The sequence below is a fragment of the Lathyrus oleraceus genome, chromosome 1 (assembly GCF_024323335.1).
Source record: "Lathyrus oleraceus cultivar Zhongwan6 chromosome 1, CAAS_Psat_ZW6_1.0, whole genome shotgun sequence".
Taxonomy (NCBI): Eukaryota; Viridiplantae; Streptophyta; class Magnoliopsida; order Fabales; family Fabaceae; genus Lathyrus; species Lathyrus oleraceus.
The window spans coordinates 452,800,531-452,872,619 of NC_066579.1; the positions used below are offsets into that span (position 1 = coordinate 452,800,531).

At 37.7% G+C, this 72,089-nt stretch overlaps 1 protein-coding gene and 1 non-coding gene across 2 annotated transcripts; both read right to left on the reverse strand.

Annotated features, from left to right (window-relative positions):
* Positions 1 to 12,823: 12,823 nt before the first annotated feature.
* Positions 12,824 to 15,428, reverse strand: LOC127083674 (uncharacterized). The gene is made up of 3 exons (XM_051024011.1): positions 15,188 to 15,428; positions 14,779 to 15,111; positions 12,824 to 13,794 (listed from the first exon to the last, which is right to left on the reverse strand). Exons 1-3 carry the CDS (start codon positions 15,278 to 15,280, stop codon positions 12,970 to 12,972), a joined length of 1,251 nt encoding a protein of 416 aa, XP_050879968.1. The 5' UTR covers positions 15,281 to 15,428; the 3' UTR covers positions 12,824 to 12,969.
* Positions 15,429 to 15,666: 238 nt separating this feature from the next.
* On the reverse strand, positions 15,667 to 15,740 carry TRNAV-AAC (transfer RNA valine (anticodon AAC)). The gene has a single exon. It is a non-coding gene; the product is annotated as a tRNA-Val (tRNA).
* Positions 15,741 to 72,089: the final 56,349 nt, after the last annotated feature.

The following is a 72,089-nucleotide window of genomic DNA, read 5'->3' on the forward strand; positions in this document are numbered from 1 at the left end:
ATGTCCCTTGATATGCAGGTCAGTAATCCTCTTTTGCTACCACTGAAAAGCTAATTTTATAAACATTACAAATGCTTATGACTTTGTAAATGTTAGATAGTAAGTTGGAAGGATCTCGTCGAACCTTTGAACATGCCGCTATGACATGGGAGCATGGCATACAAAAGGCTTGGAACTTTCCGCAGTCGCACCAAACACCTCATGGAAATCGTGGGAGACCTCGAAGACAAGCTAACGCATCTGGATGTGGAACAGGGGGCGTCAATCGGACGGATCATTGATTTTCTTGTCAATTATTATGTATTTTAAATTTATATTATAATATCAATCACTATTTTCATGTATTTAATTTAATTATTTATAAATATAAAATATAAAATATAAAATAAAATAAAAAAACATTGCATAATGCATACGTCATATGCATTGGCGCATACAGATGATGTAGTGTATGCATGCGCCAATGCAATTGACTTCAAGACCTGCATGTGTCCAACCAAATGACGCATATGTTCATTTAGAAATTTGCAAGGCATACATACGCCCTACCAAATGACGCGTGTGTTCATTGAAAATTAGATACGTCAGTTGGACTGACGCATACGTAGTAAAAGGTGGTTATTTCCGTAATTATTTTTTAAAAATAAGTTATTTTAGAATTTAAATTGAAAAGTATGATTATTTTTTTAAAAAATCATTATATTTTGTGAGGGCTAAATTTTTTAAATTAAATTCCATCAAATGAAATTATTTTCATGAGGGCTTCAGCATCCAATCCGTTACACGTGTATCCGCCACTGACTTTGACGAATGCAATATTGGCTTATAAACCGTTATGAATAGAGAGCCATGTAAAAAAAAATTATAAATAAATGATACTTTATTTAAACTTGTAGAATCTTGAAATTTATAACATTATTGTTGGCTCAATGTGTACTATCATTTTTTATTTATAAAAGAGGTGGATTAAACGGTTAAAAGAAAAGAAACTTTAGCGAATCTAAATAATGGATAGAGATGATAATTTGACAAATCTTTAATAAAACCTGCAATATTATTTATAATGAATAAGGTAAAAATCTACAAAAATAAATATGTGCATCAATTAAGATAATTATCCAAAAAAATAAGCAGATATAAGTAACGGTATTGACACATTGATATCCACTCCGTCCATACCCTCACAATACATATTTGTGTATTTTAATTTTAATTTATATATTTTAGTTTATATTATTATATAGAAATATATGTCTATCAATTTAAAAATATATAAATGTTGAACCATTACGTATTTAATATAATTTATATTTATATTATTATATAAAAATGTATGTCTATCAATTTTAAAAAATATATAAATATTGAACCATTACATATTTAACATAAGTGTTCGTTGCTTTCAACGATAATTTTTTTTAAAACTTTTTAATGTTTTTAAAATTTTAAAATAATATGATATTTTATAATTGATCTATTTATTTTTAATAGAAATACGGATAACGGGTATGAGTATTTACATACCCATATGACACGTGTACGAGTGCTAACTTTGGCGCCCAAGCGGATATGGACTCAGGCACGCGAATTTTTTTAAATCACAGTTATGAGGATAAGTATTATAGTTCTCTGTCCAAACTCTGCTCATTGTCATCCCTAGTAATGAAATTTTAGTTATTTCAACAAATAATATAATCTTAAATTCATTTCTCACGATATTGAAAAGAATGAAGAGTTTATTGTTGTTCAAAATAAGATTATAGTTGGTGAGCCAATTTGTACACCAATTTTCTTCACACAATGAATGAATAGATTGGATATGTCAATCCTTTTGTGCAATCTTTTTGATTCTAAAGACAAATGTTGAAAAATTGTATTCCTCTCCGAATTATGTCTATAAAAAAATTTAATTCGCTTTCGACCACTAAATTTATAATTTTCTCCTTCCAATCTAGCCTCATCCCAAGTAACATTGCCCAAATTTCCACGGTAAGAACATCACACAATCCAATTTTTCGAGTATAACCCCTCACCAAATTACTAGAGGAATCTCTTAAAATCCCCCACATCCGGCCAATAGATGTAGACTTCTTGTAAATGTCATCACAATTGAGTTTAATTTAATTACTACTCTAAGTTTAGGAACCTTACATTGTTATGCATCTTGTTGCCATTTTCGATCTCCTTCGATAAATGCATAATTGTGTTTTTTTAGATTATCCGATCCCTGAAAATCCTCTTCTAACAAAGATTTGTTCCTCCATTTCCACAAATATCAATATGATATCATAAAAATAGACCTATAGTGTCCTTTGTGAACAACCTCCGTATTTTCTTCTTCTTAGATTGAATATGATCCACTCCCTGCAAGAAAAAGAATAAAACTAAGTCATTTTGTTCGAAGGAACCTAATCCATACATGTGTTGCATAAGGGCATTTACGAAGTACGTGAATCAAAGTCTCTTCAGTTTCTCTACATTATTTCATCAGCGGAGATTGTTGGGTTACACATATGTCGTTTAGAATTTGTCAAAAATCTCTCATGCACCATTAATCATGTAAAAATTTGAATTCGATGGGGATCTTTCCACTTTCAAATAATATTTCAATCAATTTCTAAACCAATACCAATCGAATAAGAAGTAAGATATTTATAAGCATTGCTAAAAAAAATCATGATCTTTATTGCCATCATACACTATACCCTAACTTTATATTGATGTTTAAATTTTTTTAATAGTTGACACACTCTAAGTGACTTGGACATGGACATTCTAAACTGATCAATCTAATCTTACATATCATTTTCTTTTTTCTTATATTGATTATTTAAACTATAATAATTAAAAATATTATAATATTAAATCAAAATAAAGTTGAAAGAGAAATCGAAATCAAAGGACAAGAAAACTTGATGGTTGTTGGTGTAAGCCTTAGAGGCCAATACTTTTGGTACTTGTATCGAATTATTTAAGGCTTTTTCTTTATTATGTTTGGTTAATAAAGTCCCTAGAATAGCTAGTCAGTTTAATGTATCAAGTATGACTTAATCATGAAATCACATTAAACATAAGGACACTATTCTTAAAGTATCCGTAGTCGAGCTTTATTGTGAAGTGGGATAACATTAAAGCATTAAGACTATTATTTTTGTAGACTGATGATCACATCTCATGGATCATGGATAAAGAGTTATCAAGTCTTAAACATAGGTATGAATATTAAGAGTAATATTTATACCGGATTGACCCGCTATGAGAATACTATATAGAAAGTTATGCAAAGTGTCATAAGTTATTCTCATGGTGATAATGGTGTATACCACTCTTCGACCTGAAACCACTATGGATCCTAGATGTAGAGTCGAGTGCTTTATTGCTGATCCAACGTTGTCCGTAACTGGATAACCATAAAGACAGTTGATGGGTACTCCACAAAGCATGCTGAGGGACATGAGTGTCCTAGATGGAATTTGCCCATCCTGCATAATAGGATAAATGTCTATGGGCCAAATATTGAACTGGACAAGGATGACACGGTCTATACCTTGTGTTCAATATAGACATAAGGGCAAAAGGGTAATTATACACATAATTATTATCACAGGAGGTTTTGTCAGATCACATGACATTTTCGTGTCTTGGGTAACAGTGATGTGTTGCTAGATACCGCTCACTGTTTATTATGTTAAATGCGTGATTTAATATAATTGTCAACGTCGCGAAAACCTACAGGGTCACACACAAAGGACGGATTGATGAGAGATAGAGTAACTAAGGAACATCGTAAGGTACGGTGCACTTAAGTGGAATACGAAATATGGTAAGGTATCAAATACTTAAGTGATTTTGGCATATTATGAGATATGTGGCAAAATACACTTAAGTGGACTTTTTAGCTTGAAGCCCACACAAGTGGTTCTATAAATAGAACCCCTTGGGTAGAAGCATCGTCACTCCACTCAGACTAAAACTCAAGTGAAGACTTGGAATTTCGTTTCCCTCTCTCTCACTCAAAGCCTTCATTCGTACCAGCTAGCACTGAGATTGAAGGAATCCGTTCATGTGGACTGAGTAGAGACGTTGTCATCGTTCAACGTTTGTGATCGCTCAGTGGATTTGTCATCGTTCAACGTTTGTGATCGCTCAGTGGATTTGTATCCAAGGTTTTGATCGTTACAAGAGATCTGCACCAAAGATTTGAATCGCCACAAGAGGTAACGATTCTATCACTGATCATGCTCATTCGTAAGGATCACTAAATGGAGAAATTTTTAAATTCCGCTGTGCCTTGGATGACAATTCTCCTTCAGGTTTCAAGTGAATTGTTTTCCTTTGGCAAATGGTCTAACTTTTTTATAGTTGGAGTTTAAGTTTGTTTTGATTTCTCTATTAGTTTTTGTATTTTGATTTAACGTTTATTAGATATTTTAATTATTTTAATTAAAATTAATAAATACTAAAAAAATGACATAAAAATGAGATGAGTTAGCTGACATTGTTCACTCACTCACAATTTATCATTTATGAAATAAATTATTGTACACACTTTTTGACTCAAAATGAAAAATTGATCTAGATTGTGTAAATAAAATAGAAGAATTGATTTCAGTCAAGCGGAGCCTAGATCCTAGGTTGAAGGTAAAAACAATTTCAAAGTAATTTTAAAATAATAATAATAATAATAATAATAATAATAATAATAATAATAATAATAATAATAATAATAATAATAATAATAATAATAATAATATAAAGTTTGCTAAATTACACCATTCAATTTTAAATAATAAATTACATCACTTATGTATAGGAGGAATGTTAATTTTCTTCGAATGGAGAATTTAAGTGGTTTTGTAGTCCTCTACTATTTTAGAAATTAGTCTTTATAGTCAATGTTTGTTTAAAAGCTATTTAATTTATGTGAGAAAGTATGAACAAATAAATAATAATAGTATTGAATAAATTTATGTTGATCATTTACACCAGCTAAATAAAAAACATCTGGGAAAAAATTATTGTAGACACTACTTGCATTTCTTAAAATTCTTCGTAGTAATTAAAGCACGGTGCAATTGAATTCGATATGAATTTTAAAGATTTATTTTAATCTTTTAACTGTAAAAAAAATATCATATTGATTTTTTAACATTTTAACATAAATAAATTAATTACTTTTAAGTATTAATAACAAAATTTAATAATCAACTTTTTATTTTTTTAATTAAATAAAAATTTAACATAATTTTCAGGAGTTGAAATATTAATATATTACGAGATTAATATAAATCTAAGTACATTAAATTTAATATTTTTATTTCAAAATTATTTTGTATTAATATTTAATATTATTATTAAAAAATAACAATTTAATTAAAGATAAATTAATAATTGTGTTATTTTTATATATCATATAAAAAAAATTAAACATGGTATTTTTTTAATAAGTGTAATTATTTTTCCAATTCAATCCGAGGTAGTATGTATTTCAGCTTTGGCGGCTGTGGCCGAAGAAGTTGACTAAGTTGAATGCTTGAATTGTCCCCTTGTGAGTCTACTGTTTTCCTCAAGAGAAATAAAAACTTTTGAGAGCACTGATTAGATCGACCATTCAATTATTGAGATTCATCATCCCTTTACACCAGACAATTTTTTGTGGCAAGATCTGGATTTTATATTTATATGTGTTACTTTTCTTTTCTTCTCTTCTAGAAACTATGTTCTGGAATAGTACTAATTGATTACGAGAGTGGCTTGTTCCGGTGTGATGAATGTAAGTGAAGAAGAAACAAAAGCATGAATGATACGTTTATCTAACATTTATCTTGACTTAGTATAGTGTTTATCTAACATTAACTATTCATCATCCACTATTCAATGATGTTACCCTTTTTCCATTATCATATCATATAATCATATGCTCCACTTTGGACCATTTGCTTCTTTTTCTACAGTAACTACCAACTATACCCACGTTCATTCTTTTCTGACTCACACAATGTATAGGGCATATACTACAATATTGTATTTCAATTTTCAACACTCTTTTTAGAGAGGAAGCTAGAAAGGCTATGGTCCCTTCACATAGAGTTTAAGTACTATGATTCGTGAATACTTAGTCCTTATTTTAAACTTTGGACAAAAATATAGTAGGACAAATGATAGGGAGGGAGAAACGGTTTTTTCTCATGGAATTATGGGGAGACCGGTTCATTCTTCACTATTATAAGAGAATAATTTTCTTTCACTTTTTCAACGTTTGAGATGTGTTGGCTAGATGGATCGAAAGAGGAACATGAGTATGAGTCGGGCGACCCAATTCACAGTCACGTGAGGTGGACCAGGGGACCACTGACCCGCTCAACTCGTCTTATGACCCTTTTACGATGCTTTGGGTTGTATGAGGTGTGGGTTGTCCTCTTCTAAGGTCCAATCAAAATTATCACAGTCCATAGTCTCTCAAGCACGAGACATTGGAAGGGCCAAAGTGATTTAAACTAGCCTGAAGGTAATTTCTTTCTAGACGTGACTTAGATAGTTGAGTCCTTCAGAAGAGACTTAGATAGCCGAGTCTCTCAAGAGAGACTTTAAAAATAGGGTCTCTTAGAAGAAACTTAGATAGTCGAGTCCTTCAAATGAGACTTAAATAATTGAGTCCTTCAAACAAGATTTTAAAAAATGAGTCCCTAGGACATGATGTAGAAAGTTGTGTCCCTCAGGTGTGATTTAGAAAGTTGAGTCTCCCTTTAGAACTCTTATGTCTTTGCTTTTGCACTATATGCAATGTTGTCTCGTTAAAGATTTTCTTTCAACATTGCCCTTCAGGATTTCTTTAATGAGAATATTCCCGCCTTAGGCGGTACATGTATTAATTTCTTTTTGTTGTTGTTTCTTGAGTTGGTGAAGACACCATGTGAGGCTTAGCCTTGAGGGGCAGTTAGCCTCGAACAAGATCGTCTCTTAGGGAGACATTAACTTTTCATCGAGAAGAGACCTTGGAAGAGTGAAGTGATTTAAATTCGTGAGATGTTAATCTCTTTTTAGAGAATCACATCCCTGAGATAAAGATTAAGGGACAAGTTTCTTAAGCATAGCATGAGGCAAGCACTTCCAACATTTAATGCTTTAGGTATGCGTATTTTTTTCACTATTTATATTACGACCTCGGTAGGCCCTTTGGTAATCAAGCCTTTCGGGGGTCTAATAATGAAAATGTTTAGACTTTGTGGTGATTTAGCTTATTTTATTTGTATTTATTTCTTTGTAATTTCAACTAGAGTCGAGTCGTATTTCTTTATGCCCCACTGGATAAATAATTTTCCTGCTTGAGGCAAGTTCCTCCAGCGATGCTTGCGTGCGAGCCTCTCAAGTGTTGCTTGAGGTGAGTCTCTCAAGCGGTTTTTGAGACGAGTTGAATTTGCTTTGGCGAGGATCCTTAAGTGAAGGCTCAACATTTATATGCTTGATAAGGCGATTGTGATCCTTCAATGATGGTTCAACATTCATATGCCTTATAAGGTGCCAAGGATCCTTCATTGAAGGTTCGACAATCATATGTCTGATAAGGCGACAAAGATCCTTTAGTGGAGTTCTTAAACTCATATGTTTGATAAGTCAACAAGGATCCTTCAATGAAGTTCCAACATTAATATGTGTGATACGGCGACAAAGATTATTTGTGAAGGTCCAACATTTCTATGATTGATATGGAGGAAATGACATGTCAATGAAGGTCCAACATTAATATGCCTAATAAGGCAACAACGATCCTTCACCGAAGGTCCAATATTCATATGTCTGATAAGGCGACTAGGATCCTTCAATGAAGGTCTAACATTCATATTTCTAATAAGACGACAAGGATCATTCGGTGAATTCATATGCTTGATAAGGAAACAAGGATCCTTCAGTGAAGGTCCAATGTTAACGTGTATGATAATATGACAACGATCATTCAATGAAGGGCCATAATTCATATCCCTGATAAGGCGAAAAAGATCCTTTGGTGAAATGTTGGACAATTGACTTCAAGTACAAGGGGGTGAGGGATTAGTGGTATTTAAAAATCATGATTAATTTAAAGGTTTTATTACTTTACAAGCAATTTGTGTTAGTATTGATAAAATCAGAGATAAAAGCAACGAAAAGAAATAATGTAATGACATAAATTAAAGAATCTAGGGTTAGAGAAATTGCACCCAGATTCATACAGGTTCGGACGAAGGTTGACCTAATCATGTCCCCAAGAGATCTTCTTAAGAATCAAACTCAATTTTTCAAGAGTATTGTAATATTGAAATTAAAATAAGGGCACGACACTCGTACATTACTTTCCTCACAAGTAGTTTTTACTCATAAGGCACTAAGGAAATTTTGGTGAAAGAAAAAATTTAAAAAGAGAGATGAGAGTGATAAATTTTAAAGAATTAGGAAAACTCTGAATTTCAATGTGATTTTAAATGAGGAAATGTATCCTTTATATAAGACAAAATATGACATTAAATGGAAACAATCTATGGGGAAAATTAATGGTCTAATCGATTAGGTATCCCAAACAATCGTTCGCTGAGGCCCAATTTTTTTTATATATAGTGGTTACCAGGCATTAAAAGACTGTCCGAATTTATTCTAGACTCAACCAAGCAAGTCCTAATCGATTAGGTCATTTGCCTAATCCATTATTTAGTTAAAAAGTGCTTCCAACCGATCAAACATTCTTCTAATTAGTTGGCTAGGCTCTAAAATCTTTTTAGGTGAATTTGATAAGTGAAGAGAGACCTTAAAAGTATTTTAAGTGTGTGTGAGTTGCAGTTGTATCTTAAGAGTTAATATTCTACTTTCACAAGACTCTAGTCACTTAGACAAACACAACTATGTGAGCTATCACACTTCCTTTCATTCATAACTCTGAAACTTTGACATACTTTTGTTAGATATACATATTAGTGAGCACTTATGGAACCTTGAATATTATACTTGATGAGGCTTCATATATCTTCAAGTTAATCACCACCATTAGAGAGTTGGAAAAATATCACCACTGGCGTCATCAGTGTTGTTGTCATCAAATCATCAAGAGAGTTATTTGTATAAGAATCATTAGCTTTGTACCTACAAGCACATAAATCCCCACACTCACTCTTTTTTATGATTACAATGAATCTCTCAGAGAGGTTGTAAAGGAGAAAACAAATAAAGATAAAGTTTGAAGTGGTTAATTTAAGATTCCTAGTTCAATTATTATGAAAAATAAACTTTCTTTAGGAAATGATTTTGTAAAAGCTTTTATAAATTGCACTACAACAAATAAGATATTTCACGACGAAACTTTCACCTCGAACAATTAAAACCGAGGGAATATATTATGAGAGCGCCATGTTCTATTTTAAAAAATATATATACAACATATTCCTTCAGTTTTCTTAAAAACCTAGGGAATATAGCTATAAGGGAGATCACTTCGAATCTCAGTTACTGCATTTTATGTCATTTTTTTCAATGGTTTAATCTTTTTTTAGTTGGTGCCTTTTTAGCTTCCATTTTTTCTTTGTTTATATTTTTTTTTCATTTTTTTATTAGTATTAACCTCGGTTACATGGTCCAACTGAGAGATAATATATTTTGCATTAATATTTTCAAATCAATTTTTCAAAAGGCCCTTTTAGTTTTTAATTTTATATATTTAAATCTCTCAATTTTTCTAAAAATCTGATGTGATCGATATTTTAAATTTATTCTCAGAATGGCGCTATGGTGTTTTTTTATATTTTTTTATTTTTAATTAAAACATACACGTAGATTTTTTTGGAAAATCGACGTGATTTCTATTTTGCATAGAATACTTCAGAGAACTAGACTCTAACTTTTCATTACCTATCAACGCTCTAACTTTATATTGTCATTCTCTTCGTAAAAGCCTAGGTGATTTTCATTGTAACTGTCATAAAAACTCTTCCAACAGTTGGCATTCATCAACACTCGAACATCAAAAGTCATCACGTTTGAGGTACGTTTGTTCTTCTTTTTCATGTTCGTTCTTCTTTCAACAGTAGGTTTATATCACTGAAATGTCTTTAGTTTCTCTTGATCATTTGTTTTTCCATTTTGATCACTGAAATGTTGTTAGTTAGTATGTTTCTACGCGTTTTTATCATTGAAATGATGTTAGTTAGTATGTTTCTTTATTTAGATAGTCATGGTCAATTCGACAAGCACCTCTCATACAACATTTGTTGCAACCTTTGTTAATACAAAATGTAAAAAAAAAACCAGAGGTACCACGATGTATATCAAGGTGAAAAAAGCCCAAGAAAAGGGTATTCGCTACCTGGTTACAGTTAATGTTGCAATCAAAAGGGCTTATGGTGAAAATGTTGAGGACTTTATGGATTACGTTGCGTTATAAGGTAGAAGTAACGTGATTATTTTTGATAGATAGTTGGCACGATGTTGACGATGATTTGAAAAACAACATATGGACCGATATTGCGATATTTCTTTTGAATTTTTTGATTTGTTTTACAAGTATATATCATCATTTATTTTTTGTTTAATACTAATAACAATTGTGTTGTATAAACATATGAGGTGTTTAGTGTTAGTCCGGATGATAGTATGGTGAAAAAGAAATAGCTTACATATGCTGATGAATGTTGGAGGGGATTTAAGACATAACGCACCCGTGATTATTTTACTCATCCATGAGATGAAGATAAGTCTGAAGATAAGCCTCCATACTTGATGTATTCATTTATTCATCAGGATGTTTAGGAGAAATTTGTAAAGTCTCGCACCAATCCCGAATTTTTGGCTAAGAGAAAAAAAGAAAAGGATAATAGATCTAGAAATATCTATCCACATAGGTTATATTGTGAAGGATATGAAAAACTTGAAAAAAGATGATTGAAGAAAAAAGAAAATAAAGGGAATTGGAGCTGAGAGATTATATAAGCCTTGGTCGCACTCCATCTCCACCATCACACCATGAGAAATGGAAGATGACACGTCAAAGAAAAGGCGGCGGATTCAGATCATAGGCTACGTGTGAAGTGGTTGAAAAGATTGTAAATAGATACCTTTTTCAACAATATTTATTTTAGTTAAATCAATTTGATAAAGATGAAATTGTACATGTGTTGTAGGACGTACTAGTTGAACAATTCAAAGTCGGTCTCTTTGTTCCACAAGATCGTTATGACATCTTGGTAGAAGCGATTGGAATTGAGGAGCATCATAGGCGTGTCTGTGGTCTTGGAAGAGGCGCTGGCTTTAAGTCACATTTTGGATCATCTAAATCATACAAGTAAACTGTAGGGAATAGATTGAAGAATAGTTTCTATAAAGGTGACGGAGGTAAGAGAGAAGTGGATTCAGGAGGAGAGAGAGAGAGTTTGTTATAGCAGGTGCGGAAGACTGCTCAGAAAGAGTAAGAGGAGCAAAAGAGGTTGGTCGAGGAAGAGCAAAGGAAATAGAATGAGGAAGAGTTTGAGAAGATGTCCGAAAAGTGCTAGAAGTATAAGTATAAGTTAAAAAATTTGTGTTGTTATTATTGTTTGTGTATTTTAATTTTTGTATTGTATTTCTCATTGTTTTTATGATGCAAAATTGAATCACCGGATCTACTCAACCAAACAATTTCAAATACTCAGTTGTACCTTCATGATAAAATTATGGATCGTACATATTGTTGTGTTAAAGTGGGTACTCATCATCCAAGTCCCATGTCGAGTAATGTGGAGAAAAAAAAAGAAAAAAAGAAGAAAAAGATTATCATAAATATAAAGAGTTAGTTTGATTTTATTCACCATAACATTTTTAGTTTATTTGTGTATGGAGATTTGGATAATCATATGTCTAGAAAGAGAGTATAATTTTTTCGTACAAAAATTGTGGTGCATAGAATTTACAATTTTTTCATTAAAAAATTATGGTGAATAGGGTTTTTTAAGCTTATTTAATGGACAACATCCTAATAAAACAAATAACTATAAATATTATTTAAGGAATAATATTTACAATAGGATGACGGAGGTAGAAGAAATATAAAATGGACTACAACAGAAATGGTACCGGAAAAGGATGGTCAAAGAAGTTAGAAAGAGGGTAGAGTTTGAGACATCGTAAGATTGAATTTGATTGATAATGATGTCAATAATGTAAAACTGAAGGAGGGAGAAGATGAACGCCGAAAAAAAGCTTTTCAAAAAAGCGAAAAAATGGAAGGATCCGTTACCTTTAAGGCACAAAAGACACAGTATCTTTGGTTTATTTTGCCCACTTTTGATGAAAGAGAAAATGCAGAAACAAAGAGAGAAAGACCTAAAGACACCATGCCTTTGGCGCCTTAAAGAAGCAGATCCTTCCCCCAGATTAAAAGGTTGAGAAGGAACATTGGTTAGATCTCATAGATCTGCATCATCATGACTTATCAAACCATGGAAGATACAATTGGTCAGCTCTAATAAGTTTAAGAAAATCAAATCAATTTTTTAATCTTTAGAATTTGTAGTTTTACATGATAAGTATAGGCTTCAGTAACATTACCTAGACAAGTATAAACTTTTTTCCCATTTGAAAAGTGAAGCATTGGTTGGGTGGGAAGCCCCAAATTTGTGTGGAAAAAAATCTGAAAACTTCTTCCGAAGGCATGCCATCTCTTGACCAAGTTTTTTCTATCAACCAATAATTTCTAAATGTTCAAGAGTTGCCTTGAATAAATGTCAGCCTAAGAGTCCATAATGATATCTAGAATTGAACCTTCTTACTCTTGTATATTCATTTCTATTGTATTGATAATATTACAATCATCAAAATCAGAAGCAAGTGGACAAATAAAATAATTTTCTTATTACTCGGTATTTTTACAAGGATCTTAACTATGGCATAGTACTATATACATCAAAGGCAAAATCAGAATCTCATATACAATTCCTTTGGATCAAGGGTACAGAAACAAACCCTATGCATAAATTACAGTGCAAATGGGATTGAGGGAGGTTGAACAATTGGTATCTTTGACATGGTTGCATTTTTAGTCAGCATACCTAAAGCCACACTGTCCTCCAAAATTACAGGGTTTACTTGCATGACTCTCTCAGGTATGACTTTATCACCATCAACTTTAGCCAGCACCTCAAAATGCAACCTCACAGTCTCGGGCTTAGTCCTCCATTCTGAGAAACCCTCAAAGCTAATCCCATCTCCTTCTTTCAGCTTCTTCTCCGCCTGAAATCCTATCTTCACAAAAGTCTGAGCAGAAACGTCTGCCTTCAACAATCTGAAGGAACCATTTTCGTTAGCCTTAGGACCGAGCACGGAAGATAAGAGTTTCTCAAAACCCAACAAGTTGGCATTTGATCCATTTAGGGAGGCAAGAGGCCACAATGCAGTAAACTCGGTTGGAGTAAGGAGAGTCGGGGCTCCCTCTTGGAGATCGACGGTAGAAAGGGCGTCAATTAACTTGGCTTTTGATTGAGATGATAACTCCACAAGACCAGGTGCAAGACGCTTGAGCTTGAGCTTGTTATTTGAAGAGGTTGATGCAGAGGAAGGGGCTTCAAGTGAAGTAGGACCAACAATGCGGAGTGAAAGAAGGGGATCACTCTTGCCAAGAGAAGCGTGGCGGAGATGCTCAGCCAAGGCGAGAAGTCCAGCAGCAAACCCATTCTGTGTTCGGTTCAAGGGCAGAGGTAAATTAAGAGGATGACGAAGACTCACTGATCTTGCACCTTTCACAGTAACCACTGCACCATCAGCCAAAACCACTTTCTTCAACACCCCAGCATCCACATCATGCTGCAAATACAAAATCAACATCAAGTCAATTTCACATTATCCACATCCAACTACACCATTTGAATTCAACTCCCTTACCCTATACAGTACACACATTTAATCTTCACCATATCACCAAAACAATTTTCTTTAACATATTCCAATCATAAATTTAGAGAATGAAATAAGTGTCACATAAGGTAATATATAATAACTGTATAATTGATGAAGACAGGTTCTAATCCGCCCCAACATATCAAATGTCTCTTATCATTATGATCAAATCTTCAAAGAATCAGAAACCATTATTGAATTTTTTAATGTAAATTGGCGCAAAACTACACAAATTAATCCTACATATCTCCATACAAAACATTATGAGTGTCAAAGCTAATAAAAAGACTAATAGCATGTTTGGTTTAGCTTTTCACCAATCAAACTCACGGTCAAATGCCACTCTGCCGTGATTTTCTAGAAGCTCCAAAAGGTAGCTTCTGTGTAAACGTGAAAAGCTACCGTGATTTTTTAAAATTCAACGTTAAACCAAACATACTATAAGTCTGCCTCTGGTTTAGCTTTTGGAAGAGCCAAAAGCAATTCTAGAGGTGTAAAATGGATTTTGAGGTGTTCTGAATTGATTGTGTCTCCCGATTCTACTTGAAGCTAGAATTTGTAGTTTTTAAGTGTAACCATGATTTTTACATTGAAATTTAATGTTCAACTCAATTTTGCATTAAGTTATTTAAACATAAATGACTTTATGTTCAAAACATTCAAGTCACTTTTAATCTGAATCAGTTTTATAAAATCAATTCACTTAAAAAATCATTTTTTTTCACGGCAAAACCAAACAATTTTATACATACAATACTCCAGGTGTTCTTGGTTAACCCTATTATTGTTTAATCAGTTAAATTAAACACATAGATATTATTTCTAAGTTAAAACCAAATATAAGAAAATGTCAATGAAATAGTTAAGGTATGCAATTATAAAGGGACTTACAGGGAGAGAAATTCTCATATCATTAGCATCCTGAATCCAAAGCTCCATGGGACCAGCAAGCTGAAACGGAGCCAAAACGGGTAATTCATTCCCGGAATCCTGTTTCTGAACCAACGCGTTTTGTTTCTCAGCCCGAAAAATCGGAAGATCAACATAATCCCAATGTTTGGTATCTTCAAGAAGCTTAAACGGAATAACCTTATTACCAATTTCAACATCGAATTGATATTCTATCGAATGTCCAACCTGAGCTTCTCTCGGATCAAATCCTGTAATCTTGATATCATCTTCTGGGGCAAACCCTAACCCTTTCACAATCGATTCCTTCAAATCCTGCACACACAAAATTGTTAATTATTTAATTATTATTTAATTGAATTTGGAAGAGAACGTGAAAGGGAATTATTACAGAAAAAGCCTTGGGATATGGAGGATTGGAGTCGGAAGCGAGTGATGAATTGAGGAGAAGAAAAGCGATTCCCAAGCAAATAAGCGATTTCATGATGATGATGATGATTTTACGAATCGAAATGGTTGAATGAACTTGTTTTGTGTTTTTTTTTCGTTTGGTTGATTGGAATTGGTTTGAGGAGTTACGAACGAAGGTAAATAATGGGTTCGGATTTTTGAGTGGAAGGTTCTCGTGTGATGACGTGGACCAATCAGAATGGAGAAAGTTATTTGAGAAAGGATTTGATTGGTTCAGATTCGTAGAGAGAGAGAGGCGCGTGGAAAGTGGAAAAAAGGGAAGGCTTAATTTTGGGAAGTGCTAATTACGCGCCTTTGATATCGGTGTGAAATGTTGTTATCCACGAAAATGTAATGCCATACGACGACGTTTTGTTGTATTCCAAAATCATAAAAAAAATGAAATTATGAAAAACAGAATGGCTTCGCCCGGACTCGAACCGGAGACCTTCAGTGTGTTAGACTGACGTGATAACCAACTACACCACGAAACCTTTTTATGTTAACTTGTTTACTTTAAATTATTTATAGTAACAATAGTTAAATTTTTATATATGACAATTAATCTCTTTTATATATCTCTAGTTATAAGCATTAAATAGACTTTAAAGAAATTTGTGTCTCTTTAATTATAAGTCTTTGTCTAATTTACAAAATATGTTTATCATTATTTTTAAAGATATTCTTTATTTATTAATACTGGTACTTAGTGGGGAGCCAGGTTTTAGTCTAGAAAGTAAAAGAAAAAATTAAGATGAATTAAATTAATAGTGTGAAACAAACATTTTAGAGAGGATTCAAAGTGCAACTTATATACCTTTTTTTTTTTTCCTGCTTTTTAAACTTTTTTTAATTTTGAACCATATTTGGTTCCGCCCTAATTAGTTTTACATATAATAATAAATAAAATGTATTTTAGAAAGATTAAAATATGAAATAAACACACTAAATTTATCATTTTTTTTATAAAAGAGAATAGCGTCCAAAAAAATAACAATAAATTACGAAGTTAAAAGAATATTCCTTAACATGCAAATTATGAATATGTCATAAAAACTTATTTTAGAGTTCTTTAAAGGAGTCTCTAAAACTAAAAGATTAGAATAATTCATAAAAATACAAAAGTTTATAAGCCAATCAACAATCCTATTTCTTTCACACCCAACAATTTCTCCTATATCCTTATAAGCACCATCACTATTAACTTTAGTCACTATTTACTTTAATATAACTTTCTTGTGATTCCTTTCATCCTAGGTAGGTAGAGAATGTCATTAAATAGAAGGCTTCTATGGAGAGGCTCAAAGCTGTATTTTTCAATATCTTTGACAATTATTTCGATTAAGAAATTTGAATGTTTAGACTTTGGAATTCATGAAAATATTGTTGATTTATGTGTTTGCATATGAAGCTAATGATTCTAGTGTTGTAGGTTGTTTTGATGTTTTGATGAGGATAATTCTTATGCTTGTTAAAGTTAGTACATCTCTCTAACTCTCTAATAATGGTGAATTTGAAGATATTGTAAGCCTCATCAAGTAAAAGATTCAAGGTTCTAGCGAAATGTTTATATGAATGATATATTTGGAAAATATATTCGAAGCTTCAAAGGTTTGAAAGAGAGAAAGTGTGAAAGTTCATTGGACCGTGTTTGTCTGAGTGACCAAAGTATTGTGAAAGTCGAAGAGAGACTACTAAGATACTAATGTAAAATCACTTAAAAACATTTTTAAGGCCTATCTAATTGATTAGGGAATTATAAATTTGGAGTTAGTTTACAACTGGATAATCAATTAACCTTAATTCTCTAATTGGTTATTTTGCTTTGTAACGCTCATAATTGATTGAAACAAGGCTCATAATGAATGTCAATGACTAAATATCCAAAGCTTCCATTTATACCTTGAACCACAAATTATTTGGGTGCAATAATCGATTATCCTAATCAATTAGTACATTAATTTGGCACATAGACTGTTTCCTTTTTTTAGCCATATTTTCGTCTACATAAAAGAGGCATCTCCTAAGTAGAAAACACACCAAAATTCAAAGTTTTCATACTTCTTACTATTTTATTACTCTCCTTCTTTCTAAGTGATATTTTTCTTTTCACCAAAAAGTTGTCTTAGTGCCTTGTGAGTGAAAGCTACTCGTGAGGAAAGTTTTATACCGGTGTCGTATCATCTGTTGTTTATTTCAAGAGTTGGATTCTCTTGAAGGTTCTCTTTTGGTTCTAGAGATAAACCGGTATATATATATATATATATATATATATATATATATATATATTTGATTCTAGAACTTAGCCCGGTAAAGGTTTTGTTTAGTTTTTGAGATTTGTCATTAAAATCTCTACTTGGTTCCTGAGTTTAATCCGTGGAAAATCTCTTATTTTAGTAGAGAGATAAATCAATATAAAATCTCTCGATTAGCTTGTAACGAAGTTTCGTGGGCATAGCCTCTAAAAGCTCAAGTCATTATTAAAACTCTAAAGATTACCTCTTGAAGACAGGAGTGGGCCAACATTTGGATAAACCCGTATGAATCTCAATGCCATCTTTCTAACCTTATCTCTTTACTTTCTGTCATTTACTTTATTATTTTCATTTCTTTCCACTGCTTTTCTCTGTGTTATTTCAAAACTAACACAAATTTTTATTTTAAGTAAGCAACTATTTAAATTAATCACAAATTTTAAATACCACAATGCCCTATCTTCTGCTTAGAGTTATTTGTTCAACAAGTAGCATTAAAGTCTAATTCTTGTTAAAGACTAACACTCTCAAGATGTAGGAAATGACTTTAAGTTATTCACTAAACAAATCCTCATCCTTTAATGGAGAAAGGTATAGTTTATGAAAATAGAAGATTGATTTCTTCATCAAAGGGATGTATCATGGTATTTAGAAAGTTGTAGAGGAAAAACCATTTATTCTTACACACAAAGTTGATGGTGTTATAGTAACAAGCTTGAAACAGATTGGGTCAAAGATGATAAGGAAAATGTGCAATACATTTTGAAAGCGAAAACTGCAATCACTATTTCAAAATAAATATGGGACATTCTCCAAATTACCCATGAAGGAACTACTGGGGTAAAAAGGGAAAGATCGGGCACATTAAACGATGAGTATAAACTTTTCAGAATAAAACATAAAGAGAACATCAGTCAAATACAAACACGATTTACCCATATCGTGACTCAATAAGCAATAACTTAGATTTGATGATACCATGATTTTAATGATGATAACACTTGAAGTGGTTTTGATGATAATAACACTTGAAGTCAAGCAACAACTAAAATTAACTCGACCAGTCAAAGATGCACAAGATGGTTGATCATGATATCCTTTCGAATCAAGCTAGATATTTGTGCATAAAGACTTAGAACTTATGATCATAATTGGTTTAAATATTCAACATCCCAAATGATGACAACTAGTAAGTGTAGCGGTACAAATTTTGAGATTAAGCTATCAATTAACTTAATTCGCAAAGCAAGAGTCGTCACCGTGCCTTTATTGTTTCCAAAGGAAAAGGGGAAAAGTACGAACAAAATCCAAGAAAGTTTTAAAACAAAACTAATAAAAGAGAACAAGGGGTCTGAGGGTTAGTTATGCAAAGGGAAGGTATTAGCACCTTAAACATTCATGGTACTCCATGGGAACCTCTTCGAAATTGTGCATATTTTATCTTTAAAAATGGTGTTGTTTGCAAAAGATTGGGGAGATGAGAAGAGAAATATTTTTATAATTTTGTGTTTGCCAGGACTTTCTGAGTCTCATGCCTACGTACTAACAAAGTGCAATGGAGGATCAAAACTTCGTAGTTCTTGGTAAAAATAACAAAAGGAGTTTGTTTTGATTCATTTTGTATGGGAAAAACATTTTATCATTTTAAGGAGAATACTCAACTAGTCACCCACAAATATGAGAACTTTGCATCATCATGAGAAAGGTTCCAACTTGGATAGGATCAACAAATATGCCACTATCACCCATAGATGGAAAAGAATTATCATCAATACTACGAAGATAGGAGAATTATAACTCAACTATGGAAGTGACTAATATCTAACGCCTTGAGAAGAAGTTTAAAAGGAAAAATGCACAAGGGCATAAAAATGGTTTAAATGAGTTAGGCATTTTTAGTCTTTCGAAATTGGTCTAAGTATGCTTAAGGTGGATTGACATTTATTAAGAAAAATATTTTGAAAATCACTTGAAAAAAGTCACGGTTTATTGAGAAAAAATTGTCCAAGTTTAAAACAAGAAGGTTTTAACAAAGAAGGAAGATTTTTAAAATTAAAGAAGGGAAGGAGAAGAAGAGACTATCCTAAAGCATAAAGTAAAAGCTAAAGAAGAAAGATAGCAAGCTAAAGAAGAAGAGACATAAGTCAAGCAAAAATTCCCTCCTTTGAATTAAGCCTCAAGCAAACAAAATAAGCAAATAATAATCCATGTATTCGATGAAATCAAAGTAACAAAGCCAAGTCTTCACAGGGAAGTCCACAGTCATAGGTATCAGATGAATTCCAAGGTCTCAAGTCACAAGTCCCAAAGTAAAGGTCAAGATCCTAATTCTAAGTCCATAACTCCGCAATGATGTTAAGGATAATAACCACAAGTCCATGAATCAAAATAAACAAGTTCCTTTTAGGGGTGTTTTCCTTTATTAATGTATTTTAAAATAAAATGAAAGTCCAAATGGACAAAGGAAAAAGAGCATAAACATAAACGAAAGTCCTCATGGACAAAGAGCAAATACAAATGATACGATATGAAATGCTAAACATAAAACATAAAGTAAATGACATAACATAAAAGCATAAAGGTAAATGACTTTGAAGTAAAAGTTAATACAATTAAGGTGTTAGTAGAAGATGTTAATGAAGGTGAAAAGATGTTTTGGTCATTTTTTGGAGAGCACTCAACCATCCACTCACAAGCATGAAAATATGAGCCTATACATCATTTATTAGAAAGGCTCCAACTTGGATAAAATCAACAAGTATACCACTAGCTCTCATAAATAGAAAAGGAGCAACATTTTCACACAATACCATGAGGAATAGGAGACTTACAATCTCACTTATAAAAATGTCATTGCCTTTGGGACAAATTTAGCGCTATGTTAAGCAATCATAATTGGACTTATGTAGAAGTCACAACTATCTGAGACCGGTCAATAATAATGTTTGTGTTAATACATGCTAGAGGAATGATATGCAAATCATCCTCCTAAAGCTATGCCACACAAGAAAAGAAAATGAAAGGGGGTTATCAAACACAAAGGCCATGAGGATGGTTCATTACTTCAATCCACATTTCATGATACTTAGGACAAACTTATGCATCAATTCAAAGTACCTTAAATGATTCATGGTCACTTAGAAGATAGATTTGAAATGATGAAAGTTTATCAAGCACCAATTCACACATCATGAACAAGATGGACACAAATCCATCAAATTGATCAAAGGGAAAAGAAGGACATGAAGAAGAATGAGACAAGAGAAGTTACACCCAAATTGAATCACAAACTTTATCAAATCATCATTAAAATCAATCATCCATTTTGGTGGATCAGAGTTTTCATCCCATAAACACCGAAGATCCATTGAGTTTGATGAGACTTGAAGTCAAAATCATCATGATCCAAGGCCAACAGAAGTCCACAAGGTCAAACAAATTTAAAATGCAATTAAATGAAATAAAAATACATTAAAGGTATTTTTAAATGATTTTTAAAATGGAAAATCCACAAATTCCTTCAAACCACCAAATAAATGGCCAAGAAAATTACGGAAGGTTGTAAATAAATTGAGAAACATATAATAAAATTTTCAGAATTTAAAATTGCAGAAAAATATTTTTAAACCAATTAAAATAAAGGATAAAAGAGAAAATTCATAAAAAATAGAAAATCAATGAAATAAAATGTGGAGACTAAAAATCAGATAAAGAAAAATAAAAGAGAATTTTAGAAATTATTTTAGGATTTTTTGGATAAAAAATAAAATTACTACGAATTTTTAAAGAAAAAGCAATTTAAAATAATAAAAGAAAAATGATTAAAGTCAGAAAAAACCAAGAGCGTTGGATCACGCCTCATTAATTGACGTGGCAAATCCAACACTCCAAATGATGAGAAACACGATGGAATGCGCTGCAAGCCAAATACAAGATCCAGTTTGAATTTAACCCATCAAAACATTTCAAAATGCCAACGTGTCTGGTCCAAACTCATACCACCTGAGAAATACTTCGGTCATCTTCTCTAGTGAGCTTTCACCAGAGTTTCATTGTTTGGTAACTTCAAGACACGAGACCACCACCATTGTGATCCTCTTCTCATCCTGAATTCAACCTTATATTTCAAATTCATTTATGTGAACTGAGTAGAGGGAATTTCAGAGAAGTTTCATAAACAAGCAAGCCACGAAAAATAAAATTATATGATGAACATGATCAATCAACACCAGATAAGTTAGGGGAAAACATCAGAGAGTGAAAGACTACATTATGGTAACTTGTTTGAGTTTAAATGATGCTCAGAACTACCTTGTACATATGATGATCAGAAGTTGATGAAGCTCAATCTGGTTAGAGCAATTCTGAAGGTCTCAGAGCTTGGGAATTGTTGTAAAAGTTTCAGAGAATGTCGATGGAGCTAATAGAATCAAGAAAATGGATTGAAACTGGCTGAAACTCAAAATCCGATAGTTGAATTTTCTGGAAAATTTTCAAGTTGCAACAGGGGTTTCTTGGCTCTCCAAAGCTTGCAAATGAAGGCACCAAGTTCCTCTATTTATAGGGAAGTTATTGGTGATCTCATACGTGCCAAATGAGGCCCAATTCGTGCAAAACCATTTTGCTCAGAATGTGTGGAAAGTGTGACTTGTAATCCATCAAAACTCAGCCAAATAATGTGTTTTAAGTACCAATTAACTTCTGGACACTTGATTAAACATGTTTGGGACCAAAACACTTGCTAATTTGGCTTGGAATTGAGTTTAGTCATGATCAAATTTCGGGCAATGGTGATTTCTTCAGTTTCAAGTCATCATGTTCAACTCAATGAGGCATCCTACTCAAGAGGCTTTATGATCCCATTCTTTTTGCAATGTGTTAACATCATGGCCTAGATTACAATGAGCCAAGAAAGGTTGCATTTTTATGTTTGAGCAAAAATGTATGGTGTGTTGAAGTTGTCATAAAATATTGGTTCCATAACTTAGAAAAATTTGAGTGCTTCATGACTGAAAATGACCTATAATGTCCCAATGAATTCCATGGCCTTTCAAGAAGAATTTGACCTTGGTCCTTAAAGAAAACTGTAGAGGGTATCACCAATGGCACTGTGCAAAAAGAATCAGCTTCATGTGTTAAAAATTGAAGAAGTTATGATCTTTGAAGGTTGGCAAAAAGTCACTTGAAAATAGGTCAAATTTCACTAAGTCCACAAATGACCTATAATGTCTCTAAGCTTTTGATGACCCTCCAAGCATAATTAGCTCTTTCCATGTAAAGATAAGTTGTATAGTATGTTGATAAGAGTCATATGCAAAAAGGGTTATTAAAAAATGTTAAGAAATGAAGGAGTTGTGATCCTTGGAACCTTGACTTCAAAATATTGACTTTTAGGTCAAACCACTTGGAACAAGCTTGTGCACTTGAAGTTTTCTTGCATTCCAAAGCACATGGGTGATCATATAAACTCAACATGAGGTGTCCTTGATTGTCTCTTGATTAAATAACTCAAAGCTTGATGTTGTTTATTGAAGAAGGCATGGAAATAAACACATGAACCTTTTGACATTCCTTGAGAAGTAAGCCATAAAACTTTGAGATGCTCTTGATTTGAGGAGCCATATCTTGCATAATAAACTTAAGAGAAAAAAGACATATTTTTGATATTTTTATTAGTGGTTAGATAAGCAATAAACACAAAGTAAAACATCAAGAGGTGCTTGGTGATTCCTGCAAGAAGCAAACCCAAAGGTGGATGGGGGGAAGGATCAAAATGTGACCTTGTTTGTATGCAAAAGATGCAAATGAAATGTGGGATCTTAGGGTTAAAAATTAGGGTATGACAGTAAGGGAATATCTCAAGCATGATCAAGAAGACTCATGGTTCTTGTGTGATGATAATGTCAAAGATAATGTTAAAGACAAGGGCATTTCTAAAAGTCTTTGTTGGACATATGACTTCACACACAAGATGGGGGTGAATTTTGTGTTTCATAAAAACTTGAGTTTGAAAAAAATTTAGGACTAAAGTCAGAGTTTGAAAACATTATAGAGGAGTTTAAGAGATGATCAACATAAGTAAAATTGCATAAGGTAAAATGAGAAAACGTAAAGAGTTTAAGGGAAGAGAGAAGAACACTAGGAATTATACAGGTTCATTCAAAAATGACTTGGTCTTGTCCCCAAGAGTTGATCTTGAGAGTATCCAATTAAACTTAAGAGATTTTAGTAGGTTGAACTCTCGAACCCCCTTATACAAGGAAGAAGTTTATGTCTAACTTCCAACCAAATAACAAACAAGGAGAGAAGTAGTGAGTCTTCCTTCCAAATGATGGATCAAAGTGGTTAGCCTCATTTCCACAAGAAACTTTGAGCAGTTAGTCTTCAAGCTTCAAAATAAGATTTTGCACGGGTTGATCTTGAACCTTAGATAGATTTTAACATCAGGCTGAATTCGTGAATCGAAACATGGTTTTATGTCGAGCTAACGAAGAACCTGTGAGATTTTACCACCGGGCTGATCTTGAACCAAAATAAGCTGTAACACTGCGTTAAGCTATAATTAAAACTTATTTTTAAACCGGGTTAACCAATAACCTATGAGATTTTGAGGTGCGGGTTGATCTCGAACCTAAACAGAGACTTTATAATACAAATCCTAAACCAAAGTTGTTCACAGGTTTAGCTTTGAACCCAAACAATTAATCCTTAAGTTAATAAATTGTCCAACCAAGGTAAAACCAAAATTCCTTGTTGAACTTACAAAACTACCCTTCCATAATTACAATTTCCTCACTCGCAAAATGATTTTATCGAAAGCGCTACGACTAAACTTTAGTGAGAGAAAGCAAACAAAAATAATTTTAGAGAAAGGGTGAGAAGTGAGGAATGAAAGCTCAGATTTGTGGATCTGAAAATATGTGGGAAGGGAACTCTATTTATAGGCTAGAGGTTGACACAAAATAAGAGCTAACCTCATTCTTAATTCCATTCTCCTCACAGAACCTTCTGAACTCTGTGGAGTTGAACTCACCTCCACCATCAGTTCTGAGAATTTTTAGCTTCTGTCCACTTTGTTTTTTTGCCTTCACCTTGAACTTATGAAACTCAGCAAACATCTCATGCTTAAACTTAATGAGTGTTACACATGTCATTCTTGTGAACTCATCCACAAATGACACAAAGTATTTGTTTCCTCCAAGTGAAGATACTGCAAATGGTCCACATACCTTAGAATACACTACTCCTAAAGCATGTTTTGCTCTTGGAGCTACTTCTGATGCAAATGGAAATCTAGGTTGCTTACCTTTCATGCATATCTCACATGACTTCTTAGAATTCACAATCTTAGGAATGCCCTTAGCTTTTTAAGTTTAGATAACCCAATCTCTTATGACACGACTCGCTGTCACCGATGACTTCTCGGCAAGTGTATCGATAATGTTGCATTAATAAAAAAATATTGATTCCATATGGACTACTATTTAACAACACAATAGCTATGCAATTATAAAAATTAACGATGGGGTGTAAGTTGGAATGCGAGAAAATAAAAGTTATTCTGAGTTAATAAGAACGTAGTCAGGTTCTGTATATAATCTCTTATTTCTTCCTTGTTGATGTCTAATGCATTACTTGAATGAGAATATTATTATATTTCCACGATGAATTAACACAACCATTATACTCAATTCCTTGGTGTATAGCTCACTAATTACCACTCGGAGTCTCCTATCCAGATTCAACCAACGTAAGTGAAATTAGGCGATGCACAAAACGTTAGTTCAACTGCCACTACTCGGGGTCTCCTATCCCTATTCAACAAGCATAAGTACAACACTTACCCTAGTTCCAATACATAGACTAATGGTTAGTATTTCATATGTGCCCAAGATCAGATTAAAAGAGTATCTCACATAAAAAGCATTAATAAAAGTAAGCAATTGAATAGAAATATAACTCCAATTATTCAGACAATGATAAATTAAACATATGTCACAACAAGTTTAAAATAAGTTCATCAAATAAAGCCTAACTTAGAGATATTTGGCTATTCATAACGATACAATCAAATACAAATTGATTAGATGAAGATTCCATCTGAAAATCCTTGAAGAACTGGCCTTTAATGACTTCCAATGCTTTCAAAATCTCCCTTTTGGTGCTATTTACTGTCACTTTCAGTCTCAAAATGCAGAACCCTTGAAAAGATTCCAAGAACTCCCTTTTATATAAGTCAAATAAGCCTAGGACGCGTCAAAATAGGCCCAGAAAAGGACCTATCACGCGCGTGATAACTTACATCGCGCGTGATGTTGACTTTGCTTTTCTATCACGGGTGTGATGTTGCGCGCGATTCCAGTAGCTACACATTTTTCTCCTTTTTTCCATCTGATTTTCACTAAGTCCTCATTTCTTCATAATTAGTCATTTTTGCATCTTTCTTTGGCCTTTATTCTTCATTTTTGCCCCTCTTTAACTTGTTTTGATCCGTTTCTTTGACCGAAAACATGTAATGATAGAGTGTCATCAGTCACCTTCCATATTAAGGTACTTAGTTTCAGTTGTTTCCACATTCACCTTGAATGTTCTATTGCTTCCTTATTCAGACTGCATAATCAGCTTCTAATCAGAATCATATAACTTCAAGAGATTGTCCTTCATAGTAACTGAGAAACCTTTCTCAATTAATTGACCTACACTCATCAGATTTCTTTTCATGTCAGGAACATACCAAACATCCTTGATCAAAACAATTTTGTCATTCTTCACTCTAACCTTGACATTTCCCATTCCTTCAACATTCATATACTTATCATTAGCACATCTGATTTTTGTTATCTTACTAGAGTCAAAATTAATCAGCCATTAGTTGTTTCCAATAGGTGATTTGAGCAGTCAATGTCCATATACCACTGGTCTACCAAATATCCATTATTAGACTAAGAAGCCATCAATAACACAAGTTCATCATCTGAATCTCCTCTGGCTATGTTTGCTTCTTCTGATTTTCTTTCCTTGTTTGACCAATAGTCAGCAGCAAAGTGACCAAACTTACAACAGTAACCTTGAACCTTCTTCTTTTCAAACTTCTCGTTTTCCTTCCGATGTTTCTTCTCATCAGAGTTGAAGAATTCTGACTTCTAATAACCACCGTCGTGCCTCTTCTTGGCCTCTGACCCAGACTGCTTCTGATTTTTCTTACCAGAAGACGCCTTCAGAGCCAACTCTACCTTTCTTTCAGAGGTTCTCTCAGTCAGACGTAACTCTTGTGCCTCTAGACTGCTTTGCAACTCTTCAATTCTCATGGTGCTCAGGTCCTTAAAATGTTCAATTGCTACAACAATATAATCAAATTGAGGAGTAAGAGATATCAATAGTTTTTCAATGATTACTTATTCATAAAGAATCTCTGCATAAGATTTCATCTCATTTATGATCAGAATCACTCTGGAGATGTAATCTAGTATCTTCTCATTGGTCTTCATGTTAAGATTCTCGTACTGCTTACACAGAGATTGAAGTTTCACCTTATTCACTAATGCATCACCTCCATAGCAACATACCAGTATGTCTCACACATCCTTTGTCGTCGTCGAATCAACGATCTTCTCAAACACATTCACATCCACACACGGATGGATGTATAATAGAGCTTTATGTTCTTTCTTCTTTAGCTCTCTATGCATGTTGATTTGTCCCTCAGTTGCATCCTCTGCATAACCGTCATTGACGAGATCAAAAATATCTTGAGCTCCAAACAACACACACATCTGAATCATCCATCGATTCCAATTATTTCCATAGAAGACTGGAATCTTAGTATCCTAGGTACCGTTTATCTTCGATCTCATGCAAGAATTCACTAAGATCTCACCAAACACTCGTGTTTCCCAATCCCTCAGAATCGAGAAATGTGATTATGTTATGATTTTGATCGTAAATTTAATGTGAATTCAAGAAACGAAATCAATCACACCTGCCTTATGTACACTCGTGTTTGTCATGGTGTTTCTCGTGGATCCGAACTGGAGTTCTAAATACCAATTGTTAGCACACAAGAGGAAGAAGATGAAGATGGAAGAGAGATAAAAATTTCTAACAAACTCTAATAGAAAATTGAAATTCTGTTATGATCAAGATTACACCTTTTAAGCTAAAACCATACTTGATTTCTATACTATTTTAAAGTAAAATAGAAATTCAAATACAAGTTAAATTAAACTTAAATACAACTGAAAATAAATTATAACTATCTTCCATCACAAATTTATCTCTATCTATCTCAACATTTTCTTTCTCTTATTCTTTTTAAGATTATTTTTTATTTCTTCTTTTATATTGCACTTGTTTTAGTTGAAGGAGAGGGAATGATGGAAGGAGAGAATCCAATGTGTGGTTAATGCAGTTTGAAATATTGGTTAATGCATTTTAAAGATTGGTTAATTTGTTCCCAGCCATCAAAACAAAATATTAAGATCTAAAGAAAATCTAGTTAAATACAAATGAGCAGATGATACGTCTGGTGTAATGTTTCACAAGTGATTAGGCAAACTATTTGGTCATCATATATCATAATCATAATAAGATCACAATCTTTTTGTGGGGACTAAAATTATTATAAAGAAATATCGACAGCGAATATGCGTATATTGCTAAAGTATAAGATATTAGATACGGTATTTGATTAAGACAAAACTTGTATAATACTTAAACTTTGCAGTTTGCATTACAAGTTAATATAATATCCTCTATATGTAAATGTCATGTGACATTAAGCTTCGAAATTCGAATACCAACCTCTCTTCATTTTATATGTTGTTAACAGAGAATATTATGAATAATTTATTTCCCCCCAAGTTTAGGGGAGGGAACAGAATAAATGGATATAAACTATTCAATTGAACAAAGAGAGATATAATTTTTTTAACGTGTTTTACATATATGTAATTAACAAGTAATAATTATTCGTAAGCTCTACTTCTAGTGGCAATACTAATATTATTGGGTTGAATATTATAAAAGAATAATTAATTAGAATAAAACTTGCGTGCGGTATTAAAAAATTTTTTTTATTAAATTTAATTATGTTTAATATAAATTTTGTAATTATATTAAGAATTTTATTAGAAATAAGATCAATAAATTATATTTTAATAATTTATATTAAATTATAATTTAGACAACAATATAAATTAATCAAAATATAAATGGATATTTTACTTGAGAGTAAGTAAGTTGAAAGTGACATTAAGACTTTATTTTTTTAAAATTTAAATACCTCTAAATGTTTGAATGAGATAATTGAAAATTTTAAAGAAATTTATAATTTTAAACAATTCAATTGATTCAATTGAAACAAATTTGCTTTTAAATTATTTTGTTTTGATATGTATTAAAATTAATATTTGTTAAAAAAATTTAGTCATTTTTATAAATTTTAAATTCTTGAGTCAAATTTTAAACTTAAAAAATAGTGGTTAGTTTGTATCTTTTGAAAATTAAAAGGATAGATTTTTTAATTTTAAAACTCACGAAGATGAGCCTTCGTTTAGACACCCACCACTATCTACAATGTCTGAACAGGAAATGCTTCCCAATTTCTAACTACTACAAGCTAATCTTGGCATGTAGGAAGACAATGATTTACTGAGCAATGTTTACAATATGGTGCAACAACATAATTCATAGGCTCTGGTAGATAGACTTTTCAAAATAAAATAGAACCTACAAAATTTTAACGCGAAGAGCAACACAGGGCAAAAAAACCACCTCCCAAAGAAATCAAGTTGTCATTCCAGAACCAGCCTTAATTAGAGCAGAAACGCTGCGAAAAGAAATCCCAATGTCACCAAATTGTAGCCACCATTAAAAATACCATATTTCTTCTCTCGATCATGAAGGATGAAATGGTAATCATACTCCCCTAGAGGTGCGCCATCCTCGTAGAAGGGGGAGATATATAGAAGATGTTCCCATCATAAAGTGGAAGAGAAACCCTTTGTCATATCGCATCCTGGATAGTAGGATTTTGAGATCACTAGAGAAGCCACTGAAGCTCCAAATATATAATTGGACTAGGGATCCAGATGAATGTGAAGAGTACATGGACAACCGTTTAGACTACTACCACAACCACATGGATGTAAAGTGCAAGATATTTACATTAACTTAGATTAGATAAAAAAAGGGACCGGTTCAAGTCCTTTCTTAACGAGAGCATAAATTCTTATACCGATCCATTTGAAGCTTTCACCGCCCAATTCACCTCCTAAAAGAGGTAACCCTCAACCATGGTGGTGCTTAATGAGATATCCCAAGGTAAAAATAAATAAACCATGTGTGTGCATTGATCGTTTTACCAAAGTAACAGTGGTTATGAGGGGCTTAGATGAAAGTTTAAAGTGTTGGATTTTGTATTGGTCAAAAAGTACAAGTATGCATGTCACCCTTGGAAATGACAGGGATGCTCAGAGGCCTTAGTAGGTATATTATGTTGTATGATGGTTAAGCTTGCCTACAACGGCGAGAATCCCCACATGGTGGTGTTTATGCTGGTTTTTAGGTCTGGCTCACGTGAGGTGATATACTCTATTTATAGGTGCGGTGTTTTAGGGTAATATGTAAAATGTCATATGTATGAGTTAAAATATATCCTTTCCCCTTGGGGGAGAGGTATTTATATAGGCTTTTGGGGCATAGGATTTAGGAAATCATTAGGGGTGACAATTGTTCCCTCATGACCAGGGAAGAGAGTTGACCACTTATTCTTCAGAGAATCACGGAGAACTCACTATCTGCTAACTAATAGAGGATAATATTACTAACCACATCATCAGTCCTATGGGCGAGACCTCTTGTACTATCTAGATGTCGCATATGAGACATCACTCTTAGGTGGGGACTTCGAAGCCGCCCTTGTTTAGGACTCCAACGAATATAACACTGCATAGTCCTTCAAGCACGGAGATTTGGTAAAAGGGAGAAGTGGTTTCAAGGCTTTTTTCGTTAGAGAGGTACGTCCCTCAGCTGAAGGTGGACTTACTAATGAGAGGTGAGTCCCTCATCTGAATGCGACTTTACTAATGAGAGGTGAGTCCCTTAGCTTAGACCGAGTCCCTTGACTGAAGACGACTTTACTAATGAGAGGATATTCCCTCAGCTTGGGGCGTGTCGTTCAGATGAATGCGACTTTTTTATTAAGAGGCGAGTCCCCCAGCTTAGGGCGAGTCCCTCGGCTGAAGGCGACTCTATTTAATTAGAGGTGAGTCCCTTTCTAAGCGAATGCCTCTTAGATAACTAGACGGTAGAAGGATATACTCGATTTTACTTTGATTGGAGTATGAGACGTCAAAATGTCAATCAATCTTGAAAGCTTTGGTTCTTTAATGGAACAATGAGTGTGATGGTATTTAATGCACCTAGTGGTGAAATTCTTTGGGAAAATCAATTTATCCTCTTTTGTTTACATGTGTCGTCTAGGTGTATAGACTTTCTCGCTTCTTGTGGAAGTTACCCTATTTGGTGGATGTATGACTTATGTTATTGGGTTTTCCCTATATTGTTTCACGAAAATTCTTTCTTTTCTTCTTCTTTCTTACTTATCTTTTTCTAGAAAGACATATCAGTCGAAGGTAATGGTAGGGCAAGTAAGGAACTCACTCTTTTTCTTAGGGTTAAAATGATTTATCTATTTATTTTCTACCCAAGGTATCAATGGGAAATAAAACTAAACTATTTATATTCATGACATTGTGTCCCTATATTCTACTGCGGATACGATCAACATGTTTTGTCATGGCATTAGGTTTTCCAGTACAAGACGTGTGGATGATGTGATAATAGAACCTTGTTCAGGGAGATGTAGGGCACACATGGATGCCTCAGGCGAGTCGTCTGCTCCATATTTTTATATCCACCTTCCCATTATTCACGAGTTGTGGGTTTTAGTTCCATTCACTTCTTTTGAAGTGGATTTTCTGACGGCCATCAACGTCGCCCCTTCTCAGATTACCTTGATTGAAGCTAGCGGAAATATACCTGAATGCATCACACGCTCGAACATACAACAGATCTCCATCGAACTTTATTTATTCCCGAAGGAAAGGGAAAACATCGATAAAACCCGGGGAAAAGAGAATAATTGGGTAAGGAAGTCGATTATGCAAGGGGAAGGTATTATCACCCCTTACATCCGAGATTTATTGTGCAACATTATTATTTGTATTCGGTATTGTAATTTGCATTATGAGTAGCTAATTCTCTTTAGGTTAGGTTGTGTTTGATGAACTCATTTTAATACTGTTGGGACACATGTTTGATTTGCTATTGCTTGAATAATTTAAATTATAATTCTATTCAATCGCACCTTATTCTTAATGCTTTTTATGCGAGATACGCTTTTAATATGAATTTGGGCACATAGGGAATACTGACCATTAGTCTATCTGTTGGACCTAGGTCAATTGTTGTGCTTACTCTGGTTGAATAAGGATAGGAGACCTCAAGTAGTGGATTATGAGTTATTGATCGGCCACCATTTACACTCAGTTTTCATCATCTATCCAGCATGGAATCTTCATGAATCGGTAACTTTTTGCGTTTTATTTTAGTGGTTTATTTAGTCTATTACATTTTATGAATTTCCATTTGTTTTATGTTACATTAGTAGTTTTTCGCCTTTTGTCGCATTTTATGCGTTTCTGTGTAGACTGTTGGTTTCCAGGTTAGATAACAAGTCCGAAAGTGCGTACCAGAAGAATGGAGGTCAGAGACTTAAGGAAAAGCGAAAAACAGGCAAAACAGGGGGCTGACACGGCCCGTGTCAGCATGTGCAGAGCAAGCTATCCTGAACCCAGTAAACAGTGGGCTGACACGGGTGCCCGTGTCACCTGACACGGCCCGTGTCAGCATGGAGTGCCTTGTTGGACCTACATAGGAGCCAACACGGGCAGCAGTGTCACCTGACACGGCCCGTGTTGGCCATTTCGCCCCAATTTCTGATTTTTCTTATTTTAACTCCTTTAGACATCCGGAGGGCATTTTGGGCATTTCGCAGTGTTTTTAGTTGTTTGGAAACTATTTAGTTTGAATTTGGGCACTAAGAAAAAGGACTTTTGGATCGTGAAAAGAAAAGAATACGAAAAGAAGAAGCAACCTTGCAAGGTGTGGAGAAGAGAAGAGATCTTCAAGATTGGAAGAAATTGAAGATCAACTTTCATCAACAACAACTTGTAATGTCTTTAATTTGTAATCTTTTGTCTTTGAATTTTATGAGAGGCTAAACCCCCCAATGCTAGAGGGTGTCCCTGAATTGCTAATGTATGAATATTTTATCCATGTTCTTATAATCATTGGTGCTTTCGTAATTCAAATTATTATACAACGTGCTTAATGCTTAATTTTATCGGTCAAATGAAATTCTGATCTCTGGTTAAGGTTTAGGTCAGACAAACCGCCTTATCACTTGTTGTATAATAAAACCCGCGTTTAATCACTTAGGAATAAGGATCAAACTGTGGTTACTGTAAATTCTTGATAAAATAAGTATTTCTTAACAGCATTTGGAATGACTAAGGAATTAGGAGTGAAATTGCCTGTTAAATGGTTTTGGCTAAGGAATTAGAGAAAACTACTCTAGAGAAACTTTTTTGAATTATAATAACATCGATGTTATATGATATGGAAAAAGTGGAATACACAACAATTCATACACCTGGCCCTAGCATTATTTCTCATATCGGTTAAACTGTTTTTATACGCTTTATATTTTTATTTCTTATCATTTGTGAAAACAATCATCAAACCCCATATGAACTTTTGTTCAATTGAATTATTCTAAAAATTGATACTTTCTACACAGTCCTCGAGATCGATACTCGGGATAACTCCCTTTTTATTACTACATTGGTGCAAATAGTACACTTGCTATTTTACCGATCAAGTTTTTGGCGCCGTTGCTGGGGACTGGCAAAAGTATAAGTTGAAAAATAATTTAATTGGAATTTTGTTGCTCTGCAGCTAAAATTTTTCTGTATTATTGTTTATTCTAATAATTGTCTAAATGGTGTATGCGAGGTAGGGCCTCAGCTGAATTTCTTTTTGACGCAGAACCCGAAAGATTATTGCGTGCAAGACGACGAAAAGATAGGCTGGAACTTTCAGAATCAGCCCCTATTATTTCTGAGTCTGAAAAAGATGAAGTTGTTTCAGTTCATTCGGAAGACTCAGAAGCTGTTTTTGAACCAATGGCTGAACCACAGGGTGAAGCCCCACTACCTCCTGCAGAAAGACTTTTGGGTGACTATGGGGGTGCAAATGCTCCTACTGGAAGGTTAATAATTGTGAACCAACCGGTAAATGTTGATCACTTTCAGCTGCACCCTTCAACGATTCGTCAACTCGAGAGGATACCGTTCTCCGGAAAAATCAATGAAGATGCCAACAAGCATTTACAAAGATTTCAGACCATGACGACATCGTTGAAAATTGAGGGACACTCAGAGGAAGCTAAAAAGTTGGTTATGTTCCCGTTTGCACTGTCGGAAGATGTCGAAGAGTGGTTTTACTCTTTACCCGCGGGAAGCACAACAACTTGGCAACAAATGGAGACAACATTCCTGAATGAGTACTTCCCTGCTTCTGTGTATATCCGTAAGAGATATGATATTGTTAATTTTAAACAGAAGGAAGGAGAGTCACTCGGAGACGCTTACAAGCGGTTCAAGCGATTGTTGGTTGCATGTCCTACTCATAACATGGATGCAACTGAACAGGAGTTGTTAGATGTGGTCTATGCCTTTGATAAATTTAGGCAATATCTGTTGGGTTCTAGATTCATTGTTTATACTGACCATGTTGCTTTGAAGTATTTGTTTGCTAAGCAGAACTCGAATCCAAGACTGTTGCGGTGGATCCTGCTCCTCCAAGAGTTTGATGTAGAGATCTGGCACAAAAGAGGGTGCAAAAACACTGTAGCAAATCACCTCTCCCGGATGTCCCCAATAGAAGAGAATGAAGAAAAACGCCCAATAAAGGATGAGTTTGCTAATGAACACATCCTTGTTGTTATTGGAATGCCTTGGTTCGCAGACTATGCGAACTATCTAGTAGGCGAGGTGATCCCGAGTGAATTTGACTCTAACGGGTAAGAAAAAGTTTGTTCAAGATTGCAGGTTTTATTTGTGGGATGACCCTTTCTTGTACAAGAAGGGAGTAGACGGGTTGGTCAGAAGATGTGTTCCAGAAGAAGAACAGAGGGATATGCTGAAAGCTTGTCACGATTCCGACTATGGTGGACACTTTAGTGGTGATAGAACTGCTGCTAAAGTCCTCCAATCAGGCTTATACTGGCCGACACTATTCAAAGATGCTCAGCAAATGATCAAAGAGTGCTGTCATACCCCAAAATTTGCCCGTTGATATTACAAGGCATCTTTCAAGGCATTCCGACTTGTTTTGCAAGGCACCGACTCTCAAGTGAACAAAAGCCCAGCTCACAACGGGCCCAATCCAAAGATGACCCAAAATAGCATGCTCGCTAGGCGAGCAATTCCTTCGCCTAGCGAATACTTCATCATGACACTCGCCCAGCGAAGCATCAGATCTAGAAAAAAAGCCCAGAATAGCTTGCTCGCTAGGCGAGCAATTCCCTCGCCTAGCGAAGCTTGTGAAAATCTGAAGTTTTGGACCTCATTTTAAGCCCATTAGGTCACCACCATCACTATAAATACCAGGCACCTCAGCCACGAACACAGACCCAGAGGGAGAAACACAGAAACACACAAACAGACGGACGAAGGACGGAAACCCTGGTGCAAAAACCCTGCTAACCTGAAGGCAGCCCATCCGCGCCGAAGCTACCGCCGCCCAACTCAATCCGGCCTCCAAGCAATCAATCCCTTTCACTATCGCAATTGCACACAGGTTTGCGTATCACCGCTGTTTTACGTTTCCAATTGATCTTCTTTACATACATGATACATTCTGATTAAAGTTTTGATATGCAAGTTGATTTCGCATGTGAATCCAAGTATGAATATCCTATATAATTGTCTATGATATGCCTGTGATCAAATGCAATAAGAGTGCAGGTTTTCGGAAGTCGCGCTGCTGCCAAATTCCAAACCCGTGGCCGCTCGCTAGCTCATCGCTAAGCGAGCCTGCAGCGAGCCTTCGCTGAGCCTTCGCTAGGCGAAGCAGAGGCGAACGGGACAGTGGCTGCTTTGTCTCTTTGTTGTCCATTTTATGTTTATCTAATCATGATTCTGCATTATTTGGCTTAAATTCCTGACTGTTATATTTATTTTATGGTGCAATTTCCAATCGTATTTTACCTCAATGCTCTAATCCGTGTGTTGCATGGTGTAAAGGCTAGCATACTTCCAAAGAAATAGCCGGCTAGGCATGCCGCTTTAGGTGTGGACATTCTTGAGGAGATGGCTTTTGGGATGACCTAAGTTTAATGTGGAGATTCATCTTGAATCACCAAGCTTGATTTTTAATGTATTGATTTCATTGATTTACTGTGGACCTAATTACCTAACTGATTACGGCTATTTAATTAATTGTTAAAATCCGGACTTTAAATAAGCGATATCGGACCTCTCTTTATTACCCCACGATTACGTAATACGGTCATGTCCCGCGAATATGGGGATATCCTTAGCAAAGACCCTTCGGTAAAATCATCATAGTCCCTCGGACGTTGCCTTCGAAAATACGATTTTGTCCCTCGATGACCCTTCGGTGTAGCCTACGGTTAAATGATGATAGTCCCTTCGAATGCTAAGGTATCCTCACAACTGTTGCCTTCAATGACCAGCCGGTGACCCTACGATGACCCTTCTACATCCCAAGGATAAACTACTTACTTCTCAATAGTAAGGACAGTTTTACCCTCACAAGGATAGAAAATGACAGTAAAGACCTCGGACAGGTATAACCCTTAATTGCTCATTCATAACCTAAAATATTTCTCCACCTTACACATTTCAAACATCCTTTTTGGAAAATCACCACTTAACATACATCCGTACTAGGATCATTGCCGAGTTATATTTTTCTAAATAACTTTCAAATCCAAATGAGATAACCACTTTGTATACATTCATGCAAGAATCATTACAAAGTTAAATTCTCATTTTCAAAACATTTTTCACCCATTTCTCAACCACCTTTTTCCAACTAGAAAACATAAATGATTGAGCAATTAAGAGCCCATGGATAACCATGGATACAAAGGGTGCTAATACCTTCCCTTTGTATAACGTACCTCCCGAACCTAAGAATCTGAATTAAGGTCTTTCCTGTTCTTTTCCACCTTTCCTTATGGGATAAAAGAAAAGTCGGTGGCGACTCTTGCTAACCGCGACATTGCGATTAAAAACACAAAAAGTCCAGTTCACCGTATGACAGAACTGGCGACTTTGCTGGGGACATAAAGAGAGGTCACCTTAAAAAATCATTTCTGTTTTCGGATTGTTCCTTCTTTTAAGGGATTGTTTGAGTGAAAGATCCTACACCCGGATCTAGTGTACCTTAGGTAAGTAGCAATAGATCATCGCGACTATCCGGCGTATACTGGAGTGGTTAAAATGATGGCTACGGTTAATGTGACACTTTGGATGTCCTGATGTTCCTCATGTTCACTTGAGGAAAAATTTGGCTTCCGCGTGGTGTCATCAAAGCATTAACCAGACCTTTAGAACCCTAATTGACTTATCCTAGCCATTAGAAAGTAGTGAGATGACTGGCTTCGGTTCCGACTGAGGTTGGTTGATACTCGATACTACACTCTTTGAGATTGGACTTTAGGGAAGCTTCGGTCAACCACTTGGCGTTGCACTGAAGTGGACTTAAAGAAAGGTCGATGATCTGAGATCCTTCTAGAACCCGGTTACTATTCTAGGACAGGTTGAACCAACCAAACTTCAGTGGGGAGGGTACTTACCTATGGAACTCATGCAAGCCTTAAAACCTAGGGATGATTGTTGTGTGACTTGTTTATGCTTGTTTAACATCTTAACATCATAACATCATAACATCATGACATCATAACATTGTACTAACCATTTCAAGGACTTAGGGATTTAACTTTGCTCTGTTTTGAAAAGAAAAAAAAAAACAAAAAAAAAACAAAAAAAAAAGTTTCCCCTTTTGGTAGTTTATGCAAAGTTAAATTCCAAAAGGCCTTGAAAACATTTCATGCATTGCATAGCATAACATAGCATAACAGGTACTCTAAAGGGATCAATGTTCTCACGGTTTTCCTCCAAACAGAAAAATGGATCTCGAACAAACTGTCAAGGATCTCCATGCTCAGAATGCTCAACTCCAGGAGATGATCTTGAACTTATCCAAGGGGCAGGAGGAACTGAAGGCTCTCTTGCTCGAGAAGAAAAAAGACAAGAAATCTGTGAGGCACACTAACTCGGGAAGAAGGCAGTTTACGAAGATCAATATGACTTTAGCGCGGGCACTGCAGGGTATGCTAAGAGCAAATTTGATTACCCTCAGAGATCCTCCTACGAAACCCAACACTACTTCTCCTAGTTACAATCCCAATGCCAGGTGTGCGTATCACTCCGATAGCCCCGGGCATGATACAAATGATTGTTGGTCGTTGAAGAATAAAATTCAGGACATGATCGACGCCGGAGAATTTGAATTTGATCCTCCGGAGATTCCTAATGTCATCACTGCCCCTCTGCCTAATCATGACGAGACTGTCAATGCTGTGGAGGATACTGACCACAATTGTGACTGGGATAGCTGGATTTTCCCAACAATTGGTGACGGACTCAATAATTGGAAGGCTGAAGACACTATCCCGATTTCCTTTAGTCAGGAGTAATTGTTATTGCTATTTTTGTAGTTCAAAGCATTGTGTCTATACCCGGGGCATGATAGCTAATTTTAAGGGTTTGTCATTTCATAAGCATATTCATATTCAATAAATCAATGGACTTTTTGCATTCAAATATTGCGCTCTTTGTCTTTCCTGTCATTTTTTCAAAACAAGCTATGTTTTCTTGCACACACGCACGTAACAATTTTCCGATCCACATCCACTCTGGATCCTGTTGATAATAATTCTGCTACTGTTCATTATGACTTTGAAAATCCGATCTACCAAGCCGAGGATGAAGGGGAGGAAGATTGTGAAGTCCCTGGAGAACTCGCCAGACTGTTACTACAAGAAGAAAAGACCATACAGCCGCAGGAGGAGTCAATTGAAATTGCAATGGGTACCGAAATAAGTCAGAGGTTTCTTGGGGCACTTGAATTACATTGCCCGATTCATCCCGCACTTGACTGCAACTTGCAAACCCATCTTCGAATTACTGAGAAAAATCAAGAGATGGTACGGAATGATGAACGACAAAATCAAGAAGTATCTCCAAGAACCTCCAATTCTGATACCACCAGTTGAAGAAAGACCTCTAATCATGTATTTTACCGTGTTAGAAAATTCAATAGGGTGTGCTGGGGCAACATGACGAGTCTGGTCGAAAAGAGCATGTCATACACTGCCTTAGCAAAAGGTACCGACTGTAAAACAAGATACTCACAGCTCGAGAAAGCTTGCTACGCTTTGGCCTAGGCTGCTCGCCGACTAAGACAGTATATGTTGAATCATACCACTTTATTGATTTCTAAGATGGATTCTATCAAATATACATCTGGGAAACCCGCTGTCTCCTGAGAGAGTTATCACTGATAATGGTACTAAACTGAACTCTACACGCAGTTCAAAATAAAGCACCATGACTCTTCTCCGTACCGGCCAAAGACGAACGGCGCCGTGGAGACTGCTAACAATGTCAAGAAGATCATACAAAAAACGACATAACATACAAAGACTGGCAAGAGACGTTACCGTTTGCTCTTCATGGTTATTGCACCTCAATACGCACTTCGACAGGGGCAACTCCTTTCTCTTTAGTCTACGGAACGGAAGCCGTTCTACCAGTGGAAGTTCAGATTCCCTCCCTAAGGATCATGAAAGAGGCGGGTTTAGGCGAGGATGAATGGATTCAGACTCGGCTCGATCAGATAAATTTGATTGATGAGAAGAGACTTGCGGCTGTTTGTCACGGGCAGATATATCAGAAGCGCATGACCCAGACATTTAACAAAAGAGTCAAGAGACAGGTGTATCAAATTGGCGACTTGGTGATCAAGCGTATCATTCTACCACAAGGGGACCCCCGAGGCAAGTGGACTCCCACATACGAAGGGCCATTTGTGGTTAAGAAGGTATTCTCCGGTGGAGCCATGATACTTGCTACAATGGATGGCGGAGACTTCCCGCATCCTGTGAACGCGGACATAGTTAAAAAATACTACGCATAACAGAGACCCGCTAGGTCAACGTACCTAGGCAAAAGTAAGGGCATCCCGGCGAACCAAAAGGGTTCGGGCAAAATTAGGGATAAATATATACAAATGTACACCCGGCAAGTCGAAAACCTGAAAAGGCGGCTTGGGCAAAAATGGGTATCCTGGTGGATTGAAAACCTGAAAAGGCGGTCCAGGCAAAAATTAGGGATTAAAGCGTATGACTATGTCCCGTTCTCTGTCAGCTTCAACCAAGTCCAAGGGACTGAACAAGCCAATCACCTTTATCCGACAGCAGGAGATGAGATGCTTGAAGACATGATGACAGTAGTGGAATTAAAATAAATAGGACTTTTTCTGCATAGCGTTCTCTTTGTTTCTTGACAATTTCCTCTTACTAGGATTTCTGTCTCCTTGCACACAGATTGCCTGTTCATAGGCCCTCTTTCAAAAATCAATGCAATTTTATTTCACTTTTACTCTTCTGTTTTGTTTGCATAAACGTTCATTGATTTAATTTGAATTGATATATGTGTTTGAATATGGCTAATGTTTATCAAAAGTACATGCCTAAAATGGAAATCGCAATTACTACGAGACTTCAGGACCAAGGAGAAGGTCTAACCATGCTATCCAATGAATCCGTTGCTAGTTCGATTCCCCGGCAACGCCAATCATTCCCCCAGAAGAGATCGGCACCGCCATACCGAAAGGTCATCTCTTCCATCCCCAGCCAGGCTCTGTTGAATGTTTCTACCATCAGACAGAATGCAAATCCCCCAACTAAGGAAGGGTCATCAATGCAAATGTCTCCGACCAGCAGACTGAGATTTATTTCCCCAGTAGAGTTCCCTGGAGGAATGTTCAGACGCATAGTGCATTCATTACATCATTTCATACCACATACATGCATACAATGTTCACCTTTATTTCATTTCGCATCATATACATTACATCATTTCATAACATATACATGTATACAAAGCTCGCATTTATTCCAGACGCCTAATTCACTCATTACATCACTTCGCAGCACACGCATGCATACAACATTTGCATCTCATGCATCATGACGTGGCATGAAGCTAACTTTATTTTTCAGGGTAATTATCCTCTTGATACAATCAACACAAAGGTCCATTCAGACGGACATCTGTATCAATTACATTCAGGATTCAACTACATCTTTCAGATACACTCCATGTCAACATTCCTCCTGACATCCTCCTAACGATAACATCTCTAAGCTCATCCCAGACATTTATCGCAAATACAACATATACAAATACTATCAGATATAGCCTAGCGTACGGTTCATCCTGATTCAGCTCAACATATGACCCCTTCAGCTCAGGTACGATCTAGCGTACGATCCATTCTGACCTTTAACAACTCAGATACGATCTAGCATACGATCCACTCTGATCTTCAACAACTCAGATACGATCTAATGTACGATCCATTCTGACCTTCAACAACTCAGATACGGTCTAAGTACGACCCGGTTAGACCTTCAAGTCCTCAGATGCTACCTAGTGTACGGTACATTTCTGAATTGTAGTCTAGTATATGACTACTCCCTTTTCAGCAGATTCAGCCTAATGGACGGCTCATTCTGCTCAAATACAGTCTAATGTACGACCAAGTTAGACCTTCATCTCCTCAGATGCTACCTAGTGTACGGTACATTTCTGAAGTGTAGTCTAGTGTACGACTACCCCCTTTTATCATCAGATTCAGCCTAATGGACGGCTCATTCTGCTCGGAGACGGTCTAATGTACGACCCAATTAGACCTTCGTCTCCTCAGATGCTACCTAGTGTACGGTACATTTATGAAGTGTAGTCTAGTGTACGACTACCCCCTTTTATCATTAGATTCAGCCTAATGGACGGCTCATTCTGCTCAGATACGGTCTAATGTACGACCCAATTAGACCTTCGTCTCCTCAGATACTACCTAGTGTACGGTACATTTCTGAAGTGTAGTCTAGTGTACGACTACCCCCTTTTATCATCAGATTCAGCCTAATGGACGGCTCATTCTGCTCAGATACGGTCTAATGTACGACCCAATTAAACCTTCGTCTCCTCAGATACTACCTAGTGTACGGTACATTTCTGAAGTGTAGTCTAGTGTACGACTACCCCCTTTTATCATCAGATTCAGCCTAATGGACGGCTCATTCTGCTCAGATACGGTCTAATGTACGACCCAATTAGACCTTCGTCTCCTCAGATGCTACCTAGTGTACGGTACATTTCTGAAGTGTAGTCTAGTGTACGACTACCCCCTTTTATCATCAGATTCAGCCTAATGGACGGCTCATCCTGCAACTCCAATACAGTCTATCATAAGACCCATTTGGATCTTCAACTCAGAGACGATCTAGCGTACGATCCATTCTGATTTTTCATCCTCGGCAAAGTCATCCGCCTAACGAACAGCTCACTCTGGTATTCAGACACGGTCCAGTGTATGATCCATTCTGATCCCTTATCCCCAGCAGTATATAGCACACTCCGACTCCCCGGCGAAGTCAACAGCATAATGGACGACTCACTATACGGTCTGACGTACGACCCGGTGTGACGCCCATGTCTCCAGATATCGTCTAATGTACGACACAATCTGGAAATCTCCTCATCAAACTACCTGGATGGCATCTTTAAGCCCATCTCCGTCAAGACTAATTGGCAAGCGCAAATTGTTGGGGCATTCTAGTGTTCAATAATCTTTCACCTCTAGACCACGAACGGCACATGCCATTCTACTCTCTCGGTGCAAGAATATTGAACAGGGGCAGCTGTCATACCCCAAAATTTGCCCGTTGATATTACAAGGCATCTTTCAAGGCATTCCGACTTGTTTTGCAAGGCACCGACTCTCAAGTGAACAAAAGCCCAGCTCACAACGGGCCCAATCCAAAGATGGCCCAAAATAGCATGCTCGTTAGGCGAGCAATTCCTTCGCCTAGCGAATACTTCATCATGACACTCGGCCAGCGAAGCATCAGATCCAGAAAAAAAGCCCAGAATAGCTTGCTCGCTAGGCGAGCAATTCCCTCGCCTAGCGAAGCTTGCGAAAATCTGAAGTTTTGGACCTCATTTTAAGCCCATTAGGTCACCACCATCACTATAAATACCAGGCACCTCAGCCACGAACACAGACCCAGAGGGAGAAACACAGAAACACACAAACAGACGGACGAAGGACGGAAACCCTGGTGCAAAAACCCTGCTAACCTGAAGGCAGCCCATCCGCGCCGAAGCTACCGCCGCCCAACTCAATCCGGCCTCCAAGCAATCAATCCCTTTCACTATCGCAATTGCACACAGGTTTGCGTATCACCGCTGTTTTACGTTTCCAATTGATCTTCTTTACATACATGATACATTCTGATTAAAGTTTTGATATGCAAGTTGATTTCGCATGTGAATCCAAGTATGAATATCCTATATAATTGTCTATGATATGCCTGTGATCAAATGCAATAAGAGTGCAGGTTTTCGGAAGTCGTGCTGCTGCCAAATTCCAAACCCGCGGCCGCTCGCTAGCTCATCGCTAAGCGAGCCTGCAGCGAGCCTTCGCTGAGCCTTCGCTAGGCGAAGCAGAGGCGAACGGGACAGTGGCTGCTTTGTCTCTTTGTTGTCCATTTTATGTTTATCTAATCATGATTCTGCATTATTTGGCTTAAATTCCTGACTGTTATATTTATTTTATGGTGCAATTTCCAATCGTATTTTACCTCAATGCTCTAATCCGTGTGTTGCATGGTGTAAAGGCTAGCATACTTCCAAAGAAATAGCCGGCTAGGCATGCCGCTTTAGGTGTGGACATTCTTGAGGAGATGGCTTTTGGGATGACCTAAGTTTAATGTGGAGATTCATCTTGAATCACCAAGCTTGATTTTTAATGTATTGATTTCATTGATTTACTGTGGACCTAATTACCTAACTGATTACGGCTATTTAATTAATTGTTAAAATCCGGACTTTAAATAAGCGATATCGGACCTCTCTTTATTACCCCACGATTACGTAATACGGTCATGTCCCGCGAATATGGGGATATCCTTAGCAAAGACCCTTCGGTAAAATCATCATAGTCCCTCGGACGTTGCCTTCGAAAATACGATTTTGTCCCTCGATGACCCTTCGGTGTAGCCTACGGTTAAATGATGATAGTCCCTTCGAATGCTAAGGTATCCTCACAACTGTTGCCTTCAATGACCAGCCGATGACCCTACGATGACCCTTCTACATCCCAAGGATAAACTACTTACTTCTCAATAGTAAGGACAGTTTTACCCTCACAAGGATAGAAAATGACAGTAAAGACCTCGGACAGGTATAACCCTTAATTGCTCATTCATAACCTAAAATATTTCTCCACCTTACACATTTCAAACATCCTTTTTGGAAAATCACCACTTAGCATACATCCGTACTAGGATCATTGCCGAGTTATATTTTTCTAAATAACTTTCAAATCCAAATGAGATAACCACTTTGTATACATTCATGCAAGAATCATTACAAAGTTAAATTCTCATTTTCAAAACATTTTTCACCCATTTCTCAACCACCTTTTTCCAACTAGAAAACATAAATGATTGAGCAATTAAGAGCCCATGGATAACCATGGATACAAAGGGTGCTAATACCTTCCCTTTGTATAACGTACCTCCCGAACCTAAGAATCTGAATTAAGGTCTTTCCTGTTCTTTTCCACCTTTCCTTATGGGATAAAAGAAAAGTCGGTGGCGACTCTTGCTAACCGCGACATTGCGATTAAAAACACAAAAAGTCCAGTTCACCGTATGACAAGTGCGATAAATGCCAAAGGATGGGAAATATTTCGAAAAGAAACCAGATACCGCAAAATCCCATGCTGGAAGTTGAACTCTTTGATGTGTGGGGTATTGACTTTATGGGGCCTTTTCCGCCGTCCTTTGGAAAGAATTACATCTTGGTGGCGGTGGATTATGTATCCAAGTGGGTAGAAGCAGTCGCTCTACCAACAAATGATGCAAAAGTGGTGGTCAAGTTTTTGAAAGAAAACATATTTGTCAGGTTTGGAGTGCCAAGAGCTCTTATTAACGATGAAGGAACTCACTTCTTAAATCACCTAATGGAGAAACTACTCTTGAAATACAATGTGAAACACCGGATATCCACTCCATACCACCCGCAAACAAGTGGTCAAGTTGAAGTGTCAAATCAGCAGCTGAAACAAATCCTAGAAAAGACGGTTAATGCTTCTCGCAAGGATTGGGCGAGTAAGCTTGATGATGCACCGTGGGCATATCGTACTGCTTTCAAAACACCGATTGGTATGTCCCCATATCAATTGGTATATGGTAAGGCATGTCATCTACCCTTAGAACTAGAACACAAAGCCTTGTGGGCTTCCAAATTCCTTAACTTGGATCTTGAGAAAGCAGGAGAATCCCGAATCCTTCAACTCCACGAGTTGGAAGAATTTAGGAACCTGGCATATGAAAATGCAAAGATCTACAAAGATCAAATGGAGAAAAGGCATGACAGAAGAATCCAAAGGAAGGAGTTCTGGGAAGGACAGAGGGTACTACTATTCAGTTCAAGAATGAAGTTGTTCTCTGGAAAATTGAGATCGAAATGGTCAGGTCCATTTGTGGTGCAAAAAGTATATCCCCATGGAGCAGTTGAAATAAAAAAACCCTTCCAATGGAGATATTTTTAAAGTGAATGGCCATAGATTGAAGTCGTACAATATGGGGCAAGTTGTGGGCCAAATTGATGTTGTTCATCTTGTCTGATAAGATGCACAACCGTCGAGCCAAGCGACGTCAAACGAAGCGCTACGTGGGAGGCAACTCACGCTTTTGTATCTAATCATTTTCTTTGTTTGGTCGTATGTTATTTACTTACAGGCGTAACAGTGTTTGATAGAGGAGTTAAAGGTAGTAGTCACAACAAATCTCTAAAAAATTTGGAAGCTAAAGCCGTGCACAAAACAAGAAAAAGAAACCAAGAAAAAGGAGAAAACAGGGGCCTGACACGGGCGCCCGTGTCAGGAGGAGGAATATGGTATTGAAAAACTGGATTTCGAGGGGCCTGACACGGCCGCCCGTGTCAGCCCTGGATGAAATAAGCTGGTTTTAAGCGCTTTTGTGAATGACACGGCCCGTGTCAGGGGGTAGTGTTGCACTGACACAGTCGCCCGTGTCAGCTCGCACAATGGTGATTTTTTTTTGAAAAAACTAGCCGTTGGGCACCTTCCACCATGCAAATGTGACCGTTGAAGGAGGGGCCCACCTCCAAAAATCACCCTATAAATGCACCTAACCCCCACTTCTTCCCTCATTTACCACATAACCTTCATATTTCTTCATCTCCACCTTTCTTTCTCTCAAAAATACCTAACACCTCCATAATTCTCACTCATAAGCTACCTCCGTTCACCGCAAATCTCCGTCGATTCTCCATCCGTCTTCACAAAAGTTTCACCATTCTCCACCCTTAACACTCCTACGATAATATTTTTCACTTAATCTCTCTTTCCAAATTTCTGTTTCTTTTTGCTGTGTGCAGGTACAATATGTCTCGCCGAGTCGAAAAAAGCAAAAATATGGCGGAATCATCCTGTCCACGACAAAGAGCGCGGAGAACCCCGAACGAGTACTACCTTGTGTTCGAGAACCTAGAGCATCAGAAAAGGTATGCGGTTCATTTAAAATGGAAATTAACCCCCACGAGGTATATGTGTAATGGCACTCTACAGGAACTGGGATTGCAAGCTGAGGTACACCGTATGTTCCACACCCTAGGGATGCTAGAATTCATGCAGCTGGAAGCCCCTACTTTCGCGCGCATCACGTTGGAATTTCTGAGCACCATCGAGTTTAAGCTAAAAAACAGGTGGAATGGAACGAAAAAAGAATATCACGGTATGTTGCAATTTCGTTTATTTAATACTGATATGGAATTGACTGTGGAGGAGTTAGGAAGGATCTTAAAACTCCCAATCGTAGGCCCTGGGGCGGTGCCTGATACATTTGTCCTGACGGAATTTTGGACCGCCATAACAGGTAATAATAAATATGTTTCCAAAGGGGCAAAGGCATCGGGTATCCATAACCCATGTTTCAGGTATGCACAAAAGGCATTGGCATACACCACTTTTGGTCGCGAAGACAGCACAAGTGTTGCCACTCAAAGGGAGCTGTTCTTCCTATAAAGTATGGCATCCCAGACTCCGATCAACGTAGCAGCCTTTGCAGCTGACTACTTAGGGAGAGTTGGTCGCGCTACTTCATGCGACATTTCTGTTGGCGGCATGATTACTCAGATTACCAACCACTTCGGATTTGGTGCTGCTCTAGTTGACTCCCCCCAGGTACCAGGTAAAAGCAAACTGGACATGGCCGCCTTGATCCAGCAAGGCATGATTACGGTAAAACAAGACTATTACTCTCTTATGTGCCAAAAAGTTCATGTTCTTGATTTACCTGCTTACGATTTTATCAGTATCACTAACAGAGCCAACTGGCTCTATGACTGTCCCGACTCGGAAGAGGGGGACGAAGATTTGTTTGACTCTTTGCCTGCATATGAACCGATGGAAGGCGCACCGAGCACCGAGGAGCCTTTTTACCAGCAACCGCCAGAACCAACTCAAGCCTCCGGATCCTACTCCATGCCATCAGACCAATGGGGCTGGATCCAGGATGAGATAGGCCACTTTCGCACGGAGCAATCCAGGCAAGGTGAGGAGCTCACCAGGTTTGGAGCTGAACAACACCGTCAAGGGACAGTTTTGGATGAGATGAACGTGATGATGCAACGCATGATGTTGCATTATCCATACCCGCCACCACCTCCTTAGTAATCGCTGTAAGTGCTCCTCATATCTTAACTTTAAACATTACGGACAATGTTTGGTTCAGGTGTGGGGAGGTTTTTAATTGAATTGCTTTATATTTTATTTTTATTGTGTCTGTGTGTTATTTTGTTTGTCGTTGTGTGGTTGTTTTTTATTTTTTTAGTTACAGATGAAAGTAGATGATGCTGGGGAAATGAGAGACTAGTGGACAGTGAGTTAAAGACACAACCCCGGACTTTCTCCCGAGGCAACCTGGAAGGTGACACAGCTGAGAGACAAAAGGTTAGACGCAACTTGGAAATCTAGACCGAAAAAAAGAAGAAGGTAAGCCCAAGCTGATAAAGAAGTTGTCTGTCATAAAGAATGTTTGGAGCCTGCAAGCTTACCCAACATGGTGAGATTTCAGCTTAACCAAACACAAAAAGAGCGCATTCAGGTATGACTCTATCTCTCTAAGTTTGCGTAAGTTCTACTGATATAGCACAATACAAAAACACACACTGAGGCACGTTGTTTGTTTTCAACCCTTGAGCCTTTCTAGCCACCGATAATGTTGTTTTCATCCGTTGCTAACCCTGTTGAGCCTGTAACCCTTTGTTTGTGTAAACCATCATGTTAACCATTAGCCATACACTCCCTACCCTCGCTCGGCATGACTGTGTAGTATAAAACTTGTGCAAAAAGATAAGTTTGGGGTATTCATCCGTAGAAAAGATTTTTGTTGAAAAAGGGCAAGTGCAAGAAAAAGAAAGATGAGAAAAAGAAAAACTGTGTAGAAACATCCGCTTCTACCGAAAAAAAAGAGAAAAAAGAAATGAAAAAAAGGGTATCTATATAGAGAAATGAAAAATAAGCACTTGCCTTAGAAATAGACTCATGCATTAATATGAATTTGAGTGAAGAAAGAGTCAAGATTGGACGACACCCCGAATAAAGTTCCTGCACAAAGAAAAACAACAACATTAATGCCGAGTTGTAAAACCTTTTGTAATCCATTTTGTTGTCTACTCTCCCACCGTACCTAAGCCCCGTTACAACCCTGAAGATCTCTTAAAGTGTGTGAATTGTGTTTGTGTAGTTGACGTAGAATCGATTCAAAAAGTAAGAGTTGATATTGCATACCTTGATTTATTGAGTGCTAAACACCTTAACCTCGAGAGATTTGGTGAGTAGTGTGAAGAAGCTTGCAGGTAAAAGAACTCTCTGAAATGATAAGGCAGTGGAGAAGTTCAAATGGGTAAACCAGAGGCTTAATCGGGATGGAGAAAACCAAGTTGCGAATAACATCAACTGTGTTGTGGAGAGAATAGAATCCATGGTTGACCTCCGCTTTGTCTCTTGCATCACTTGAGGACAAGCAATGAGATAAGTTTGGGGTTGTGATCGACCACCATTTACACTCAGTTTTCATCATCTATCCAGCATGGAATCTTCATGAATCGGTAACTTTTTGCATTTTATTTTAGTGGTTTCTTTAGTTTATTACATTTTATGAATTTCCGTTTGTTTTATGTTACATTAGTAGTTTTTCGCCTTTTGTCGCGTTTTATGCGTTTCTGTGTAGACTGTTGGTTTCCAGGTTAGATAATAAGTCCAAAAGTGCGTACCGGAAGAATGGAGGTCAGAGACTTAAGGAAAAGCGAAAAACAGGCAAAACAGGGGGCTGACACGGGTGCCCGTGTCAGTTGACACGGCCCGTGTCAGCATGTGCAGAGCAAGCTATCCTGAACCCAGTAAACAGTGGGCTGACACGGGTGCCCGTGTCACCTGACACGGCCTGTGTCAGCATGGACTGCCTTGTTGGACCTACATAGGAGCCAACACGGGCAGCCGTGTCACTTGACACGGCCCCTGTTGGCCATTTCGCCCCAATTTCTGATTTTTCTTATTTTAACTCCTTCAGACATCCAGAGGGCATTTTGGGCATTTTGCAGTATTTTTAGTTGTTTGGAAACTATTTAGTTTGAATTTGGGCACTGAGAAAAAGGACTTTTGGATCGTGAAAAGAAAAGAATATGAAAAGAAGAAGCAACCTTGCAAGGTGTGGAGAAGAGAAGAGATCTTCAAGATCGGAAGAAAATGAAGATCAACTTTCATCAACAACAACTTGTAATGTCTTTAATTTGTAATCTTTTGTCTTTGAATTTTATGAGAGGCTAAACCCCCCAATGCTAGGGGGTGTCCCTGAATTGCTACTGTATGAATATTTTATCTATGTTCTTATCATCATTGATGTTTTCGTAATTCAAATTATTATACAACGTGCTTAATGCTTAATTTTATCAGTCAAATGAAATTCTGATCTCTGGTTAAGGTTTAGGTCGGACAAACCGCCTTATCACTTGTTGTATAATAAAACTCGCGTTTGATCACTTAGGAATGACGATCAAACTGTGGTTACTGTAAATTCTTGATAAAATAAGTATTTCTTAACAACAATTTGAATGACTAAGGAATTAGGAGTGAAATTGCCTGTTAAATGGTTTTGGCTAAGGAATTAGAGAAAACTACTCTGAAGAAACTGTTTTGAATTATAATAACATCGATGTTATATGATATGGAAAAAGTGGAATACCCAGCAATTCATACAACTGGCCCTAGCATTATTTCTCATATCGGTTAAACTGTTTTTATACGCTTTATATTTTTATTTCTTATCGTTTGTGAAAACAATCATCAAACCCCATATGAACTTTTGTTCAATTGAATTATTCTAAAAATTGATACTTTCTACGCAGTCCTCGAGATCGATACTCGGGATAACTCCCTTTTAATTACTACATTGGTGCAAATAGTACACTAGCTATTTTACCGATCAGTTATCATTCTATTGCATTGCCTAATCGTGCTCACGCTGGTGGACTAAGGATAGAAAACTTCGAATATGGATTAGTGATATATACACCAAGGGAATGGGTATAACCGTTTTTTTAATTCACTATGGAATTTTAGTGACAATATAATTCATGTAATACATCGAACATCAACAATAGAGAAATATGGGATTCTATACACAGCCTGACCGCTTTCGTATTATTGACAAAACACATTATTATTTTTCGCAATTAAACTTGAACCCCCTATTTAGTATTTTCTACGCATTGCACAATATTGTCTTGTTAAATAGCAGTCCTTGTGGATTCAATCTTTTTATTACTGCTACATTATCAATAGACTTGTTGAGAAGTAATTAAGTTTTTGGTGTCATCGTCATGGACCATTGATAATTTCAACAAGGCAACGCTTGTGCAATGTTTGTTTATTTAGTTTTTTATTTTTGTTTTATTTTCTCGTAATTGCAGTGCTACTAAGGTATTTATTTTATGTGTATGTGCATCTCAGGATCAACATTGATATCGTTTGATCCAGAAATTGAAAGAACTGCACGTGCTACCAGGAGAGCAGTTAGAGAAGAAACTCTAGCTCAAAGGATCTTAGTAGAATACAATCCACTAATTTCTTCGTACTTTGAAGAGAAAATCACCAAGGAAGTCGTGCCATCACCCAATATAGGAGAATATTGCAAAAGGACCGACGAAAGACAAGTGTCTAGATGGTTTGTACCGACAAACCCAACTAATTTTGATATAAAAACAAAATTGTACTTTCAGGTTTAAGAGATAATTCGTTCTACGGGAGTGAAATTAAAGATTAATGGGAGCATCTTGCTCGCTTCTACAAAATAACTTCAATGTACAGACAAGTTGAAGTCACGAAAGACCAAGTTAAGATAAGGTTGTTTGGGTTCTCGCTAATTGGAAGAACCAAGGATTGGTTACTTTTCCTTCCAAATGGAACTATACAAACATGGGAAGATCTGGAGGATAAATTCTTAAAGATATTTTTCACCACCACTCAGTTTGCCAAGCGAAGAGTGGAAATTACAAATTTAAAGCAGCAGGAAACCAAATTGTTGTATCACTCGTGGGAAAGGTTTAAAATTTTATTACGCATGTGACTGAATCATAATATGAATAACACGGAGAAAATGTGGAATTTTATCAAAGGTCTCAAGAGTCAAACATGCATTCTGCGAGATGCTTTTTCGAGAGGTACAATTAGAACAATGATCGAACCACAAGTTAAAGACCTGATTGAAAAGACGTGCTTAAACTAATATCGTTCAAAGAGCGAAAGGTCAATACAATTGAAAATGTAGGCACGCCCAAATGTATGTTAGTTGTTGATAGTCATATTATACTTCTAGCCCAAATTGAATTATTAAATAAAAGCTAGCTGAAAGCAGCTTGAGTAAAGCTAACGTGAGTCAGGTACAAGCACTTAGGTGTGATTTCTATGGAGAGAGACATGCAAATGGAAGATACTCTTTGGAAGGCTCAAGTGAAGAAGCTCAATTTGCAAATTTACATAAAAATAACCCTTATTCCAACACCTACAATCCCAGGTGGAAGGATCACCCAAATTTCAGATGGAGCAATAACCAAAATACAAGTGCTAGTCAAGGTATTCAACAAAACCAACAAGCTCCAGTCCAAAGGAAACCTTCACAACTGGAAGAGACCCTACAAAAATTCATCTAGACCACTCATATCAGTTTTGATTAAGTGAATAAACAACATGAAACAATGAGTAAGAACCGTGATACGTCTATAAAAAATTTGGAGATGCAAATTGGTCAGTTGTCTAGACAAATAACTACTTTACCTAGCTCGTGTGGAGGATTTACATGTAATATTATGGATAATCCTAAAAATGAGTCTTGCAAGGCTGTAGAAACAAGTTTTGAGGTGATTACCAACATGGGTGAGGATGAAATAGTGGAAGAGGATTTGATGGAAAAGGAAAAAGTGAGGACTGAAAAAGAGGAGATTAAAAATCAGGGTGACCAAGCTGAGAAGGGAGTCACCATTGAATAATTAATAGATAAAAACTCTCATTGGAGAAGGAATAAGCAGATCCTTAATGACCTTAATCCAAAACTACATGATTATATAAAACCACCATAGATGAGCACGCTTCAGATAAGTATTTCTTTTCATGAAGTTTTAGCGCTAATGGGATACGGAAGTGCCCTAAACACTTCCACCAAAGGGTACAAAGTAGAAGTTGGTCAAAGAATAGGTGAACATGAATGAGAAAGTTGATACGGCAATGCCCCAAATACTGCCACCAAAGATGAAAGATCTAGGTAAGTTTACTATCGGTTGTACCATTGGTGGAGTAAAAATCCCACACGCTATGTGAGATTTAGAATCTAGTATAAATGTAATGCCACTAGATAAGGTTAAGGAACTGAACTTTGTCGAGCCAAGTGAGATACTCTTTACTTTAGGTCAGAGGCGCAGATCGAGAGACACATGCATGTTTATCCATAAAGAATAGGTCGAGAGCATATTCTTCGAACACCGAAGGCATTGTAACTGGGTAACCTGGAAATAAGTTCTTAACTTTCCCAGTATGTGACTTTGCAGTTGGGTAAGGCCCCAAGAATGTAAAGAGTTTGCCATATAGAGAAAAAGGAATAAGTACCTGGTTCGCCCAGTTGGATATTTTTTCTTATTACAATGGTGGTTCACGTACAAAATCCCTCCCTTCATCATTTTCTTATGGAAAAATCGTGAATGTTAAAGGATTATTACCAATGTCAAACTTTGGAGTTGGAGTTTTGGCTGCTATTGTTGAAGATAATAGTTTTTGCAAAAAGAAAGTGAAAGGTTTGTCTGTGCAAGAGAGTTAAAGAAGTGCATTAACTAAGAAGATGCAAAGAAGAGTGAAGCTAAGTATTTATAATCTCAATTGCTGGTCAAAATCAGACACATGTCTTACGTGTGAGATACTGGAACAATTTTGTGTGTTATGAAGTGGTAGCATTAATGTGAGTGGAGGAGTTAGTGAAGATATGGACATTCATATTTTCCTAGAAACTAGGAGTGATTATGAGATTTTGAGAAAATCTTATGGAAAATGACAAAGCGCAATAAAGTGGTAATGATGACGATGACGTCAGCGGTGAAGTTGAAACAGTGTTAAAAAAATACTAAAAAATTCCACTTTTCTCTTTTCTAATCTAAATCGAAACATGGAATTTTGGGGGGAAATTTGTTACCTTGGATTTTTGAAATAAATAATAATGGTAAGCAAGACACAAAGGAATGCCATGATGAGTTATGAAGTCTAATGTGGTTGATTGTGACCATAGGTTAAATTGGTAATTTTGGTTTGTCGAAGGGTGGTTTAACAATTCCCACTCGAACACTAGTCAAAGATCAAGGGGAATTTATGAAGTATGGACTTAGTAAAATTTCCAATATTTGGGTTGGTTATTTTGATCAGTCAGACGTGGATAAGACAAGGTGGTTATTCAGAGACACGTGAAAGTCCGTCGAAGATAATTGTTGCATGGGTACGAAACGTGACGCAATGTGTCTAGTCGACCATTATGGGTAGTTATTTTTAGACTAGTATATAAGCAGAAGTTTGCTTATGTTTTATAGGTCCATAATTGTACTAAAAATACTGCAAACTGAAAGTATATGTGTATTCAGAAACGATTGAGGAAGTATGTACATATGCATTCCACATTTATGAATTTCAAGCATTTTACATTTAAGTTCTTACTGCATTAAAGTTAATTTTTGTCATTTTACCTTTAAATATTTGCATTTTGATTTTAGTCACTTTATTTGAAAAGCTTTTACATTTCGATTTCACTTAAGTTCAAATCATTATCTTTCAAACACTGTTATTCGATTTCGACAGGAACATGTTAAAAAACTACAATTCACGCAAATATGTTGCAGGATATTTTCGAGTTTGATCCATTAAGTATTACTAAAAACTTGTTTTATTTACCAAATTCAACAGTAAACAGCTAGTATGGGTGACTCAACTATGGCTCCAATCCTTACTGAATAAGCTTAACACTTTTTAACTCAGCAAGTGACGATGGAAGAAGTTACTTATGCGGTGGATCAAATGCACCCTTTCTAGGTGCCTGGCGCTGATGGATTCCATGCTATTTTCTTTAAACATTTTTTGCATATAGTGGAAATGATGTTGTCCAACTTATATTAGATTCTTTTGTGACAGGTGTCGCATCCGCGAAAAACAACCGGCGGGCTAAAACAAAAACACAAACAGAGCCGCCACTGCGCGTTATTTATCCCAAGATAGGGAAAGGAAACGCTCAGAGAAACCTGGAAAAAGCATGGTCTCGCGACCAAAGAGAAAGGGTAAGGGAGTCGGTTACGCAAGGGGAAGGTATTAGCACCCCTCACGTCCGTCGTACTCGACGGGATCCACGTTCTAAAAGAAAGAAAAGGTTGCTAAAACATCACACACACACACCAGGAGCGCAGGTGGGGTTAAGAGGAAGAGGGCTCGCTAGGACATCGCGTCCTATGCCTACATATCTCGTCTGGAACGAGAATCAGAGCTACTGTAGTTCGGCTCACGCACGCCAAACAACACACGCACACAAACAGGCAAACATGGAGCCTGAATGCCAATCACTGGGCTTACATCAGCATCCGAACCAAAACACACACTCACTGGAACCCAGATGCCACTTGATGGACTTACACCGGCTTCCAAGCACACAACAAGAACAAACAAACAACAAGTTGCTAAGGAGTCGAGAACTCGAGCCTAGCAATTGTCAGACAAACACACACAAAAAGGAAAAAAAAGTGCCCGGAGAGACCTCGCACGGTCTCCTGCCTACGTACCTCATCTGGTATGAGGATCAGGGCGACGTAGTTCCCCCCAACGGGGGAGAAAGGCTAGCCAGACACAAAGGAAAGACACACTACCAGGGAGCTGTACTCGAGCCTAGTGTTATCATGCATCATTGCCCTATGTTATGGTTTCTACCTACTTGCACCACAGCAAACTAATCCTATCCAGGAAGAAAGCAAGCATGCAAGCATCCACAAATCAAAACAAACATTTCAGATAGCACACACTATATCCAGTCAAGTGAGGCTCAAACAAAGGGTTTGACTGCCTAAGCAAGTCATCTGTACAAGGGTAGTGTTAGCTCTTAACCTTGCCATTGAGGGGCTAAGGTGAAGCCAGATGAAAGGTGAGTGAAGATTAGACTTCACAGCTCTTATCCCTGTCCAGGGAGAGCTTCTGACAAAGGAGTCTGGGTTCAGAAAGGTGGAACCCTTCTACACTCAAGACTCTGACACAACTGTACAAAGTACAAGATCTTGGGTTTGTGTCCCAATGCATCAAGACAGTGGTGTGAGCAGAGGGACGACTCAACAGAATAGTGGGAGATAGACTGCATATCTCTATGATCCACCAATTGCCTTAATCAAGGTCTTTACCTGCTTGGGGACGAAGTTAAACAATCACAAACATCGCCTCTTAAGGAGGACTTCAGACAGTTGCCTGGCCAAGTAACAGGCCAGGTCTTCCAGACTACATGGAGAATAGAAATTCTACCTCAATTGGTTTAAAAACCAAGCAATAGCAAGCAAGTTCTCAAGGAACTGTAAGCAACTAAATGTACCTAAAATCAATCAAGTATCATCAGTACTCAGACAAATCAACAGTAAACAGCAAATGTTAATCAGTTAATCTGTACAGTCAAACACAAGTTAATGCACATAAGTGCAAGCCATGAGCTCAAACTCAAGCATCAAACCCTACAACACAAAGTCAATGTTAGTCAAAAACAATTCATAAGTCAACTCAAATTGACTTGAAGCAATCTCCTTAAGCATTGTGCATTTCATCCTGAAAATCCACACCAAACATGAGAAACTGGACCACTAGGCCAAGCCTAGGGTCCAAAGGAGATAAAAATTTCTAAACAGCAAGTGAAAATTATCCACAATCACAATCAACCAAATTAAAAGCAAATGCAATTGGTCCCATGCTCATATCATTCATTATCATCATTTCATGCACAATTTAACATCAAACATGCAATTTGCAACTTCAAATGACCAAACAGAACTATCTCAATCAAACCCATATCAAAACAATTCAATTAATTCCACAAAAATTCACACCTAAACAGGACACATTCAATGTATAGCATGTCAATTTTCAGCTCAATTGGACAAAAGAAAGTAGGTCAATGAAAATCAAGAAGTCCAGACACATTTAAACAAGCCAACACAAGGCATCCAAACAATCATCAACTTCCAAAAATCATAAAACAGTGACAACAATTAAGAAATGAATGGGATCAAAACCACAATGTCCTATAATGTGTCTACAATGCTCATGTCAAATTTCACATTCATCCAATACACTATGAGAATTTCACAAACAAAATGCCAACATGTGTCACACAATGTTACCAAATGAGCCAACAGAGAAGAAAATTATCAATCAATTGGAAAACTCCATCAAAAATTCCAGAGAAATTCACATGTGATTTCAACATACATATGATCATCCACACAAAATTTCAGCTCAAATCAACATCTCTAAGCATTTTAAATAAAATCAAGAAGTTGACCTAGCTTGGTGTGACACAAATTGTCACACCTTAATTCAAAAATTCATAACTCCTTCACCAAGTATCCAAAAATCACAAACCACACATGAAAATCACCAGCAATGAGTCCAGAACAAGCACAAAAATTTTCATCCATTTCTTTGCAAGCATCACTATTTCATGAAGGATTTGGCAAGACATGTACAAAATGCATACATTGAAACAAACCCTAGGCCAATTAATTTTCTACACATGCAAAAATTCCACAAAAATCATGATAAAATTCTACACATTACAAGAAGAACAATGCAAAAAATCTCACCAATTTTGGACAAGAAATGAAGTCTCTATGATTTTTCTAAGTCATGGCATCAAAATGAAATAACCAAAAGAAAAAGAAAGGAAATAATAATAAATAAATTCAGATAATGGCAAACTTGTAATTCTAAAGTCACTGAGCAAAACGACGCCGTTCTGAATAGAAGCATTGGCGCGTTTTGATTGGTTAAAAGAAGGCGGTAAACACATTTTAAAACGAGGCAATGCAATTAGAAGATCAAACACATGTTCTATCGTGTTCTTCGCATGAACAATTCCAGAAATCTCCAAAAATGATGAACATCAAACTCTAACCAAATGCTACAATCTTATAACCGTTGGAACCGTCTTTCAACAAGGAGTAAGAATATGCTAATGATTTCTCTCAACTCTCACTGTAACGACGGGATCGAGCAGAAATAGAAACGAGCACAAAACTTCCAAACACGATTTCTCATTCAATAGTTAACCAATTCATAAACTAAACACATCATGCTAATCTACGTTCAAAAACCTACACAAACCACCTAACAATTTCAGCAATAGAGAGTTTCGAATTCGCACCTTGTGGAAGTGGCAGCAGTGAATCTTGACGTTTCAAGAGGTAAAAACCAAAAACAGATGCAGTAGATTGATAAGGAAGGTGAATGGAGAAAGATCCTTAGCTCGAGGTTGCTTCAATTGGAAGAATTATCAAAATGCCATGGTTATGCTCACTTGAACAGTCACGATTCTTGATGTTTTTGGCAATGGCTTAGCAAAACAGATGTAGATCTTGGCTTGTGGAAGATGAATCAAAAAGAATCAAGCCAATTGATGGAGAATTCGTGGAGAAATCTTGAAAAAAAGCTTGATGAAATTTGAGAGAAAATGGAGAAAATGGAGGGAAAGTTGGTTACAGATCTTGAGAACTGTGAAATGTTTTCAAATTCTGTTACAATTAGGATTAAATACCAAGGCCTTAATCACTTTGCTAATCTCAATTAGCAAAAACCATGTGATTAGTGAAAATGTGCATTTAGGTGCAAGGGCAAAAATGACCTTTCCAATCAACCAATGGAACAGTGAAACAATAGTCCAAGCAACTTCTATTTGGCATATGTGATGTGTTGGAAGTGGCCTTGCATTCAAATTCCAAGTATTTTGAGATTTCACATGTTCACACCAAAAATGCACTTAAATCCACTTGAATTTTGACTTTTTGCATTGACCAATTTTGATGAATTTGGACCATACACCATGAAAGTACATGTGAAATGGGGTTTGCTCATAAAAAGATCATCCATTTTGGACATTCCATGTGAAAGTTATGCCACTTTGATTATAGGCATTTTTGGAAAATGAATGGATCATAACTTGCCAACCATACATGGGAATTTCAAGTTCTTGGACTTTTTGGAAAGGTGAGAACAAGATCTACAACTTTCATGTTGAACAAATTTTCATTTGAAGCTTTTTTGGACATGTAATTTTGTGGCGAAAAACTTTCCATTTTTGGAAACTTCCATTACAAGTCACTTTCTATTTTTGGAAATTTTTGTTCTGACTTTATTTTCTTCATTCTTGAGCTTTGAAATGTCAAATGAAACTTGTTTCAACATGAATGAAGTGTATCCAACCCTCTCCCACCTCCAAATCCATAAAATCAAGCACAGTTGACCACAGTTGACTTTTCAACTGATAGATGAATTTGGCAATGCACTGATCAAGTTGAGCCCCAATCCTCTGATGAAATGGCTCAAGGATGAAACCCTAGCCTCCATAAGCTCAATACAATCATGAAATGATCCCCATATTCACTGTAGACCCCATCTCCTAGCCATGCCCTGATTGGCCCAATGCAACTGATTAGGGTTGACCAGTGGTCAAAACCCTAATCTCAAGGTATCTTGATCAATCACTTGAACTTCTTGGATGATATCAAGACCATGATGATAATGATGTATCACTTCAAACAAGATGTAGCTCAATCTCCTTGAGAACCATGAAACCCTAATTTGAACCACCCTCAGACAGTTAGTGATCCAGTCCAATGAAACCCTAGCTTGCACCATGACCTCTCATCTCCTGATCAAGACTTATGAGGATGACTTGCACAATGTAACCACATGATATGCAATATGCAATGCCTAATGACCTAAAAATGATATGCCACATGTTAAGCTAGTCCCAAGAGAGGAGGGCAAATTTTGAGGTGTTACAGTTGCCCCTATTCAATCCACTGTGAACCTGTCGATATGAACAGCCTCGGCTTTCAGATGATCAGGATGAAGAGTGATTGAATACCAAGAACAGACGAACAATTTGCACTCTGATGGGAAAAATAATTAATAACGCCTGTCAGAATCGGCAAAGAACAATCTCTAAACAAGAAAAAATCCGTCTGGAACGGATAAAGTCGGCCTGAATACCGAAACAACAATATCGACCTGGATACCAAAATAAATGGTAACGCAGGGATAACCATGGTCTGAACACCACATCCGCTCTGAATACTGAACCCCGGAATTGGAAACTGGCCTGAACGCCACTTCGGTCTGAATACCGCCTCGGTCTGAACACCACATCCACTGGGGATTATTATCTCCTCTCTTTTTTTTTTATGCTTTTCTTGAACCCCAAAATTTTTTCTTCTTTTTCATTTTCATGGTCTGAACACCACCTCGGTCTGAACACCACCTCGGTCTGAACACCGGAAAACTGGCCTGAATACCACCTCAGTCTGAACACCGGCCCGGTCTGAACACCGGAAAACTGGCCTGAATACCACTTCGGTCTGAACATCGGAAAACTGGCCTGAATGCCACTTCGGTCTGAATACCGCCTCGGTCTGAACACCGGAAAACTGGCCTGAATGCCATTTCGGTCTGAATACCGCCTCGGTCTGAACACCACCTCGGTCTGAACACCGGAAAACTGGCCTGAATACCACCTCGGTCTGAACACCGGAAAACTGGCCTGAATGCCATTTCGGTCTGAATACCGCCTCGGTCTGAACACCGGAAAACTGGCCTGAATGCCATAAGTACTTCGACCTGATCGTCGGAAACTTCTTCGATCTAGAAATCGGAAACTGGCCTGAACGCCACTTCGGTCTGGATACCGCCTCGGTCTGAACACCGGAAAATTGGCCTGAATGCCATAAGTACTTTGACCTGATCGTCGGAAACTTCTTCGATCTAGAAATCGGAAACTGGCCTGAACTCCACTTCGGTCTGGATACCGCCTCGGTCTGAACACCGGAAAACTGGCCTGAATGCCATAAGTACTTCGACCTGATCGTCGGAAACTTCTTCGATCTAGAAATCGGAAACTGGCTTGAACGCCACTTCGGTCTGAACACCGGAAAACTCTTCATACCTATCAGTATCGGCGAAGATAACAAAACAATGATAAGTGAACCGACACACATGCCACAGGCCCATGCTGGGAATAACAACCCACAAACCGGCTATTCTTTCCTTCAACCCTAGCCAACGAACACTTTGCGTTTTAGCTGGGGGTTATTCTCTCTTGTTTTTTCTTTTCGGACCCCGAAACTTTCTTTGATTAACATTCCCATCTCTGCTCGACAGAAACTTCGATTCAAAATCACGATGCCAGAACTCTTCAGAGTAACACCTTCACCTTTTGGGCAAAACCACCTCTCAAACAAATACCACGGCTTGAGACTAGCGTATGCTCGCCATAATGATGCATGATCTTTTTCTGCGCAATGCTCCATAATGATGGAAATGCTACGCGATTTATTTTTTTCTATGCAACATGCTATGCTTATTTTACATGATGAATGCATAAAAGGTAGCCCCCTTAAGGGATTCTTCTGAGGAGCACGAGACACTCCGCTGAGGAACTCCGCCAATACTCCAATTCCACCCTGCTGGGGAATAGCACTGCTGCTGGGAAAAGGTAACCCTTGCTGGGGAAGAACCTCCTTTGCACCCAATCCGCTCGGGAAACTGCTGGAGATAATAACCACCAACACTCTGTGGGGATACAACAGTCTTTGATTTGCTGGGGATATAAATCCCGACTATGCTTGGAGAACCCTCACAGATACATGTCGACTTCACTGGGGAAATGCTCACAGATAGCTCTGCTGGGGAAACAGCAACTTCCAGGCCTGGTGACTGGAGAAGCATCGATCTGACATCTGCTGGGAATAACCATCCTAACCCTGCTAGGGAAACGAATGCTACTCCGCTGGGGACGACCCATCCAATCCATACGTAGGATACACTGCTGGAGATATATTTCATTGAAACCCGCTCCACTCGGGGAATAGCAACCTCCAGGCCTGGCTGCTGCGGAAATACCGTTTTAAACAGAGCCGGGGCTAGTCACCACGGCTCGGCTAAGGGATCCCCAGACCTTTGGATCTGCTAAGGAGTTGGTCCTCTAATTCTGCTTTGTGACTTAGCTGGGGAAATGAGAGAGGTTGGTACAGAACACCCGTCGACTCGTCGAACCACGGTATCCGCCTCCCAATCTCATATCAGCTTTCCACTTTTGAGAACTCCCAGACCCGTCTGGACCTTTTCTGCTCCATTATCTTGTATTCCAAGTCGCGCCGCGCTCGACGGAGAACGAACTCCTAGAGATTATACAGACTTTTCAATCTTCCGACTTTGAAGAGTCTTCTTGATTATCATTCAAGGATCATCGTACGTCTCAACGTCTCTTCGTCATCCCTTCACATTCATTCGTCCTTGATTGGACTCCATGGGGATTGCTTTGTCAAAAGCTTCCACATCACGACCTGCAAGTGAGTGAAAATACCTAACAATTCCTGCAAAACAGATCGTTAGATAAAACCGTGCCCCGGGCGTGTCAAGATTTCAACACTTGGGTCACTCAACCTTCCGAATAAGATTTCAAGCTTTCAATCTTATAAACATGCATTGGAAGGGACCTGTATGTCTTAAAATGCAAGATTCGTTATCAAAAATAATTGGATGCTTTTGCAATCAAAGCGGTAATGAAAAACAAAAACAAAATTATTTGACTGAATATGCATTTTATTGATTGAAAAGTGTGTGGCTCAAATTGAGCAATACAAAGGAAGCAATTCCTGAAAAGAGGCAATCGCGCACAAAAGGAAAAATCTATCCTAATGGCAATGTGAAACCCGTGATCTCATCGAGTTCCAACTCGGTTACACCCCATATGTCCTCAGACTCTCCATGCTTTCTGCCTTCTGAACAAGACGCTTCTGACTGATCCCCACCGGGTATTATCCATGATGCTTTAACCAAAGCGCAAACGATCATGCGGGACGCAGTTGTTCGTTTCAATCCCTCTTTTGCCTGGACCGCCCTTTCGGGTTTTCAGTCCATCGGGAACCCTTTCTTGCCCAAGTCGCCTTCTCAGGTTTTCGACTTGCCGGGTGTACAGTTTTCTTTTATCCCTAATTTTTGCCCGAACCTTTCTTTCTGTTTTTGGTTCGCCGGGATGCCCCTTTTTGCCTGGACTATTTTATTCTTTTCGTCCAGCGGGTCTCTTTATACGAAGTATTTTTTTAACTGCGTCCGCATTCACAAGGGATGGAAAATCCTCGCCATCCATGGTCGTTAGCAACAAGGCTCCACCAGAGAAGACCTTCTTGACCACGAATGGACCTCCATAATTGGGTGTCCATTTACCCCTTCGATCGTTTTTGAGGAGGAAGGATCCTTTTCAGCACCATATCACCTACGTGATATACCCGAGGTCGCACCTTCCTGTCAAAAGCACGCTTCATCCTTTGCTGGTATAACTGTCCATGACATATGGCCGCCAGCCTCTTTTCCTCAATCAGGCTCAACTCTTCGTACCGGGTTCTTACCCATTCCGCCTCTTGCAACTTCACGTCCATCATGACTCTCAAAGAGGGAATCTGAACCTCAACCGGTAGCACGACTTCATTCCATACACCAACGAGAAAGGCGTTGCCCCAGTAGGCGCACCGAGGTTCGATACCCGGTATACAAGCTTCGTACTTGCCACATTGTCGGCGCATTCAAATGCTATCCGGGAAACGAAGGGAACATAGGATCCCTTTGGCGTAACCAAAGCACTAACTCGTCCACATTAACCCCATCAGACATCAAAACCCGTTCGGATTCGGGGTCCGGCCCCTCCTCCGGGATCGGTTACTCTCAATCTTTCGATTAGAGTACCTTGAGATGTCCTCATCAGGGAATTCAAACTTCATCGATTGATAATCATCAATGGGTTGCTGGGCGAGGTAATCAGACAATACACTCCCCTTAATCGCCTTCTGAGAGGTATACTGTATATCATATTCAGTCAGGATCATCTGCCACCTCGCAATCCGTCCGGTCAAGGCTGGCTTCTCGAAAATGTACTTGATTAGATCCATCTCGAAATCCACAAAGTGGTATGAACCAGCATATACTGTCTCGGTCGGCGAGCAGCCTATGCCAAAGTACATCAAGTTCCCCGAGCAGTGAATGTATTGTTTCACAGTCGGTAAACTTTTTGCTAAGGTAAATTGCATGCTCTTTTCGACAAGACTCGCCATGCTGACCCAATACACCTCGTAGACCCCTCGAAGGCTGTCAAGTACCAGATTAACAATCGCTCCTTCCACAGGAGGTATCAGAATCAGAGGTTCCTGCAACTTATTCTTTTATTTTTCAATGCCCCTTGGCAATCACTATTTCGCCTGACCGTTTGATTTTTTCCTTGAATGGGTTCCCACATGGCTGTTAGGTGAGATGTGAACCATGACATGTAGTTCAATCTACCTAAGAAACCACGAACCTCCTTCTCCGTTCTCGGTTCAGGCATTTCTCTTTTTTTTTTAATTTTTTTTTATTAGCAGGATCCACCTCGATTCCTCCTTTCCAATGAACCCCAGCAACTTACCGGACCGCACTCTGATAATGCACTTATTCAATTCAACCTCAGTTTGAATTATCTTAACCGGTCCAACAACTTGCCCCAGTCTGCCAGATGCCCCTCTTCTGGTTTGGGACTTTGCTATCATGTCATAACATTCAATTTCATGATGAAATCATATCATGAAACAAAGTCACCATGGCTCTCTGATACATGGCACCGGCATTCTGCTTCTCTAGAGGACGGTCTTCTCTCTATGGTAGCTTGTGCACAACGTCATCGGTATCCGACCCTGGCATATCCTGACACGACCAGGCGAAGGTACCGACATGCTCCTTTAACAGGGCTACCATTCCACCTTCGACTCGCCTCTGAAGCGGCTCCAATTTTGGCTTCCTTTCCGACTTCGGCGGTGCTTGGAATAACAATCTCGCATCGCCCCTCGAGCGGCTGAATCACCTTCTCCTCTTGTTTCAACAACCTGGCTAATATTCCAGCAGATCACAATCTTCTTCGCCTTCTTCTTCGGCATGATAGATCGGATTTTCAAAATCATACAGAGGTGTAACCAAATTCTTATCAATGAGATCCAGAGGATTATTTTTTGAAGTCGGCACGAGACAAATCAAAAAGAGGAAAAAATGAAAACAAACATTGCCATTTTTATTTGTTTTTAAACTGCAAAAATAAATGAAAAACAGGGAACACCGCTTTTAATTGAAAAACATCCATTTATTAATGATGCAAAATGTTGCAAAATGAAACATGAGGTGGCCCTTACAATGGACCATTACGTTTCGGGCAAAACGTATGGCTTTCATGCAGATAAAACTGAAAACAAGAAATTATTACTCTTCAGGATGAGTGACAGTGATGATCTTTTTTAGGCCTTCCAGCTCTGGATTCCCATCCCTGGTGCGCACGGCTTTATCCACAACCCCAGTTCACAGTCGCTATCAGTCTCTTCCCCCACCGCACAGACGCGGTCTGAATCCTCAGCAATTGCACTCACCGTCGCCTGACCATGTGCCAGCATGGGATCGGCATTAACATTCCATGATAGTGTAAAACTGAGGGCCTTGGAATCCACCAGGTCTTGGACAGTATGCTTAAAGGCTCTACAACCCTCAATGTTATGTCCCGGCGCACCAGAATGGAATTCACACCTGGCGTTCTCATTATAGTTAGGTGGCCTCTGATCTGATCTCAACGGAGCTAACATCCTTGGCCGAACCAACCCAAGATCCACCAACCTTTTAAACAGAACAGCATATGGCATGGGTGGCTTGTCAAAATGGCGATCAACCCCCTTTCCTCTCACTTGGCTCCCAGCTCCCTGTGCTTTCTGTGGAGTTGGCTGAGGCTGCTGTCGGACCGACTGCTTACCAGCAGGGATGGTTACCGCAGTAGTGTGCTGGTAATAACGATCCCTACCACGTCCTCTCTGGGCATGCATAGACACAGCACTCGCGCCATCCTCCTTCTTAGGCTGACCATCACCAAAGGATTTCTTCGGTCCAGACGACGAAGTGTTTCCTTGTATGTTCCCCATCTTCAGCCAGTCTTCAATCCTCCCCACCTTCTCGGCAATCGCTTTCTGCCCTAAGGCGAACTCTTGCATGACATTGATCAGCTCTCCCATCTTCTCTTTCAGCTCGAGAATGTCTGCGTTAGGCGGATTCATCATTCCTGTGTCAATCAAACAGGTTAGAAACTGATACCTGCAAAACAGAAGACAAGTTATTATGGTTTATGCATGAATGCAATGTCCATCCCCATGAGGAACACTTTATCTCTTGATCCTGGCTTCATTGAGACAAATAATAATCCGGCAACAATATTCTGATATTCAGCATTTGATTTCATCATACAGATCAGAAATATATGATTCAGCAAAATACCGCCCAACCATGTGTGTGCTTGTGTGAGTGCATACGGTAAAGCAAATAAAGCTTGAAGATCAATCACTGAATGAAAAATCACCATCACATAACAAAATGCACAATAAGTGCCATAGTCATACATCAAAGCTGATACAAATCCCCAGAATCGAGAAAGAAATACAAGCAAAATGAATTCCGTCAACCAGCCTGACGGTAATCCACACAAATGACAAAGCTAGCATGATGAGGGTCCCCCAGATGGCCCTATCTCATCAACCATCTTCGCGAACTCTGCGGCGAACCTGAGCTCGGTATTCTCCTGCTGTAATCTCCCCACCTCTTTCTGGTGAATCTTCATCTGCCTGAAGCAATGATCTCTCTCAACAATGTAATGATCTCTCTCGGCGATGATCTTCACATTCTCTGTTTCCTTAGTCTTCAGCTTTGCTTCCCACTCAGCAACAAGAACTCGGACTCTGTCGTCCCTCTGATCTCTCACGAGGATTTGCCTCCTCTTCTCCTCTTCAATGACCTTTGCAGCTCTGGCTAGCTTCTCCTTAGTGATGTCGTGCTCTCTGGTAGATGACGCTAAGGCTTGGCTGATCTTCCCATAATAGGCAGTATCCATCTCAAAGCGCTTTGCTTCCATGGCATGTCGCTTGTCTTGATCTTCCATCTTCACTTTGATCTCCTGGTTAGCCGTCTGAATTCGAGCAACACTCATTTCCAATTCAGCTTTCTCTGTAAGCAACTGATCTCTGGCCCTCTTCATCTCGAGGAATTCTTTCATACTAACAGTGGAAGTCGGACCCTCAATCATAGGACACCCAGGATCACCTCCCGGAAATGGTAGAAGTGTGAGCTCTATCCTCTTCCGCAACCAATCATCAAATAGAGGAAAATACCGACAGTTAACCTTGCCAAACGGAACCTTTCCTTTCCTTTGAATGTTACGCCACGACCCAGACACCTGCATCAACTTGGCCTGATCTGAAGGAGAATTGCGGTCCAAAACGCAGCGGAAATTAAAATTTTCTCCTTTAGAGATCCTTACGAATGGTCATGATCAGTGATAGAGTATTTACCTCTTGTGACGGTTGAAACCTTTGGTGCAGATCTCTTGTGACGATCAAAACCCTTTGATGCAGATCCACGAAACGATCACGAACGTTGAACGATGACAACGTCTCTACTCAGTCCACACGAACGGTTTCCTTCAATCTCAGTGCTAGCTGGTACGAATGAAGGCTTTGAGTGAGAGAGAGAGAGAGAGAGTGAAAACGAAAAGAATGCAACCGCAATTTATGCTTCTGCACAAGGGTTCTATTTATAGAACCACTTGTGTGGGCTTCAAGCTAAAAGCCCACTTAAGTGTATTTTGGCCCATATCTTATAATATGCCCAAAATCACTTAAGCCCATGGTACCTTACCATATTTCGTATTCTACTCAAGTACACCGTACCTTACGATGTTCTATAATCCACTTAAGGGCACCGTACCTTACGGTATTCCTTAGTTACTCTATCTCTCATCAATCCGTCCTTTGTGTGTGACCCTGTAGGTTTTCGTGACGTTGGCAATTATATTAAATCACGCATTTAATATAATAAACAGTGAGCGGTATCTAGCAACACATCACTGCTACCCAAGACACGAAAATGTCAAGTGATCTGACAAAACCTTCTGTGATAATAATTATGTGTATAATTACCCTTTTGCCCTTATGTCTATATTGAACACAAGGCATAGACCGTGTCATCCTTGTCCAGTTCAATATTGGGCCCATAGACATTTATCCTGTTATGCAGGATGGGCAAATTCCATCTAGGTCACTCATGTCCCTCAGCATGCTTCGTGGAGTACCCATCAACTGCCTTTATGGTTATCCAGTTACGGACAACGTTGGATCAGCAATAAAGCACTCGACTCTACATCTAGGGTCCATAGTGGTTTCAGGTCGAAGAGTGGAATACACTATTATCACCATGAGAATAACTTATGACACCTTGCATAACTTTCTATATAGTATTCTCATAGCGGGTCAATCCGGTATAAATATTACTCCTAATATTCATATCTATGTTTAAGACTTGATAACTCTTTATCCATGATCCATGAGATGTGATCATCAGTCTACAAACATAATAGTCTTAATGCTTTAATGTTATCCCACTTCACACTAAAGCTCGACTACGGATACTTTAGGAATAGTGTCCTTATGTTTAATGTGTTCTCATGATTAAGTCACACTTAATACATTAAACGGACTATCTATTCCAGGGACTTTATTAATCAACCATAATAAAGAGAATGCCTTTTATTATTCGATACAAGTACCAAAATGTATTGGCCTCTAGGGCTTACACCAACAATCTCCCACTAGCACTAGAGCCAATCAGGCATACCCCGTATGCCCATTGATCTAGTATGGCCATCATGCTTCTGCTGCGCAAGAGGCTTTGTCAGTGGGTCAACTATATTGTCAAGTGTAGGTACTTTACATATTTTCACATCTCCTCTATCTATTATCTCTCGAATGAGATGATAACACCTAAGTATGTGTTTGGATCGTTGGTGAGATCTAGGCTCCTTGGCTTGTGCGATAGCACCATTGTTATCATAATAGAGACCAATGGGATCCACAATGCTAGGGACTATGCCAAGTTCACTAATGAACTTTTTGATCCAAACAACTCCCTTTTCTGCATTTGAGGCAGCAATATACTCGGCCTCGGTTGTAGAATCAGCAACCGTATCTTGCTTTGAAATTTTCAAACTCACAGTGCCACCATTTCAGCAAAACACATAACCATTGGAATCATTCATATTAAAGCGTCTCAGCACCTTGTCTATGTACTCTGACTTAGGCCAAGCATTTTATGATCTATCTCTATAGATTCTGATTCCTAATATATAGGCTGCTTCACCTAGGTCCTTCGTGGAAAAGCATTTCCCTACCCAAGACTTTACTTGTTGCAGGGTAGGGATATCGTTTCCAATAAGTAATATGTCATCTACATATAATACCAGGAATACGATCATGCTCCCACTAACCTTCTTGTAGACACAAGGCTCATCTTCGTTCTTGATGAATCCATATTGTTTTACTGTTTCATCAAAACGAAGATTCCATGAGTAGGTCACGAGCTCATCTTGATCCATGAGTAATACATCACCTTGATCAGATATCCATATATCTCAGGTAGGTGACGTATCCTGCCTGACCTACGCTGGTCTTGTTCTACTTGAGCAGGTTGCTCTTACACAACTACTTGTGTTTCCTGCTCCAATTCCTCCATAGGTGTGTCGATGCTTTGTGATTCTTGAATTTCTTCAAGCTCTACTTTCCTCCCACTGGTTCCTTTGGAAATAAAATTATTTTCTAGGAAAACTCCAGTTCGAGCGACAAACACTTTGCCCTCAGAAGGATTGTAGAAGTAATACCCTCTTGTTTCTTTAGGATACCCCACAAATAAGCATTTGTCAGATTTGGGCTCAAGCTTAGTTGAAATTTGTCGTTTCACATAAACTTCGCAACCCCAAATCTTCATGTAAGACATATGTGGTCTTTTACCACTCCATATCTCATATGGTGTCTTATCAACCTTTTTGGATGGAACACGGTTAAGTGTGTAAGCTGCTGTCAATAGTGTATGTCCGCAAATGGAGTTTGGAAGATCAACGTGACTCATCATGGATTTAACTCATTAGGTTTCATCCTTTTAGTATTAATGTTATAAGTTGGCATTATGAGATCAAGGACATATAGTCCATTGCTCACTTGTGCAGTAGCATAGAATATATCATTCAAATAAATTGAGCAACAATTGTTCTTTATTATAAATGAAAAACCAAACTTGTCCAAACAAGAAATGGAAATAATATTCCTGCTAATTGCAGATACATAATAACAGTTCTCTAACTGAATTATAAAACCACTAGGTAAAGTTAATAAGATCCTACGGCTAAAGTAGCAACCTTTGCTCCATTGCCAACTCGTAGGTCAACTTCACCTTTTGCCAAATCTCTACTCCTTTTCAGCCCCTGCACATTTGTACAAATGTGAGAACCGCATCCAGTATCTAATACCCATGATGCAGAAGTAGATAAGTTAATAACAAAAAATACCTGAAGTTGAAGTCTCTACTCCATTCTTCTTATCTTCCAGGTACTTTGGGCAGTTCCTCTTCCAGTGTCCGGTCTTACCGCAATAGAAGCAGGTGCCTTCTTTTGCTATGCCTCCACTAGGCTTTAAAGCAGCAACGGTGGGTTTGGGTTTGGCAACTTCCTTGCCCTTCCCTTTATCACCATGCTTAGTGGGCCTATTGTTCTGTCTCTTTCCATTTCCGATCATCAGAATGGACTTCCCTTTTGACTTCAGATTCTGCTCGGCAGTTCTTAACATGGCGAGCAGTTCAGGAAGAGATTTGTCCATATCAATCATATTGAAATTTAGGACAAATTGACTGAAACTATCTGGCAACGATTGCAAGATCAAATCAGTTGCAAGTTCCTTTTCGAGGGGAAAACCCAATCTCTCAAGGTTTTCTACATACCCAATCATCTTGAGTACATGGGGACCTACAGGGGCTCCCTCAGCTAACTTGCTTTGAAAAAGGGCTTTTGAAACTTCAAACCTCTCATGCCTAGCTTGCTCTTGATAGAGCAACTTCAGGTGTTCGATCATATCGAATGCTGACATGTTCTCATGTTGCTTTTGCAATTCTGAGTTCATGGTAGCCAGCATGAGACAAGCAGTTTCATTGGCATCATCGACATGCTTCTTATAAGCATCTCTTTCTGCCTTAGGTGCAGAACTAGGAGGTTCCTCTTCAGGAACAGGTGTCTCCAAGACATACAGCTTTTTATCATGTTTGAGGACAATCCTCAGGTTTCGGTGCCAATCCAGAAAATTTGTCCCAGACAATTTTTCCTTGTCAAGGATTGATCGCAAGATGTTGTTAGAGGTGTTTGCTGTCATGGTTATCTACATAAGGATTAAGAAAATATAAGTATCATTGACATATTTAATTAGGCCTTTAATCAAATATGCTCCCACTATTTTACTCAAAACAAATGACCCTCATCATTTGATTCGGAAAATCCCGTTGGAAGATTTTCTAGTGGGTCGAGATCCATATTTCACTTCGTTCTAAGTCCGCGTAGGCGGATTACACAAAACTAGGTTATTTAGGTAGGAACTCCTTCCAATTGTATCTCATACAACTCTCGAAAATTTCAATTGGGTGAATAACTCCTTATTCCAATCCATCATATGGATTATTCCCAACTCTTGCTTCTAAACATATATAAGAAAATTATAATCAAGTTTGACTCATCGTTTTAGCAGTTGGATATTACAATTATCCCATCGCACCTTAACTAATACAAAACATGCACCTCGCGTAGGCGAAACCTACATATCCGATACCAGTCTTGATGAGTGCTAAAACTTGGAAAGCAAACACATATAATCTTATTATAATTTGTTTAGTTAAGTTTGACCCATTGTTTTAACAGTTGGATATTACAATTATCCCATCGCACCTTACTAATATATAGATCATGCACCTCGCGTAGGCGAAACCTACATTATCCATTACTAGTCTTGATGAGTGTTAAAACTTGGAAAGCATAAACTTAATATTTAATTTTGAGGGAATTGCAATTGTACTGATCTCACCGGCTTGTTTATCATATAAATCGTCTCTCACATGCATCAACATACATTCACATACATTCACATGCATCAACATACATACACAATGAAATGAAACAGTTATGGCCCCTAGCGCAATTGTTCTCCCAAGCCAATGAGAGAACCTAAGCTAACCTAATAACGATCTAAGCTTCTCCAAGCAAGATCTTCAAGGTTGTCCTCCTTTGATCTTCAAGGTTGTCCTCCTTTGAAATTGAAA

Excerpts from the sequence above, each read along its gene's own strand:
- LOC127083674 (XM_051024011.1), bottom strand. The coding sequence starts at position 15,280 with ATGAAATCGCTTATTTGCTTGGGAATCGCTTTTCTTCTCCTCAATTCA. Across the intron at positions 15,112-15,187 it reads CATATCCCAAGGCTTTTTCT|GATTTGAAGGAATCGATTGT; the intron begins GTAATAATTCCC and ends TTGTGTGTGCAG. Across the intron at positions 13,795-14,778 it reads ATATGAGAATTTCTCTCCCT|CATGATGTGGATGCTGGGGT; the intron begins GTAAGTCCCTTT and ends TTGTATTTGCAG.